This window comes from Dendropsophus ebraccatus, chromosome 14 (genome assembly GCF_027789765.1).
Source record: "Dendropsophus ebraccatus isolate aDenEbr1 chromosome 14, aDenEbr1.pat, whole genome shotgun sequence".
Classification (NCBI taxonomy): Eukaryota; Metazoa; Chordata; class Amphibia; order Anura; family Hylidae; genus Dendropsophus; species Dendropsophus ebraccatus.
The window spans coordinates 69,094,732-69,166,820 of NC_091467.1; the positions used below are offsets into that span (position 1 = coordinate 69,094,732).

Genomic DNA, 72,089 nt, shown 5'->3' on the forward strand with positions numbered 1-72,089 from the left:
CTACAAATGAAGTTTGAGTACCGTTAGGTGAGCCCTCCAAAAATGGACCTAGAGGCCCTTGAGGTGGGCTCTCTTTAAAAATAGAGTTAAAGGCCCTTGAGATGAGCTCTCCAAAAAAAGATTTAGACTACTAAGAGGTGAGCCCTCCAACAATTTGTGGTGTCCCACTAGGGATGTTGAAGTCATATACACCCTTCACAAAAGCCTGTACTTTTTTTATTCTTATTATGTTAAAAGTAGTATTAAGAATTAGCGTAGGGACCCGTGTGGACCAGAGGACCTGCGCGGTGGTACACGGGGCAATATGGCTTGACCAATTCATATACAGACACTCTGGTGTTGATTTTTAATATAGGCCTAGCGGCATTAGTATCAGCCATAGATGGGATGTGCAGCGGTTCCATTCTCTCCAGTTTAAGAATTAGCCACTAGATGTCACTGTATTATGTAGGTATATATGGAAGCTGCACAATTTCTTCATTTCTTAGTGCAGCCATATCCAAGCTCACTGCTAATTGCCCTGTGTAAGAGGGTGGCATACACTATACACTCACCGGCCACTTTATTAGGTACACCATGCTAGTAACGGGTGGTCTTCTGCTGCTGTAGCCCATCTGCCTCAAAGTTCGACGTACTGTGCGTTCAGAGATGCTCTTCTGCCTACCTTGGTTGTAACGGTTGGCTATTTGAGTCACTGTTGCCTTTCTATCAGCTGGAACCAGTCTGCCCATTCTCCTCTGACCTCTGGCATCAACAAGGCATTTCCGCCCACAGAACTGCCGCTCACTGGATGTTTTTTCTTTTTCGGACCATTCTCTGTAAACCCTAGAGATGGTTGTGCGTGAAAATCCCAGTAGATCAGCAGTTTCTGAAATACTCAGACCAGCCCTTCTGGCACCAACAACCATGCCACGTTCAAAGGCACTCAAATCCCCTTTCTTCCCCATACTGATGCTCGGTTTGAACTGCAGGAGATTGTCTTGACCATGTCTACATGCCTAAATGCACTGAGTTGCCGCCATGTGATTGGCTGATTAGAAATTAAGTGGTAACGTGCAGTTGGACAGGTGTACCTAATAAAGTGGCCCGTAAGTGTATAGCTGCACTTACCCACAGATTTTATACGACAACCTCCAAAAATTTGTGTGACCAGTATATTTTCTCATTTCTTCATTTCTTAGTGCAGCCATATCCAAGCTCACTGCTAATTGCCCTGTGTAAGAAGGGGGCATACACTATATAGCTGTACTTACCCACAGATTCTATACGACAACCTGCAAAAACTAGTGTGACCAGTATATTTTCTCATCTGCACCCAGTCATCAGGGTTGCTTTATGTCTTAGTGCAGCCATATCCAACCTCACTGCTCATTGTACTGTGCAAGAGGTGGCACACACCGTATAGCACCACTTACACACACAGACTATATACGTAAACCTCCAAAAACTAGTGTGACCAGTATCTTTTGTCATCTGCAGCCAGTCTACAGGGTTACTTTATTTCTTAGTGCAGCCATATCGTACCTCACTGCTCATTGTCCTATTCAAGAGTTGGCATACACCGTATAGCACCACTTACACGCAGACTCTATACGACTACCTCCAAAAGTAGTCTGAGTAATATATTTTCTTGGCTTGCTGTGATCTGTAGTGCAGCTATCTCAGTCTTGACTATGCTGTGTCCATAAAATGATGAACCCCAGGGTAAGGCTTGAGGACGAGGGCGTGGGGTTCCAAGTGATGCAGTGGGCAGAGGTCGTGGTTCTGGGCAGGGTGACACAGCACCAGTTGAGGAGGGAGCAGTGGCACACCGCAGACATTCACTCCCTAGCTTCTTCTCGCAACTTACGGGGTCTCAGGGTACACCGCTATTGAAACCGGAGAAGTGTGAAGAGGTGATATGTGAATAGCGGGTATTGTGTCCAGTAACTTATCCACCACCCAGTCTTCCAGGCAGTCCACCCACGCTAGCCAAGGGAGTGGAACCCTTGCTCCAGCAGCTCAGCCTCCTTTCCCACAGCCTGGCCCCCCCAGGGAAAGTAGGGATTCAGATCCACCACCATGCTCCCAGAAACTCTTTTCTATACCCTTCCCTGAGTCTGAGCAATCGGAGCAGTCGATCTGTCCTGATGCCCAAACTATGCAGTTCACGCAGTCAGTGGGTGATGAGAGTGGGGACTTGCAAGCGGGGTTTGAAGAGGTGTCTGATGATGACGATGAGACCGGTTGTTAGACAGTGACGTTGTTGTCATGGATGTAACTCAAAGTGGGGAGCAGAGTGAGGAAGAGCTGGTGGATGAGGACGAGGTGACTGACCCAAGCTGGGGGAATAAGCCTAGTAAAGACCATGCTTCTCAAGGGGGAGGCAAGTTCAGCCACAGAACTGGTTGGAAGAGGAAGAGGAAGAGGGGTGGGCAGAGGGAGAAGCAGGGGCAGAGCGAGTAGATCAGCAACTGTTTCACGGAGTCAAACTCCCGTGGCCAGGCCTAGATGTTCGCAAGTCTGGAGGTTCTTTAAAGAAACTGTGGATGACCGACGGACTGTAGTGATCAAACTGTGCCACTCCAGGATAAGCAGGGGAGCCACCACTACCAGCTTACCATTACCAGCATGCACGGGCATATGAGTGCTAAACACCCCACTTAGTGGAACCAAGGCCGTTGAGTTACTGCAACTCACACCCCTGCTCCTTCCTCTGTGTCATGTGCTGGCTCTGTCAGTCCCCCCGCCCAGGCCCCAGGCATGAGCGCCTCCAGTCCTACACCCACCCCTTCACCTCCACTATGCTCCACACCCTCCAGCAAGGTGTCCAAGCACAGCATTCAACTGTTCCTACAACAGACTTTTGAACGGAAGCGCAAATACACTGCCACTCACTTACATGCACAAACCCTAAACGTGCACATAGGCAAACTACTGAGGCTGGAGATGCTGCCCTTCTGGTGGTGGAGACAGAGGCTTTTAGGATCCTCATGGCGGTGGCTGTCCCTCGGTACTCTGCTGTGTCAGGCATAATTTTTGTGAGGTTGAACGCCTGCCTTATCTACCTTGTTCACTGAGTTCTCACCACCATGCTGTGTCACAAGTTATTAAGGGGGGAGGAGGGGAACAGTCAGCTTTCCATTTCAAACCATACAATCTGTGGATGTCAACCTGCGGGTGTCCTCTGCCGTCCTTTAATTTTTTAGCTGTTTCAAAGGCAGTAGTCAGCTGCTTGTTAAAGGCCACTTTATGGCCTTTTTTTTAATCTTCAATTTCAATTTTAAAATCAAATCCACTTCAATTCCGCTAATAGTCGAATTCAAATTCGACTATTTTGCTGAGCTGTCTGGTCATCTATTGTATCTCCAAGATACATGCCACAGTTAAAAGGAACAGACAGTGAAAATGATGGATCCTAATTTAGGATCCTTGTGTTGTCCATTTCGAACCATTCAATCAGTGGATGTCAACTTGCGGGTGTCCTTTGCCGTCCTTTCATTTTTTAGCTGTTTCAAAGGCAGTAGTCAGCTACTGGTCAGTCTCGTACTTATAAAAACACAAGTTATTAAGGGGAGGAGGAGGGGAGCAGTCAGCTTGTCAGGAACTGGCAAAATTAAAAGGAACAGACAGTGAAAATGGTGGATCCTAATTTAGGATCCTTGTGTTGTCCATTTCAATTCATACAATCTGTAGATGTCAGCTTGCGGGTGTCCTCTGCCGTCCTTTCATTTTTTAGTTGTTTCATCGGAAGTAGTCAGCTGCTTGTTAAAGGCCACTTCATGGCAATTTTTTTCATCTTCAATTTCAATTTTCAAATTAAATCAACTTCAATTCGACTAACAGTCTAAATCAAATTCGACTATTTTGCAGGGCTGTCTGGTCATCTATTGTATCTCCAAGATACACGCCACAGCTAAAAGGAACAGACAGTTAAAATGGTGGGGAAAAGTCCACTCACTACTACCGCACTTGCCATCTCTTAGATACTTTTTAAAGAATCTGGGGCCTCTTAAGAAGACTGTATTGTTATTTCTTCGTCCCTACCTCCAATGATTTTGCCTCTCATGCACAACTGCATGGGGGTGTGAGGCTAAATATAGCCATAATCCGGCTATTTTTATTAAATGATTGTATTGTCCATTTCATACCATGTTATCGTCAAACCACAAATTTAAACTAATTTGAATTCAAACTCAAATTTTAATTCAAACTCAAAATCAAATTATAATTCAAAATTTTAAAATAAATAAATAAAAAAAATTAATTGTAAATTCGGTAGCCAGAACAGAATTGGTGGGGAGAAGTGGTGAGTGACATGATACTGGGAAAATTACCCCAACTGCTAAAGTAGTCCGGGGGTGTCATGCCCCAGCCCTGCTCAGTCTAGTAATTTTAAAAAGACAAGTTATTAAGGGGGGGAGGAGGCGAGCAGTCAGCTTGTCAGGCACTGGCAGGAGAACACTCTCAAAGGCCTTTGACCTTCAAAGTTACCTTCAGGCCTTTGACCTTGGTCGCATGTGCCTTGGTCAGCACCATTGTCTTTAGGTTGACCACCAGGCTGTTGCCCAGAATTTGGCTTAATGGTGCAATTAGGCAGCCTCAGAGGCATCCATGCATGCTGCCCCTGCTCTTTCCTGTCCATTTCCGTGGTGTCAGGCTAAGTTTTTGGATGGTTCATATGCTACCTCTGTTTTAATGGTTCCCTGTGTTCTCACTGCCATGCTGTGTCAGGCTAAATTTTGGGGCGGTTCAAATGCTACCCCTGTTTTAATGGTTAACTGTGTCATCACTGCCATGCTGTCGCCCAGAATTTGGCATAATGGGCAAATAGGCAGCCTCAGAGGCATCCATGCATGCTGCCCCTGCTGCTTCCTGTCCATTTCCATGGTGTTTCCATCATTTTCTGAGGTTGACAGGTTTTCACACAACCTTCCCTGTGCCGAGTTTGGGTCCACTGCAAAAATGCTGGAGTTTGCCATTGACTTCAATGGGGTTTGTTACTCGAAACAAGCACCCGAGTATCAGGAAATATTTGTCTTGAGTAACGAGCACCCGAGCATTTTAGTACTCGCTCATAACTAGTAGCGACTGGTACACGGGGAAAGGAGGAGACACCAGTGCAGAGACCGCTAAAGGGGAAGACATCAGTGTAGTGACTGGTACAGGAGGAGACATCAGTGTAGTGACTGGTACAGGAGGAGGAGACATCAGTGTAGTGACTCGTGCAGGAGGAGATATCAGTGTAGTGACTGGTACAGGAGGAGACATCAGTGTAGTGACTGGTACAGGAGGAGGAGACATCAGTGTAGTGACTCGTGCAGGAGGAGACATCAGTGTAGTGACTGGTACAGGAGGAGACATCAGTGTAGTGACTGGTACAGGAGGAGGAGACATCAGTGTAGTGACTGGTACAGGAGGAGGAGACATCAGTGTAGCGACTGGTACAGGAGGAGGCATCAGTGTAGTGACTGGTACAGGAGGAGACATCAGTGTGGTGACTGGTACAGGAGGAGGAGACATCAGTGTAGTGACTGGTACAGGAGGAGGAGACATCAGTGCAGTGACTGGTACAGGGGGAGACATCAGTGTAGTGACTGCTACAGGAGGAGGAGACATCAGTGTAGTGACTGGTACAGGAGGAGGAGACATCAGTGTAGTGACTCGTACAGGAGGAGGAGACATCAGTGTAGTGACTGGTACAGGAGGAGGAGACATCAGTGTAGTGACTGGTACAGGAGGAGACATCAGTGTAGTGACTGGTACAGGAGGAGGAGACATCAGTGCAGTGACTGGTACAGGGGGAGACATCAGTGTAGTGACTGGTACAGGAGGAGACATCAGTGTAGTGACTGGTACAGGGGGAGACATCAGTGTAGTGACTGGTAAAGGAGGAGGCATCAGTGCAGTGACTGGTACATGAGGGGGCATCACTGCAGTGACTGGTACAGGAAGAGACATCAGTGTAGTGACTGGTACAGGAGGAGGAGAAATCAGTGTAGTAACTGGTACAGGAGGAGGAGGAGACATCAGTGTAGTGACTGGTACAGGAGGAGGAAGAGACATCAGTGTAGTGACTGGTACAGGAGGAGGCATCAGTGCAGTGACTGGTACAGGAGGGGGCATCAGTGCAGTGACTGTTACAGGAGGAGACATCAGTGCAGTGACTGGTACAGGGAGAGACATCAGTGCAGTGACTGGTACAGGAGGGGTCATCAGTGTAGTGACTGGTACAGGAGGGGTCATCAGTGTAGTGACTCGTACAGGGGGAAAAGACATCAGTGTAGTGACTGGTACAGGAGGAGACATCAGTGTAGTGACTGGTACAGGAGGGGGCATCAGTGTAGTGACTCGTACAGGAGGAGGAGACATCAGTGTAGTGACTGGTACAGAAGGTGGCATCAGTGTAGTGACTGGTACAGGAGGGGGCATCAGTGTAGTGACTGGTACAGGAGGGGGCATCAGTGCAGTGACTGGTACAGGAGACATCAGTGTAGTGACTGGTACAGGAGGAGGAGACATCAGTGTAGTGACTGGTACAGGAGGAGACATCAGTGTAGTGACTGGTACAGGAGGAGGAGACATCAGTGTAGTGACTGGCACACGGGGACTGACATGGGGGAGGCACCGGTGTAGTGACTGACATGGGGGAACCATCAGTATAATGACTGGCACAGGAAGGCAACAGAGTAGTGACTGGCACAGTGAGCATCTATGTAAGGAAGAGACACCCGCTCGTAGACATCCATGAATGTAAATAAGGTCAGCAGAAAAAAAGCCCACAAGATATCATGGAAAACATGGAAATTTCAGTCATTCTAACTACAGTATGTTTCTGATCAAACCAGTCACCAGCCAATCAGATACATAGGGGGACATTTAAAAAGAAATCTTAATTTAAAAAAAAATTAAATTAGACAATACCTGTTCCTTCCCCTAGATGGCGCTCAGCACACAAAATTCCCGCACACTCATTTTATTTACTTATTTATTTGAGTGATTTCTTAGAAGCTTAGTTTCGCTTTCCCTTCTGTGTAATATTCAGGGGGCCTGATACTTGGGTGTGTAATATGCTGGGGGCCTGATACTGGGGGGAATAATATGCTGGGGGCCTGATAGTGGGGTTTTGTAATATGCTGGGGGCCTAATACTGAAGTGTGTATAATGCTGGGGGTCAAATACTGGGGTGTATGGTATGCTGGAGGCCTGATGTTGGGGTGTGTTATATGCTACGGACCTGATTTTGGGGTGTTTAATTGTGGTAAGCCCGTGCGGTGCTATGGCTGAGGAATGGCCGGTCACTTGCTAGATGGTAGAATGTGATGCCCCTCCCGTGGGGGTTGGCCAAGGTACACCCGGGCCCAGTGATGTTATGTTGTGACGCCAGTGCTGGCTGGACACACAGGTATAGTGGCACACCTGCTTTTAGTTGAGAGGGCCAGTTATACCTTGTTCCCCTGTGGACAGTGACTTGCCGGGTTGCTACGGGGTCCGTTGGGTTGTTAACACAGCGGGCCGGAGTGGTGTAGTGACCCTCCCGGACTATTGGTACCGCCACCCACAGAAAGGGGAAATGTCCCAAGGAGTGTGCGTGTACTGAGTTTGTGCAGAGCGAAGAATCACAGAGTCTCTTTACCATAAATAATCTGTTGTTTACTTTGTAAGTACTTGTGTGCAGCAGAACATACAACTTTGCTTTGACAGGGTACGCTACACTTGATAACACGCTTGATAATACAGTTGACAATACACTTGACAATACAGGATCCAGATCTGTGGTAGTATAGTGAAGAGTACAGTTGTGCTGACTGGGTTGCGAGTTGAGAGATACAAAGAATCAGAGGAGCAGAGAGGAGGATGTCGTGAGAGTTCCAACCCAAGTAGTACTGTGATCTGCCGAGATGTTGGAGGATGAGGTAGAAGAATACTGAAGAAGAAGAGAATACTTGTGCCTGTGTTTTCACCTTTGAGTCTTCGCACCACCTTATGCCCTACAGTGTCAGGTGACCCGTCCTCCTAGGGTGACACAATCCCCAGACCCTGTTACCTGGGATGAGTGGAATGCTGAGGTTTTCCTGCTGACGACCGAACTGCGAGAAAGAGTTCCTAGGCTCTTAGCAACTTTGTTCTATCCGGATCAGTTCCTAGCTTTCTTTGGCTTTAGTGGATACTGTCCTGCTCTGTGACTCTCCTAGTCCACGGCGTGGGTTGAGATAATCTCTGACTTGTCCTCTCCTGTGAGGGGTTTAACACTGCATAGTGTTGTATAGAGTTAGCTGACGAGAAACTGTTAGGTACGTCCTGTTTTGCTTGCTCACCATACATGAACCTGACTAAGACTACTCTGGTGGCTGGGAACCTGGCAGAGGGCCCAAAGGAACCACTGTAATGAGCGTTCTATCTTGTGTCCTTCCCCAACGATGTCCAACTCAAAAGACCTCTACACTTCCTCTACCCATGTAACTTCCTATCTCCAGCGTATCTAAGGTGCGCTGTGAGTGGGTGAAGTGTGCATAAAGAAGAAGTAAAGTGAGACCTCATAGGACAGAAGAAGAAAATACTCCTATAGGTTCACAGGTCCATGTGACACACAAACAAATAACCCTTTCCATACTTCAGCCGTGCAGCATTTGACCACAAACATCTACAATAGTGACATCTAGTGTAACCACCTACTTACAATAAGTACAGGCTTTTGCGAAGAGTATAAACAATAGCAACACCCATGGTGGGATACCACATACTCCCCCACTTGAGAAAAGCCGTCCACGGCGTAACACCTTGAGAAAAAGACTGGACGTTTGTTAAGGCACAGCATGGGTTAGCTTCCGGCCTGTGATAGAGGCTGTCGGCACCGCGGACCCGAAGCTGCATTTGGGAGGAGGGGGGCCAAGCCTGCCTCTGCCCACCGGATACTCCCCGGCTGCTCCCTCTCCCCCTGCACCCATCTGCTCCCCCTGCCCCCCCCAGCTTCTCCCCCTGCACCTCTAAGCTTCTACCCCTGCACGCCCCAGCTCCTCTCCCTGCCCCCAGCTTTTCCCGCTGCCAGTCCCCCCTTCTGCTCACCCTGCCCCCCCAGCTGCTCCCCTTGCCGTCCCCTGGCTGCTCCCCCTGCCCCCCCAGCTGCTCCCCCTGCCATTTACAGATGCTCCGCCTGCCCCCTCCAGATGCTTCTTGCCCCCAGCTTCTCCCCCTGCCCCCATCTGCTCCCCCAGCTTCTCCCCCTGCACCCCCAGCTGCTCCCCCTGCCCCCCCCAGCTTCTCCCCCCCGTCACCACACGCTTCTCTCCCTGCATCCCCAGCTTCTCCCCCTGCACCTCTAAGCTTCTCCCTCTGCACCCCCCAGCTGCTACCCCTGACCCATTTGCTCCCCCTGCACCCCCCAGCTGCTCTCCTGCCCCCCTAGCTGCTCCCCCTTCCCCCCAGCTTTTCCCCCTTTCCTCATCTGCTCCCCATGCCCCCCAGCTTCTCCCCCTGCCCGTCACCCCAGCTGCCACCCATCTTCTCCCTGCCACCCCAGCTGCCATTCGTCTTCACCCTGCCACCCTAGCTGCCCCATCTGCTCCCCCTGCCCTGTCACCCCAACTGTCCCCCAGCTGCTCCTCATGCCCCCCATATACTCCCCAGATGCTCCCTCTGCCCCTGTCACCCCAGCTTCCCCCCATCTTCTCCCTGAAACCCTAGCTGCCCCATCTGCTCCCATTGCCTGTCACCCCTGCCTGTCCCCCAGCTGCTCCCCCTGCCCCCCATCTACTTCCCCTGCCCCCTGGCTGCTCCCCCTGCCCTTGTCACCCCAGCTGCTCACCCTGCCCCCCAGTTTCTTCCTCTGCCCCTGTCAGCCCAGCTGCTTCCCCTGCCACCCAGCTGCCACCCACAACAGTTGCAGACACTACAACTCCCAGCATATGCTGAGGGCTGCAGACTTTCAGTAAATGCTGGGAATTGTAGTGCTAAAGCTGTTGTATTTGGGTCCTAGGTGCATTATACACTGGGTGCTTTGTGGGAGATCAGAATACAGAGGTCTGTGGGGACTCAGTGTAGGGAAGTGACCCCAGAACATCACTAATAAGAGATATAACAAAAACATCTACCCCTATCAGTGATGTTCTAGGGTCACTTCCCTGCACTGAGCCCCCACAGATCTATGTATTCTTATATTCCACAAAGCATTTAGTGTATAGGACCCAACTACAGCAGCTGCAGGCACTACAACTCCCAGCATATCCTGAGGGCTGCAGACTGTTCTGGGAGTTGTAGTGCCTGCAGCTGTTGTAGTTGGGTCCTGGAGGCTTTGTGGGAGATCAGAATACAGCTATCTGTGGGGGCTCAGTGTAGGGAAGTGACCCCAGAACATCACTAATAGGGATAGGGGGAGATGGTTTTGTTCTATCCCCTATTAGTGATGTTCTGGGGTCACTTCCCTGCACTGAGCCCCCACAGATCTATGTATTCATATATTCCACAAAGCATTAAGGGCCACATGTATCATCCTGCGAACAGATTATTTTCGGCAGAAAGTGCCGATTTGCGTATTTTTTTATACGCAAATGGACGATTTGCGAATAAAATATTCGCAAATCGGCACTTTCCGACGAGTACGCCAGGGGGGCGGAAAGAAGGCATGTAGTGGGCGGAACGGAGGGCGCGGACTCAGAGTCCGCGCGATTTACCATCCGTTTCGCCCATATATATGCCAAAAACCTACTCCAGTCCTCAGCTGGCGTAGGTTTTCGGCGGTGCGCACCGGCGCGCACGGGCTTTATGTAGAGGCAGTCCGCCTCTACATAAATCTCCGTAGCGCCGGAGCTGCGGGGGCATTTTTAAGTCCGCCGTAAAAAACGCCGGACTTAATAAATGCCTCCCTTAGTGTATAGGACCCAACTACAACAGCTGCAGGGACTACAACTCACAACATGTACTGCAGCCCTTAAGATATGCTGTGAGTACCATCTCAACAAAGTCCAAATACTGACTGTTCTTAAACAACTGCATCTGTGATAGTCGTATGTCTTTTTTTTTTTTTTTTAGATATTAGACCAGTCTATAGTGTCTCTCTCTCTCTCTCTCTCTCTCTCTCTCTCTCTCTCTCTTTGTAGCCTGTTCTTAAAGGGTTACTGTATTTTAAGAGGAGAAAACAGCTGATGTCCTATGTACAGGATCCTGGTTCTGTTCTCACAGTAAACTCACAAGCGCTACAGTGTGTGCTTAAATGATGGAAAAGAGTTTTCCTGAGAGATAATGTCCTATAAAAATGTTAACATAATATATCTTATGTAAAGTACGTGAGTAATTAGTAACAATGGTCCGTTCAAGCAGTTTAAGTATCCTTAGTGATATATAGCTATACTGCTGAATACCTGGTAGTTTTGGGATGTGGTATAGTATCCTCCATTTTCCTGTATCTTTTCAGTAGTTGTAGGTGTTGAGGTGTCGGCCAGTGGCTCCTCTACTACCAACTCTCGCCATGTGGTGAGTAATCCAAAGGTTTTCCACAGAGTAGCAGTGACGTCACTGTAGTAGTTGCCGTAGTTCATGCAGGTCAAACATCTAACATGTTTCAGCGATCAGCGGTCGCCATCATCAGAGATAATTTTGGCCTTGCTGCAGATCTCCTTATGTGGACTACTTCACCCCCCTCCTCTTTACCTCTCCAGAGATGTTAGGGAGAGAAGTACTCTAGATACAGGTTTTGTTTCCTTAGTTGTCTTTCAATGCATTTAACGTGTTCTATGTTGTTCAAAGAATTAAAATGTTAAATTTCAATGTAGTGCATCATTCAGTTGCTGTTATTGTTGGTTAGATATGCGGTCTAGGTGATTTACATAATATGCTAATTTGTTAATTCAAAAATGCAAATAATTCTAAATCTTTGTTGAGGCCATGGGGTATAAGGGGGTTCATTCTGATATCCATTCGGTTTCTTCATTAGACATTTGTTCTATATAATATAATATATTGGTGCAGCTCACAATTATCGCTGTATAGGTCGAGGTTAAACTAAAAAATGCCCTTACCTAGAAAGGAGCGAGTGAGGAAATCGGAAGTACATAAAGTTTTTTTAGTCCTCTAAACCGCAACAGTCCTATCTTACCAGTTGAAATGGTTACCTGTACAGGTCGTAATCATATACTAATCTGGCCAAGATTTGGACAGTAATAAATTAATTTAATATAATCATAAATAGCGCATGCGCTATTTATGATTATATTAAATTAATTTATTACTGTCCAAATCTTGGCCAGATTAGTATATGATTACGACTTATTTGTTCTATATAGTTTCCCCCCCTCCAATGGGGTAGGACTGTGTCTATCTCAGCGAATTGAGCATTCTTGAAGCTGCCTCCATGTTTATCTGTGAAATGTTTCGATAGGGGATGACCTCTATATTTTCTATTAATGTTATAAATATGTTCTATTATTCAGTTGTCTTTTGGTCCTTCCTATGTAGATCCTGTTGCTTGGGCACATAATGTAATAGATGACTCCCTTGGATTTGCATGTAATGTGGCTCTGAATACGCGTCTTCGTTTCCCCTTCATTGATCTCATGCACTATTTTTTGTTTGCCTGATGCTGTGCATGCTTTGCAACTTTTACAGGGGAAAAATCCATTTTTTATTGTTAAATTGCCACTGTCTTTGCTGTGTTTGTTATATTTTGTCTTATTTTTACTTTTTATAGTTGGAGCCACCAAATTCCCTATATTTTGTGCTTTAACTGGTAACTTATCACCTATTGTTTTATCTTTTTTTAGTATGTCCCAATATTTATACACAATTTGTTTGAATCAATGAGTCTGTTTATTGCAAGTCGTGATAATTGGGATTTTTATACACGCCTCCTCTTTATTTAGTGGTGGTGTTGGATCTTTTGATTTTTCCTTCAATAGGTCCTCCCTTTTCTGTAATTATATAGCCTCGTTTTCATATTGCTCCTTTAAAGTGACTGTACCACCAGGCCCAGGCTGAAGCACTGGAGGCGGGCCGACCCAGCCCCTCTGTGATGTGACTCCATTAGAATCAATGGAACCCTACCATAGAGGGGCTTGGGTTTCTTCCCACTATGGGTGGGTCAGCCCCCCTTCAGTGATTGTTGTACAGTCACTTTAAGGAACAGTTTCTACGTAGTCTTATAAATTGACCCTTTGGGATATTAAGCAACCAGTTAGGTAAATGGCAGCTTTCTCTATAAATAAAACCATTGCTGTCTGTTGGTTTATAAAACGTTTTAGTTAAAATCTGATCATTTTGTATGTAAATTGTTAGATCTAAAAACAATGTATCTCCTCTTGACTGTATTCAGGGGTAAAAGTAAGATAAAAACTATTTTTATTAATATCCTTTAAAAAAATTGGTTAAAGTCTCCATACCCCCTTTCCAGATTTATTGAACTGTTTGGTGGGGTCAAACTTTAATCCCTTACGAAGCAAAGATTCCTCTCCCTCTCGTAATTCGTAACTACTCAGATTGAATATTTTTGTTCTGTCTTCCTTTTTTCTTTTGGTGAGTTTCCCTTCTCTAGTACCTCTGATTCGTCTTTTTTTTTTCCTTGTTCCTGAAAAAAATCCTTTCTAACTGTCCTTTTTATTATATTTCTATGTTGTCGTGGGATAGGTTTTGTATTTCTTCCTTTTTCCTTTTTGAGTGTGTACGGAGTCTCCCAGTATATCTCAAAGACACTAAACATATTCTACAGATTTTGGAGAAGGTTAAATGGGAGAAGCACTTTATATTATGCACCTTAGACGTCACTTCCCTGTACACTAGAATCGAACATGATAAGGGAAGAGAAGCTGCCAAATTCTTTTTAACACAATCGGGAACTTTTAAAGATGAACAAGTAACGTTTTATGAGGGGGATTTTTATAGACAGAAGTGGGGTACTGCTATGGGGACAAAGTTCGCTCCCAGTTATTCTAATCTATATGTTGGCTGTTGGGAACAAGAAATTATTTATCCCGGCAACAAGCTGGGCGCGGACTTTGACCTGTGGCATAGATTTATTGATGGCATAGTATTCATCTGTAGTATTTTTTAAAGGATATTAATAAAAATAGTTATTATCTTACTTTTACCCCTGAATACAGTGAAAAGGAGATACATTTTTTAGATCTAACAATATACATACAAAATGATCAGATTTTAACAAAAACTTTTATAAACCAACAGACAGCTATAGTTTTATTAATAGAAAAAGCTGCCATTTACCTAACTGGTTGCTTAACCTCTTGAGGACCCATGTCATAGCGGTACGTCATGGATCACTGTCACTTAAGGACCCGTGACGTACCGGTACGCGGGCCCTTTATCAGCAGCCATCTTCCTGTGTCAAGTAGGTGGCAGTTCCCCTGCCCCCCGTGACGCCGATGACTGTGATTGGCCGATGACTTGTCATCGGCCAATTACAGTGATTTGCTGTGTTTCTGGGACCGGATCCCGGCACAGAGCTGTGATTGGTGCTGTCCGAGATAGCACCAATCACTGCTGTGCCTGGGCATCACCTGCCTGTGGATCCGCCCCCCCCCTCCCGATCGCCCGTGATTGGCCGGCTGCCGCCAGCCGGCAAATCACGGGTGATCCGCACTACTACTCCCATCATCACCTGCTCTGCTTGCCGAGAATCAGCAGCAGAGAAGGTGATGATGGGGGTGGTGAGTCCTCTGTGGTCCGGGAGTGTGCCGGGCACCAGGTGCCTCCTCCCCCCGTGCTGCCTTCTCCTCCGGCTCCCCCGTTCTAAGTCCGGTCACAGGGAAATCAGCTAGCAGCTGATCCGATGACCCGCCACCTGGTCCGATGTATGTGTATAACTCTTTTGTTTATCTTCTTGATTTTTTATTATTAACACCTGTGATTGCCACCTTGGGTTAACACTGTTATTGCTGTTTGTATATTGATCTTTTGTGTTTCTTACGATCAACCTTAAGCACATTATGTGTAACATGTATATCTCACATGAACTATGTGAAATATTGTCTTTGATCACTGTAAATCATTTTACTTGATTGTATATCACTGATTGATGAACATTTGATTTGTAATTGCTAACACTGGGATATATTCCCCCCTTTTTGTAATGAAGTGTATCACTGCTTGAGAAAGGCTTACATTGCTGAAAAGTCGGGCACTGGTGTGTCATTAAAATACGACTTTTTCTTTGGACGTGCTGTCTCTCATCTCATTCATGAAACAGATTGCTGAACTCAGGGAGACCAGCCAAATGACAACACTGCCGGCTGCTAGTGAAAGCACTCAATGCAGTGAAGTCCTAGGTGCATTGCCCCCTGGGAAACATGAATATACAAAAGAGGAGCCCTTGGAGCCTCATTGAAGAGTTTCAAAACACAGGACTAGCCAGATATCCCTCCGGGAAGGAGCCAGCCAGGGGGCAGCTCCTGTTAGGAAACCACCAAATCCACCATATTAAGTGGCCCTATAAGTCAATGTAATGACAAGGGAAAAACCAAGGTTTTGGTGGTTTCCTAACAGGAGCTGCCCCTTGGCTGGGTCCTTCCCGGAGGGATATCTGGCTAGTCCTGTGTTTTGAAACTCTTCAATGAGGCTCCATGGGCTCTTCTTTTGCATATTCATGTTTTCCAGGGGGCAATGCACCTAGGACTTCACTGCATTGAGCGCTTTCACTAGCAGCCGGCAGTGTTGTCATTTGGCTGGTCTCCCTGAGTTCAGCAATCTTTACATCGGCCAACCAATGGGCGTCAAGGGGGCGGGGTCAACGGTGCCTGGTGGTCTGCAGTTGATAAAAGGACATTTTTTACTTGAACAAGCATCATGACGTATGATATAAAATAAGGTATGAAAAACGCTAATTTTACCCTTTACACCTGTGTAGAGAAGTCATAATGCACAAAGGGGGTGACAGTGTCACTTTAAGGCCATTTTGGGCTCCGTCCTTAAGAGGTTAATATTAGAGATGAGCGAACCTGGAGCATGCTGGAGTCGATCCGAACACGAACCATCGGCATTTGATTAGCGGTGGCTGCTGAACTTGGATAAAGCCCTAAGGCTATGTGGAAAACATGGATATAGTCATTGGCTGTATCCATGTTTTCCAGACAACCTTAGAGCTTTATCCAAGTTCTGCAGCCCCGCTAATCAAATGCCGAACGTTCGGGTTCGGTTCAACTCGAACCCGAACCCGATTCGCTCATCTCTAGTTAATATCCCAAAGGGTAAATTTATAAGACTACGTAGAAATTGTTCCTTAAAGGAGCAATATGAAAACGAGGCTATACAATTACAGAAAAAGTTTGCTTCAAAGGGTTTTAAGGTGAGAAACATAAATAAAACTACAGTAGAGATAGGGGAATATAACAGGGAGGACCTATTGAAGGAAAAATCAAAAGATCCAACACCACCACTAAACAAAGAGGAGGAGTGTATAAAAATCCCAATTATCACGACTTACAATAAACAGACCCATTTATTAAAAAAAAATGTGTATAAATATTGGGACATACTAAAAAACGATAAAACAATAGGTGATAAGTTACCAGTTAAACCAGCCTTCATCTTTAGAAAAGCACAAAATATAGGGAATTTGGTGGCTCCAACTATAAAAAGTAAAAATAAGACCAAGTATAACAAACACAGCAAAGACAGTGGCAATTTAACTATAAAAAATGGATTTCTCCCTGTAAAAGTTGCAAAGCATGCACAGCATCAGGCAAACAAAAAATAGTGCATGAGATCAATGAAGGGGAAACGAAGACGCGTATTCAGAGCCACATTACATGCAAATCCAGGGGAGTCATCTATTACATTATGTGCCCAAGCAACAGGATCTACATAGGAAGGACCAAAAGACAACTGAATAATAGAACATATTTATAACATTAATAGAAAATATAGAGGTCATCCCCTATCGAAACATTTCACAGATAAACATGGAGGCAGCTTCAAGAATGCTCAATTCGCTGGGATAGACACAGTCCTACCCCATTGGAGGGGGGGAAACTATATAGAACAAATGTCTAATGAAGAAACCGAATGGATATCAGAATGAACCCCCTTATACCCCATGGCCTCAACAAAGATTTAGAATTATTTGTATTTTTGAATTTACAAATCAGCATATTATGTAAATCACCTAGACAGCATATCTAACCAACAATAACAGCAACTGAATGATGCACTACATTGAAATTTAACATTTTAATTCTTTGAACAACATAGAACACGTTAAATGCATTGAAAGACAACTAAGGAAACAAAACCTGTATCTAGAGTACTACTCTCCCTAACATCTCTGGAGAGGTAAAGAGGAGGGGGGTGAAGTAGTCCACATAAGGAGATCTGCAGCAAGGCCAAAATTAGCTCTGATGAGGGCGACCGCTGATCGCTGAAACATGTTAGATGTTTGACCTGCATGAACTACGGTAACTACTACAGTGACGTCACTGCTATTCTGTGGAAAACCTTTGGATTACTCACCACATGGCGAGAGTTGGTAGTAGAGGAGCCACTGGCCGGGCCCGCTCCCAACCCGACACCTCAACACCTACAACTACTGAAAAGATACAGAAGAATGGAGGATACTATACCACATCCCAAAACTACCAGGTATTCAGCAGTATAGCTATATATCACTAATACTTAAACTGCTTGAACAGACCATTGTTACTAATTACTCACGTACTTTACATTAGATTAGAGATGAGCGAACCTTCCATCCAAACCCGAAGGTTCGGCATTTGATTAGAGGTGGCTGCTGAAGTTGGATAAAGCCCTAAGGCTATGTGGAAATCATGGATATAGTCATTGGCTGTATCCATGTTTTCCAGACAACCTTAGAGCTTTATCCAACTTCAGCAGCCCCCGCTAATCAAATGCCGAACGTTCGGGTTCGGATGGACTCGAACCTGAACCCCGTTCGCTCATCTCTACATAAGATATATTATGTTAACATTTTTATAGGACAGTATCCCTCTTTTCCATCATGTAAGCACACACTGTAGCGCTTTAAGTGTATACACATATTTTTGGCGTATTGTAACTATTAGGAGGGACCACGAAATCCCTTGCTACACTTTAGCAGCATAAAGGTTGGCTTTTTTCTAAGTACAGCGCTGTGCACGATGTGCATATGATTGTTTTTTTAGAAATTACTTTTTTTACATCTCGTATTTTCTGCCGTGTTACCTACTTAGTGATCAGCTGAGATTATAATTATTTTATTGAATTTTTAGAAATAATGGAACATACAACAGAAAACCATCAGTTGCCTACAGACAATACCACCATACACTCACCGGCCACTTTATTAGGTACACCTGTCCAACTGCACGTTATCACTTAATTTCTAATCAGCCAATCACATGGAGGCAACTCAGTGCATTTAGGCATGTAGACATGGTCAAGACAATCTCCTGCAGTTCAAACCGAGCATCAGTATGGGGAAGAAAGGTGATTTGAGGCCTTTGAATGTGGCATGGTTGTTGGTGCCAGAAAGGCTGGTCTGAGTATTTCAGAAACTGCCGATCTACTGGGATTTTCATGCACAACCATCTCTAGGGTTTACAGAAAATGGTCCGAAAAAGAAAAAACATCCAGTGAGCGGCAGTTCTGTGGGCGGAAATGCCTTGTTGATGCCAGAGCTCAGAGGAGAATGGGCAGACTGGTTCGAGCTGATAGAAGGGCAACAGTGACTCAAATAGCCAACCGTTACAACCAAGGTAGGCAGAAGAGCATCTCTGAACGCATAGTGTGTCGAACTTTGAGGCAGATGGGCTACAGCAGCAGAAAACCACACCGGGTGCCACTCCTTTCAGCTAAGAACAAGAAACTGAGGCTACAATTTGCACAAGCTCATCGAAATTGGACAGTAGAAGATTGGAAAAACGTTGCCTGGTCTGATGAGTCTCGATTTCTGCTTGAACATGACAATGAGTTCACTGTACTCAAATGGCCTCCACAGTCACCAGATGTCAATCCAATAGAGCATCTTTGGGATGTGGTGGAACGGGAGATTCGCATCATGGATGTGCAGCCGACAAATCTGCGGCAACTGTGTAATGCCATCATGTCAATATGGACCAAAATCTCTGAGGAAGCTTCCAGCACCTTGTTGTATCTATGCCACCAAGAATTGAGGCAGTTCTGAAGGCAGAAGGGGGCCCAACCCGTTACTAGCATGGTGTACCTAATAAAGTGGCCGGTGAGTGTATACTGACTAATACCGCCGCATACTGACTAATACCACCACATACTAACTAATACCACCACATACTGACTAATGTCGCCACTGCTACTGAATAAAATCCACTTTAAAAAGACCAATATCACCTCATATAGTTATATAGAGGTAGACCCAGCTCTACACAGGTTCTGTACTCCATATACATTACAGTGCAGTTATATCAGGTGACTCACAGGGGACGTCTTCTCTGATCGGAGTTCTTCCCTTTTCATCTTCTTCTCCATCTGCCCTGGTCCATTATGAGAACTTCTCCGAGCCACGAATCCACAGAATCTGCCAGACAGACATATTAGGCTCCTCACTCTGTCACCATCCTCATCTCTCTACAAACTGCACATCTGTACTGGCCCCTTTACACCCTCATTTAGTGGGTAGGCTGACTCTATGTGACCCCCCCCCCTTATAGTATATGACCCCCCTCTATGTAGCATCCTTATATATGGTCCCCGTCTGTGTATCCCCTATAGTATATGCCCCCCCCCATGTAGCCACTTTATAGGTGGCCCCTTGTTCAGTCTTCCATATAGATGGCCCCATGTGCATCTACTTGAGATGCACATGGGGCCCTCTGATGACACCCTCTGTGCATCCCATATAGTATATGGCTCTCCTCTCTGTAGTCCCTCCTTATAGATGCCCCCCTCTATGCATGCCCTATTATATACGCCCCCCTCCTCCCCCGTTGTGGTGTCCCCATTATAGATGGCTCCCCCTGTGTTGACCCCCTGTTTTCCCCCACTTATAGATGGTTCCGCCTGTGTTGTCCCCCTTATACATGCCCCCCTATAGATGGCCCCCTTATGTTGTCCCCCATCTAGATGGCCCTCCTTTGTTGTCCCCCTGATACATGCCCCCCTATAGATGGCCCCCTTATGTTGTCCCCCTTATAGATGGCTCCCCCTGTTTTGTCCCTCTTATAGAAGGCCACCTATGTTGTCCCCTTTATAGATGCTCCCCTTTGTTGTCGCCTTATATATGCCCCCCATGTTGTCCCCTTATGCATGACCCCCCTATAGAAGGCGCCCTGTGTTGTCCCCCTTATAGAAGGCCCCCCTATGTTGTCCCCTTATAGATGGCTCCCTCTGTCCCCCCCCCCCCCCTTATAGATGGCCCCCTCTCCCCCTATGTTGTCCCCTTATAGGCCCTGGAAGGAAGGGTATGCAAAATAGCTCTTACATCAAGGAGAACATTCAATGGGGGTCTTTTTTTCAGATATTGGGCCAGTCTGTAGTCTCTTTGTACCCTGTTCTTAAAGGGTTACTGTAATTTAACAGGAAAAAACGGTTGATGTCACATGTAAAGGTTCCTGGTTTTGTTCTCACAGTAAAATGTTAATAGAAGTATTTTCAATCTGCAGAATAAACATCATATGAGGAATATTTTCCTAAGAGAGTTTATGATCGTTGCATATTTTATTTTCTGCTGTATAAAATACCTGGTGATCAGCTGAGATTATATCCACTCATCTCCACCATGAAGGCGATCACCATTCTCCTCCTTGTGGTCTTCTCCACCTGCGTAGGTAAGTTTCTACATTGTGTCTACATTGTCGGTCACCCACCTATCCCAGGTCTCAGAATGTACTAGGTAATCTGTGGTCGGACCAGGTCTGTCATTTGATGACTGGGTCTGTCTATTATTACATTGGGAATAATATTAGAAGATTGGTAATTTTTTTAAAATGTTTTTTTCCCATTCTCCCTGATGGCGTTGGAGGATAAGGAGGCCAGACCTAACCATAGTGACAGGGCCTGGCATGGCTTTCTTGTGCACTCCACGCCACATATTAAGAGGGTGGCACTAGGGTGTTCCAGGCTCAGGGCAAAGATCAGGATCGCCCATCTAGAGGCAGATTCTCTGATTAGGTAGGGCTAGCTGTATTAGGGTGGATTAGGGCTAGGGGCTTGGGTAGTAAACAGGGCTTTGATGTGTGTTTTTATTGTATATCATACAAAGTTATGTTTTGAGCTGATCTCGCTGTCCTGTGAGCAGTGTCGGACTGGCCCCCCAGGGGACCGGAGGATCCTCCGGTGGGCCCCCAGCTTTAGAACCTGCTCAAACACTGACTGACGTGTTGTTTCTCACACGTTATTCATTGGTGGGCCCCCAGGATCATTTCTTTTGGTGGGCCCCAGTCCGACACTACCTAGGGAGATAGTTATATCTTGATCCTTGTGGCCATGTTAGCCATACGTGGCAGTCTATGAGTCATTATATTTGGCAGCTTAGTACAAATCCCTATCATGTATTATTATTGTTCTCTCCTTCCCTTTTCCCGTAGTTTAGACATTAGACATGACATTTCTATATTCATTCTCGGTATTATACATTTGATCTCAGTGATGCTTTATTTTCCATGTCGTAGTTCCTGCTCAGGGGAGCCCCGCCAGAGATGTAAGTATAACACCATCCTTCATGTCCTTATATTGTAGCCTTTGTGCAAGTTACCCTCTAGCCCATCCTTAGGGTGCGTGCACACTACGGAATTGCCGCGTATAACCCGCGGCGTATTCCGTGGCTCGTCCCCGCACGCGGCGGCGCGCTTTTCCGCCGATGCCATAGACACTGTTCTGTGCACGGGCGGATTACGCGTTCCGTCGAAAGAATTGACATGTCAATTCTTTCGACGGAACGCGGAATCCGCCCGTGCACAGAACAGTGTCTATGACACGGGCGGAAATGCGCGCCGCTGCGTGCAGGGACGAGCGACGGAATACGCCGCGGGTTATACGCGGCAATTCCGTAGTGTGCACGCAGCCTTATACGCTGCTTTTCTGTATCTCACCTAAAGACTAAATATTTGGAGGAAAGTGGATACAAGCAAATATTTACATTTTCTAACCCCTTCCTCACATTTAAGGAGTCCTAACTCTTTTTCAATATAATGAGCCATATGAGGGCTTGTTTTTTGCGGGACAAAGAGACCTTTCAAATGACATCCTTCATTTAACCCCTTCATGTCAGTAATAGGTATATATATATATACGTTCCTGAACTGAAGGGGCTTTAAATGTGTGCGGGATCCCCCTCACATCAGTGTGGCTGGCATCGGAGGTAATGACAAGCAGCTGTGGCCCCCCGGTTGTCTATCAATAACCCCTAAATGCCACGATCGCTGTGATTAAGCACCTGTCAATGAGTGCTTGGACCCCCGCAGAATGGCTTGTAGTGACAGACACATTCCTCCATTCTGTCGGATGGGCGATCGGTAGATAGTATTTGCTCTCAGGCAGACTCTATGAACAGATTACTGATAGCATAGAATTTATCAGTATATGCAATCTAATGATTGCATATTTAAATAAACCCTAATAAAAGTTGAAATTACCTCTTTGCCCATTATTAAAAAAAATGTTAAAATAAAAAAAAAAAATAAACGTATAAATCGCAGTATTTTTCTCACATGATGAACGACGTAAATGGAAAGAAGGGGGGGAAAACTGAATTGCTGATTATTATTATTTAAAAAAAATTAAGAAAAAGTGGTAAATTTTTTTTTTTACACCAATAAAAACTAGACATCATAGCTAAATAAAATTGTGACCTGCACATCCATGCATCAATGAAGTTGGTCATGAAAGGGTTAATCAGAAAACAAAATACATTCTGGCCCAAAACTGAAAAAAAGAAAAGTGTAGTTCTGCACCTATTAAAGGGGTACTCCAGCAGGGGGGGGCACTTTTTTTGCTGGGACCGGGGATGGGGTGGCTGAGGAAAAAGACGTCCACTCACCTCCCCAATTCCAGCGGCGGGTCCCGCATCGCAGTGCTCCGGTGCCCGGTTCCCGGACACTTCCTGGTGTCTGACGCGGGCCAGATACGTGACGTCTCAGGTCCGCTCAGCCAGTCAGTGAAGGAGACGGGATCCATTTCAAGTCTGCTCAGATCCCGCCCCTGTCACTGACTGGCTGAGCTGACATGAGACGTATCGTCTCGGGTTCGCGTCAGACACCAGGAAGCGGCCGGGAATCGGGCACCACGATGCGGGACCCGCCACTGGAACCGGGGAGGTGAGTGGACATCTTTTCCCTAAGCCACCTCCTCCCCGGTCCCGGCAAAAAAGTGCCCCCCCCTGCTGGAGTACCCCTTTAAGGGGTTTTGCTCCTACATTGTTCACTTTGTAATAAAACTGATATGTAATCTTTAGGCTGTGCTTTCAGACATAAATCCGGACCTAACGGCTTTTCTAAGAGACGTATGCCTTTTAGTACATCCAGCCGGGGAAAAGGGGGCGGGGCTTTAAGACTGGTGTACGAGTATGCCAGTCTTATTAAATGTCCCTCTTTATCTTTTGCAAAATCCATGCCCATTCTGCATCCTATTCCCCAACCAATCATTCTCCAGTTGTTGCCGAACCACAACTCCCATCATCACGCCCTTGACCAATAATGAATAGGATAAAGCTTTGAAATAAATGGAGTTTGATCCACTAGTTTGGATATTTATAGTACAGTATATTCACAAGACATAGTCCAGTAGGTGTGTGGTGCCCTCTAGCCATAACTAAAGTTGGTGCTATGCTCTTCACCCAGCTCCCATTAACATCAATGGGAGTTAAAAAGAAATAGCATAAAACAGTCCACTCAGCTGTGTCATAAATGTCCCATCCTGGATGGATACATCATCACACTGCTAGTTATAATTACATTGTGGTATATTAGGTCTTTCTGCCTTGCTAGACTTTTCGTTCATTTTTTTTTTTTTTATTTTGAAATGTTATATGTAACCAAAGTACACAGAAGTCATGATGATGATGATGATGATGATGATGATGATGATGATGATGATGATAAGGAGCTTTGAAGGTGGTGTGTGATGTCTTGTTCATATACATACAGGTTAGATCCATTGAGCGGAGAGGCTTAAATGATGAGCAGCGCTTTCAGTACTATTACGCTGGTTGCGTTGACCGGAACACCCCTTCAGATATCCCAGTGGAAGAACTGCAACAAATGGGTATTCTCTGTGAGTGATTTCTCCTTTTACACAGGTAAAGTTGACTGTATATATGTAATATATAAGAATATCTCCTATCATCTCTAATAGCGATGAGAAAACTTTATGGAAACGTTCTCCTAACCCGAATACTAGGCATTTGTCTCCCGGCAGCTGAAAAAGTTGTGTGCCGCCCTATGGAGTCCTGGAAAACATGGATACAGCCATAGGCCACAGGTTGTATCCATGTTTTCCTGGCAGCCCTATGCCAGCATCCAATTTGAAATGCCGAATGTTTGGGTTTGGAGAATGTTGCCGAACCTGAGTAGTCTGGCAAGTTTGCTCCTCACTAGTCTCTAATACTAATACAAGTAAAAGGAGAAATAACAAAAGTGCAAAAAGGTCCTGGAAGCAAATGATAACTATGATGAAAATAATGATAGTGTAATCCAAGGTACTAGTTATTCGTAACACAGTGTTTGAAGAATGGAAAGCATTGGTTAACAAGATTAAAACTTATAAGTTCTGGTTGGTCAAGAAGAAGAAGAAGAAGAAGAAGAAGAAGAAGAAGAAGAAGAAGAAGAAGAAGAAGAAGAAGGGAAAGGCAGTTGTCCAGCATTTGAGATTGTGGAATGGCTGGGTAGTTGTAAGGGGGCAGAAGGAAAGGAGAAGGGTAAGAGAGTATAGTGAATAGAATGGTGTTGCCCCTATGTTGATGGAGTAGCTAAGAGTGAGAGTTTTTCCCCCAGCATCTCCGAGGTGATTGGGTGAGAGGGTGTTAGGAGGTTTGGGATGAATATAGGTCCTTGTTCTGACTAGTGTGTGCTGAGAATATGGGCCAGGGTTCTTGTCATACAATTATTATGTTATCATTGTTGTTTACTCACACAGAAACGTATGTGTCTTTTCATGTATCCCGGGGGGGATTTATTAATAATAATAATAATAATAATAATAATAATAATAACAACAACAACAAATATATATATATATATATATATATATATATATGTACCTACGCCAACTCAGAGCCCCCCGTATCGCCCCCTCTCCGCCACACTGGCGAAGGTGTGGCAGATACCAAAAAAATATTTGCAAAAATACCATTTGCTAATATTTTTACGCCGATTTGCCTCATCTGCGCCCAAGAAAGGCATTTACGCCTTTTCATACATGTCCCCCAATGTCTTTATTTGTAGGATGCCTAAAATACCGGCTTTACATGACCATCTTCCCATAACAGCTCAGTGTCACAGAGAGGGATGATATTGTGTGGCTAGTATTTATCAGCCAGATAGCAACTGATTCCGAGATCTCTCACCCGTTTCTGCACGGTCCGGCCGGGTTCTTCTCTCTGTGCAGGTGGATGGTAGGTGTACTGATGTGGAGGTGGCCAGCGTTCCATGCACTTGATTTATAGAAGCCCGAACCCGGGCATGCACTATAAATGTTTGCGGATGCTGAAACCACTCAGTCTCCTTTTAGAAGCCAAAATTTGAATTTTGAAATCCTGTGTACCGGGAATATGCATGTTTACAGTAAAACAAGGTTGTCCTCCCCACCTTGCTGTGCCCCCCCCCCCTCCGTCTGCCCATCAGATGAGCGGGGGATATGGCAGGCGTATGCCAGGGAGAAGGGGCTAATCTGCATTTTCTCCCTGGAATGCTCCTCCTGCGCAACAATGATAATTTGCCCCTTAAGGGTAGCTTCACACGTACCGGAACCGCAGCGGATTTCATGTTGCGGGTTTGCAGCAAAATCCACTGCGGATCCTTGTAGTGTGAAGTTGAACGGGTGCACTGATTGGCTGATGGAGAGCGAGGGGACCCGGGAGCTGCTGGCTGCTGGCGGCGCGCGGAGGGGGAGGGAGTTAAAGGGGACCGGGTGACATACTGGCAGCGGTATGAAAATTCTGCTGCAGGCATGTGACCCATTCAACTTCCACTACCACAATCCGCAGCGGATTTCGCTGCAAACTCGCAGCGTGAAATCCTCTGCAGATCCGGTACATGTGAAGCTACCCTTATGCTTAAATTCAGAGAACCTCCAGAGCTGGACTTCTAAAACCTTTCAGTTTGGAGTCTTTGTGGTATTTCTTTCGGACTTTCCAACTGTCCATTCCTGACCACCCCCTACAGCGACACCAGACCCCTTACATTTTTAATGGCAGATATATAAATCAGCTCTTATTCTTTTTTCTTTTTCTTTTTTTTTTGTCTTCCAGCCCCCACAATGGCTTCCTGACCAGGACAGGCCGAGTCCTCAGGATGGATTTCCCCTCTGATGATTTGTTTCCTCTTCTCTCCTGACCCATCATATTCTCTCTCCATGATTTCCCTTCCCTCCATGTCTCACAGCCAATAAAGTAGAAGAGATCAGCACATTGTGTTCTCTGGTTACTGATAAAATGTGGCTGTCTAAAGGGGGTTACAAAAATGAGAGAGAGACAGAGACAGAGACACAGAGAGAGTCCTGAACACAAGAACTTACAATCTATGAAGATTGAGTCTTAAAGGGGAGATTTATCAAACTGATGTAAAGTAGAATTGTCTTAGTTGCCCCTAGCAACCAATCAGATTCCACCTTTCATTCCTCACAGATTCTTTGAAAACTGAGAGGTGGAATCTGATTGGTTGCTAGGGACAACTAAGACAATTCTACTTTACACCAGTTCGAAAATTCCCTGGACCTCATCATAGCGCTGCGCCACACCACGCTCCCCTCCCCCACCATCCTGGATCTCAGTATAGCTCCAGCCCCCCTCCTCCAGGACCACCTGGCATGGTGCCGCACTGCGGGTGTGTGTGGTGGGGATATGGTGTTGGTGATTCTCTGTCAGCGGTTGAGTAACAGCGACACTCACTATTGAGTAGCTGGCTTAATGTGTCTGCATGCAGGGCACCTTGGTCACTCAATAAAGATCCTGACAAAGGCGCTGTGTATCAGGGCTGGTGGTGTTTGGAGCCTCCTGACCTTTCAACTGCCTTTTGGTATTCCCTATATTCCTCCTAGAAGCCAGACCTGATGAGCAGATGATCTATAGAGGATAGTGTGGAAGCAGGACAGATGAGTGTAAAACACTGGTCAGGAGGGCACACTGCATATTATCCTATTGAGGGGAGGGGGGACAGTGCAGTTTAGCCTTTCGAGGAGGGTACACTACATCAGGGCCGGACTGGGACTTAAAATCAGCCCTGGCAATCAAACCCCAGCAGCCCACATACCATATCCTTCCCTATATATCATGGATAGCCGTGTAAAATACGAGCTGTAGCAAATTCTGCTTCATTTATCCATGTCCCCACTACTCCCTTAAACATGTGAGCCCCACCGTCAGCACCTAAAAACAATGCTATAACATGATCTGCTGTGGATTTGATGTGGCATATATATATGCACTCATTCAACTGATTAAATCAGAAGCATCAAATCCGCATTGGAATAGGTATGAACGTGCCCTTAAAGGAAACCTGTGGGGTCTATACCAGGTGCACAGCGGTAGATCCCAGCGTACAGATCAGGGACTGGATCTTTAGTCCAGTGTAAACTTCTATAATCGTTCTTTTCATTACCAGCTGAAGTGTCACAGAGGTGGAGCCACAGCAGCACCTTCTGCCCCGCCCCTTCCTGCTCTGACTGATGGACGTATAGGGTGGGGCTGCTGCTGCCGCTGCTGTTGTGAAACTTTAGTTGGAAATGAAAAGGACAATTATATAAGTTTACACTGGACTAAAGGTCCTATCTGTGATATCTCCCTCACACCTGTCTGCTGAGATCTACAGCCCTAGACCTGGTATGGACCTCACAGATTCCCTTTATAGGAGAAAAACATGGCCACCTTCTTCCAGAAATAGCGCCACACTCTTCTTCAGTTTGTGTGAGGTATTGCAGCTCAGTTCCATTGAAGTGAATGGAGCCAAGTTGTAATAACCATACACTGAGGACAGGATGGTGCTGTTTTTGGACAAAAGTTACTATATTTTTTAAATCCCTTTTATCCTGACTATGTTTGCACACCATATAATGGCGGTCAAAGCTACATAATAAGCTGCTAGATAGCCATTTCCTACTGGATATCTATCTATCTATCTATCTATCTATCTATCTATCTATCAGTAGGGCCCCATGAAAAATTGAAGGATATATAATGGTAACATAGGTAAGAATTTTATGTGCATGATAACAGTGTCATAGTTAATAACACCAGTAAGCAAATATCACCATAGTGTACCCGTTACTGCCATACTGTTATTAAGCAAACCCACCAATACTGCCAATACTACCAGTATATAAGTAACAAATAATATCACCCCACCATGAGCACGGCCATTATCACCACATAATGACTAATACCGCTACACTGTGACTGAATACAATCCACTATATACAACACTAATATTACCAATAATACGAGTAATACCATCACACCATGACCACTACTCTCACCATACAGTGACTGGATAATACCACTATACCATCACACCATGCCCACTACCCTCACCATACAGTGACTGGATAATACCACTATACCATCACACCATGCCCACTACCCTCACCATACAGTGACTGGATAATACCACTATACCACCACACCATGCCCACTACCCTCACCATACAGTGACTGGATAATACCACTATACCATCACACCATGCCCACTACCCTCACCATACAATGACTGGATAATACCATTATACCATCACACCATGCCCACTACCCTCAGCATACGGTGACTGGATAATACCACTATACCATCACACCATGCCCACTACCCTCACCATACAGTGACTGGATAATACCATTATACCATCACACCATGCCCACTACCCTCACCATACAGTGACTGGATAATACCACTATACCATCACACCATGCCCACTACCCTCACCATACAGTGACTGGATAATACCATTATACTTTCACACCATGCCCACTACCCTCAGCATACGGTGACTGGATAATACCACTATACCATCACACCATGCCCACTACCCTCACCATACAGTGACTGGATAATACCACTATACCATCACACCATGCCCACTACCCTCAGCATACGGTGACTGGATAATACCACTATACTATCACACCATGCTCACTACCCTCACCATACAGTGACTGGATAATACCACTATACCATCACACCATGCCCACTACCCTCACCATACAGTGACTGGATAATACCACTATACCATCACACCATGCCCACTACCCTCAGCATATGGTGACTGGATAATACCACTATACCATCACACCATGCCCACTGCCCGCAGCATACAGTGACTGGATAATACCACTATACCATCACACCATGCCCACTGCCCGCAGCATACAGTGACTGGATAATACCACTATACCATCACACCATGCCCACTGCCAGCAGCATACAGTGACTGGATAATACCACTATACCATCACACCATGCCCACTGCCCGCAGCATACAGTGACTGGATAATACCACTATACTGGCACCAAATAATAGCCACTATATAAAGACCAATATTCTCCCAGAACAGTGACAATAGAACACAGATGTCACACTCCGGCCCTCCAGCTGTTACAGAACTACAAATCCCATCATGCCTGGACAGCTAAAGCATGGTGGGAATTGTAGTTTTGCAACACCTGGAGGGCCGGAGTTTGACACCCCTGATACTGAGGTAGATCCCAGCTGTATAAAGGTTCTGCAGACCTGATAAGTGATTATAGTGCAATTACATCCTGTCACTCACAGTAGGCGTCTTCTCTGCATGAAGAGACGTCCACTTTTCCTTTTCTTCTCCATCTGGCTCCGGCCATCATGAAGGCTTCTCTGGCCAGGACTCCTCTCCACGGGATCTGTCAGACAGACATTTTAGGCTTCATGCTCCAGCAACATCCTCATCTATACATCTCCCCCCCCCCATATAGAATAGCCCCCCTGCTGTACATCCCCCCCATATAGAATAGCCCCCCTGCTGTACATCCCCCCCATATAGAATAGCCCCCCTGCTGTACATCCCCCCCATATAGAATAGCCCCCCTGCTGTACATCCCCCCATATAGAATAGACCCCCTGCTGTACATCCCCCTATATAGAATAGCCCCCCTGCATCCCCTCCCATATAGAATAGCCCCCTGCATCCCCCCAATATAGAATAGCCCCCCTGCATCCCCCTCCATATAGAATAGCCCCCTGCATCCCCCTCCATATAGAATAGCCCCCTGCATCCCCCTCCATATAGAATAGCCCCCTGCATCCCCGTCCATATAGAATAGCCCCCTGCATCCCCCTCCCATATAGAATAGCCCCCCTGCATCCCCCTCCCATAAAGAATAGCCCCCTGCATCCCCCTCCCATATAGAATAGCCCCCCTGCATCCCCCTCCCATACAGAATAGCCCCCCTGCATCCCCCTCCCATACAGAATAGCCCCCCTGCATCCCCCTCCTATACAGAATAGCCCCCCTGCATCCCCCTCCTATACAGAATAGCCCCCCTGCACCCCCCTCCTATACAGAATAGCCCCCTGCATCCCCCTCCCATATAGAATAGCCCCCTGCATCCCCTCCTGTATAGAATAGCCCCCTGCATCCCCTCCTGTATAGAATAGCCCCCTGCATCCCCCCCCAATACAGAATAGCCCCCCTGCATCCTCCTCCCATATAGAATAGCCCCCCTGCATCCCCCTCCCATATAGAATAGCCTCCCTGCATCCCCCTCCCATATAGAATAGCCCCCTGCATCCCCCTCCCATATGGAATAGCCCCCTGCACCCCCTCCTGTATAGAATAGCCCCCCTGCATCCCCCCCATATAGAATAGCCCCCTGAATCCCCCCATATAGAATAGCCCCCTGCATCCCCCTCCCATATAGAATGGCCCCCCTGCATCCCCTCCTATATAGAATAGCCCCCCTGCATCCCCCCCATATAGAATAGCCCCCTGAATCCCCCCATATAGAATAGCCCCCTGCACCCCCCTCCCATATAGAATAGCCCCCTGCATCCCCCTCCTGTATAGAATAGCCCCCTGCACCCCCTCCTGTATAGAATAGCCCCCTGCACCCCCTCCCATATAGAATAGCCCCCTGCACCCCCCTCCTATATAGAATAGCCCCCCTGCATCCCCCTCCCATATAGAATAGCCCCCCTGCACCCCCTCCTGTATAGAATAGCCCCCTGCACCCCCTCCTGTATAGAATAGCCCCCCTGCATCCCCCCAATATAGAATAGCCCCCTGCATCCCCCTCCCATATAGAATAGCCCCCTGCATCCTCCTCCAATATGGAATAGCCCCCCCCCCCCCCTGCACCCCCCTCCTATATAGAATAGCCCCCCTGCATGGCCACATGTGAAGGGGTTAAAAAAAAAAAAAAAAAAAAACATTCTCACCTCACCTCGCTCCCAGCAGCTTCTTCCTCGGCTGCATCTTCGGTCCACGGCGGCGGCGGCTCTCCTCTCTCTCCTCCAGGTCCTCAGCAGCGCGTCAGGGAAGTGACGTCACCGCTGGGGGCCTGGTGGAGGTGGCTGCAGACGTGCCTGCGCGCGGCACGTCTGCGGCCCTCGGCACTTGGGGGGGGGGGATAACAGGGCAGAGACACGCCACCGCAGCCCCCTCCGGCCCCCACTGCCCGCTCACCTCGCCTCGGCTGGCCCGCTCCTGACGTGCTCCGCCAATCAACGAGGGGCCGCATCGGCCCCACGTTGATTGGATTGGAGGAGCATGTCAGGAGCGGGCCGCAGCGGTGATTTTTTTTTTCCGTTAAGACAGCCGGGCGGCCCACGGACTGGTAATCTGGCCAGCCCAGCGGGCATTTGCCCGCCTTGCCAGATTACCAGTCCGGGCCTGCACTACATTATATCCTACTGAGGGGGCACATTGCACTATATCATATTAAGTGGGGGTGCAGTACATTATATCCTACTGAGGGGACACATTGCACTATATCATACTAAGTGGGGGTGTAGTACATTATATCCTACTGAGGGGGCACATTGCACTATATCATACTAAGTGGGGGTGTAGTACATTATATCCTACTGAGGGGGCACATTGCACTATATCATACTAAGTGGGGGTGTAGTACATTATATCCTACTGAGGGGGCACATCGCACTATATCATATTAAGTGGGGGTGTAGTACATTATATCCTATCATATTAAGTGGGGGTGTAGTACATTATATCCTACTGAAGGGGCACATTGCACTATATCATACTAAGTGGGGGTGTAGTACATTATATCCTACTGAGGGGGCACATTGCACTATATCATACTAAGTGGGGGTGTAGTACATTATATCCTACTGAGGGGGCACATTGCACTATATCATACTAAGTGGGGGTGTAGTACATTATATCCTACTGAAGGGGCACATTGCACTATATCATACTAAGTGGGGGTGTAGTACATTATATCCTACTGAGGGGGCACATTGCACTATATCATACTAAGTGGGGGGGGGGTAGTACATTATATCCTACTGAGGGGGCACATTGCACTATATTAGCAGGGGACATTATTACTTTATGTATGGGCAAAGCAGGGAATCCTGCATACAAGGTGCAAACCCATATACCCACTCACTTTACTGCGCATGACACAAAAAAAAGCTAAATTACTATAGTTTGGGACCCTATTGGAGGGAAAAAGAGAAGGAAGTTGCTGGATAGGTGCGGAGCCCGAGATGTTTGTCAGGCAGTTTCTGAAGAAATAAATTGTAGCTGGAAGAAGTCATCACAGTGGTCCGGGCCAGATGGAGAGGAAAAGGAAAGCGATGCCTCAAATCAGAGAAGACGTCACCTGTGAGTTTAGGGTGTTGGACAACACTTCTGTATGCAATAATACATACACTGCTTCATCCTAGTGACACTCCCCACTGGGGGGGTGGGGGTATCAAGATTCGCCCTGTTATCAAAATGACCGAGAAACGGCCCTGGTATAGTCTGGAGGAGGAAGTAGGGAAATGGGGACATGATTGATACCTTTACAGGGTATAGAAGGGAAGCAGGGAAAGGAGGGTGGGGGGGCATGGTTGAAAACTTAAAATATGTTAAATAGAGATGAGCAAGTACTGAAATATTCGAAAGTTAAAAATTCGATTTGAGCAGACCGCAAAGTTGGATGATTCAATGGAATGTCAAATCCTATTAAAGTCTATGGGAGAAAAATGCTTGTGACTTAGTGATCTCCAAGTGGTCGAATTTAGTCCACCATGACACCTCAGAAAATGATGCAAAGACCTCTGGAATGCAACAGGGGAAGCATGCCTGGCTGCATATAACACGTCCAGGTTGCAGTATTACGCCACTATCACAGCCTCTCAACAATACACTCCAAACACATAACCTCTATGCAAAGTGAAAAAAACTACAGAAAAACCTTATTTGCTCTACATTAGCATGGACAGAAAGCTAAATTGTAAGCCACAGCAACATTTTCCTGCACCACTTTAAATCACGTTGCCTATGACACCCACAGATGGCAAAGGCAAGGGGGAAATAAAACAGCACCCACCGCTAACTGTCATTGTGTGTGTGACATGGTCAGACATGTCCTCTTTAAATTTTTAACGTTATCTGGCACTTCCATACGCCTTTCATTACACATAAAGTGGTGTGGGTCTCATGGGAACCCTCTAGAAATGAAGTTTGAGTACCGTTAGCTGAGCCCACCAAAAATGGACCTAGAGGCCCTTGAGGTGAGCTCTTCAAAAATAGAGTTAAAGGCCCTTGAGATGAGCTCTCCGAAAACTGATTTAGATGACTCAGGGTCCATTTACACAGAAAGATTATTTTACAGATTATCTGCCAAAGATTTGAAGCCAAAGCCAGAAACATACTATAAATAGAGATCAGGTCATAAAGGAAAGCCTGAGATTTTTCTCTTTTCACATCCATTCCTGGCTTTGGCTTCAAATCTTTGGCAGATAATCTGTCAGATAATCTTTCCGTGTAAATGGACCCTAAGAGGTGATCCCTCCAACAATTTGTGGTGTCCCACTAAGGGTGTTGCAGTCATATACACCATTCGCAAAAGTCTGTACTTTTTGTATTCTTATTGTAAAAAAGTAGTATTAAGAGTTAGCCACTAGATGCTGCTGTATTATGTATGTATATATGGAAGCTGCACAGCTGAAGGATCGCAAAGGGTTATTGTGTTTGTGTCATCAAAATCTGTAGACCAGTAGGATTTCTGCTTTCTTCTTTCCTATCATCTTCCTCCTTTTTTCTTCTTCTATTGCACTCTTTCACCCAATCGCAGCGCACCATACATACTGTAAAGGAAGTTAGTCCTATGGGAGTGGGAGGAACGAGGTTCTTCTGTTCTGGACAGTGTGGAGGAAGTACGCAAGCTACATAGCTCTCCACAGTGGTCCTACCTGGGCCCTGACCCTCTGCCACGTCCCCAAGTAGCGGGGCAGTCTTAGTCAGTACCTCGCATGGGAAGGACACAAGACACTACACTGCTACCCACCTCTTCACTAGTTACCCTCCAAAACACTATGCACTGTTAAACTCCTCGTAAGAAAGGACTAGCCAGAGATAACCACAACCCATGCCGTGGACAAGGAGAAGTCACAGAGCAGGACAGTATCTATAACAAAGCCACAGAGCCAGGAACTGATCCAGACAGAGCAAAGTTGCAGTAGCCTAAGAACTGCAAGGTAACAAGGACTGGGACCTGTGTCACCCATTAGTACGGTTCGGGCATAAGGTGGTGTGAAGACTTAAGTCAAAGGTCAATACACGGGCACAGGTGTTCTTATTCTTCTTATTTTCCTACAAGTCGTCTACCTTATCCTTCAACATCCAGGCAGAGCACACTACTATAGGGGTTGAGACTCTCATGGCATCCTCCTCTCTGCTACTCTACCTCTTGTATTACTCAGCACAACTCAACCAACACAACTATATCCTACACTGCACTTATCCTACAGATCTGGTCGTTCTCTTATCAAGTGTTTATTGGAACTTTGTCAAGAGTATCTCAGAGACTTTCTGTATGACCTGCTGCACATTTACAAGTAGTAAACCAACTCAACTTTATTGCAAGACTCTGTGATTATTCGCCACCAGCGACACAGTATACACACTGCTACCCTGGGACACTTCCCCTTTCTGTGGGTGACGGGTCCTACTATCCGGGAGAGTGATTACACCACTCTGGCCAACCACCTCTGGCAGGGAGTCACACATCATCATATGGCAAGTGACCGGCCATTGCTCCGATATAACATCCCACCAGGGCTCACTACAAATTCACTTAGACAAGTTCGAATTACAGCCATCTAAAAACTTGAATAGAGATGAGCGAATAGTGAAATATTCGATTTGATTGGATTTGATTCGAATAGCTCCCGATATTTGACTATTTGATTGAATATCGAATCCCATTATAGTCTATTGGAGAAAAACCCTTGGCACCTGGAAATCAAGATTCGACGAATCGGAGGTCACCAAGTCCAAGACATCTTTAGAAAGTGATGCAAACACCTCTGGAATGCATCTGGGAAAGCAGGGAATCAGTATTACAGGGAACGGTATTACCGGCAATTAGCAATTGCCGGCAGTAATACCGCACCCTGTAATAGTTAATATTTAATTAATAAAACAAAGTTTCGTTCTAAAAAAGCTATTTTCGTTGTACAATAGCTTAATTAACTCCTTAACGACACAGGGTGTATATTTACACCCTGCAGTCGCCTCGTGGCTTTGAACCACCGCGGTCCCAGGTGCCCGGGGCCACGGCTATTAGCGGACACGGTCCGATCGCCGTGCCTGCTAATCAAGTTTTCATCTTTGACAGCTGCATCTGAAAGCTTATGCAGCCCGATCCGTGGTGTTCTAGTGGGGTGGATCGCCAGGGTCTGCCAGGGCTCGGGCCAGGGTCTGCGCCGTAATGACTCTGATCCCAGCTCGGCACTCAATTGCTTTTGGCTGCAGCAGCCGAAAGCAATCCAGTGCCTATCTCATCGATCTATGCTGTATAACTATACTGCATAGATATGAATGAGAGATCAGTGTACTTATACTAGAAGTCCCCCAGGGGGAATAACCCTAACCTCAGGGAGAATAACCCTAACCCCAGGGGGAATAACCCTAACCTCAGGGGGGGCTTCTAGTATAAGTGTAAATTAAAAAAAAAGGTAGAAAAAAATGGGATATCAACCAATTGATAACATGCCACACTACTTATGTAGTATATGTAATAATCTGCCCATGCCAACGGTATTACATAGAGAAGACAATAAGAAAATTATACTATAGAATAAAGGAACATTTTCACTCTCTAATTGCTAGAAAAGGCTCAACAAGGTTCATAGAACACATACACTCAGCGTATAACGGAGACAAAACTTCCCTTAATCTCTTAAGGACATAGGACGTATGCGTACGTCATATGTCCTCACTTGCACTTCAAAGCGGGGCCGCGCGGCGGCCCCGCTTTGAAGTGCCGCGATCCCGGGTGCCGCGAGTAGCCCGGGACCGCTGCTAATTAGCTAATCGGAGGCAGCTGTCAAAGTTGACAGCTGCCTCCGATTACCGGAGGCAACGTTTCCCTGGGGTCTAGTGGGGGAGATCGCTCCTTCGGGACCTTGTCCCGGAGGAGCGATCTCCGTTACTGATGCCGGCCGGGGACGCGTCCAAGATGGCGCCGTCCTCGGCTCGGCACTCGTTCGTTTTCGGCTGCAGCAGCCGGAAGTAAACGAGTGCCGATCTCATGGATCTCTGCAGCATATCTATGCTGCAGAGATCTCAATGAGAGATCCAAGTGTATATACTAGAAGTCCCCCAGGGGGGCTTCTAGTATATGTGTAAAAAAAAAAAAAAAAGTGTTGTTAATAGTAAAAAGCCCCCTCCCCTAATAAAAGTCTGAATCACCCCCCTTTTCCCAGGTTTTAAATAAAAGTAAACAAATAAATAAATAAATAAACATGTTTGCTATCGCCGCGTGCGTAATCGCCCAAACTATTAATTAATCACATTCCTGATCTCGTACGGTAAACGGCGTCAGCGCAAAAAAATCCCAAAGTGCAAAATTGCGCATTTTTGGTCGCATCAAATCCAGAAAAAATGTAATATAAAGCGATCAAAAAGTCGTATATGCGCAATCAAGGTACCGATAGAAAGATCACATCATGGCGCAAAAAATGACACCTCGCACAGCCCCATAGACCAAAGGATAAAAGTGCTATAAGCCTGGGAATGGAGCGATTTTAAGGAACGTATATTGGTTAACAACGGTTTGAATTTTTTACAGGCCATCAGATACAATATAAGTTATACATGTTATATATCGTTTTAATCGTAACGACTTGAGGAACATGCATAACAAGTCAGTTTTACCCCAGGGCGAATGGCGTAAAAACACATTTCCCCCAAATAAAAGAAATGCGTTGTTTTTTTCAATTTCACCACACTTTGAATTTTTTTCTGGTTTCGCAGTGTACTTTATGCAAAAATTCAGCCTGTAATTGCAAAGTACAATTAGTGACGCAAAAAATAAGGGCTCATGTGGGTTTCTAGGTGGAAAAATGCAAGTGCTATGACCTTTTAAACACAAGGAGGAAAAACCGAAAACGTAAAAACGAAAATGGGCCATGTCCTTAAAGGGTTAATTGCAAACCGCACCTGAACTGGAGACAACAGTAGGGGGGAAAGTGGCCATGTTTTTGTAACGCTGAATAACCCCTTTAAGTTTGCAGGACTGGAACATGTTCATACACTGGAGGGAGGTGGGGATAGGCACACTCTTTTATTAAGAAGAGAAGCTTATCTGATAGCTCATTTTAATGCAACCGGACCAGCGGGGTAAAGCAATAGAAATGAATTCAATGTCTTCTTATAGATGTTTTTAATGTTTTTTTAATTGCACTATTTTTTTGTTTGTCTATGTCAGTGAGTAGTGATACTATTTAAGACATAGACATATGTAAGACGTCATTACGCAGCTGCGACGAAGTGCCGGATAAGCACGAAACAGCTGTCGCTGTGAACGCTAAGGCGTCCTCTCGTATACCTGCTCCCGAACTTTATTTGTATGTACTGAAATAAAGAAATTGAGAAGACTTCAAATGGGGAGTGCCATGTTCTTACATTCTACTTGCTGTGCATTAAAAAAGGAATTGTTAATAAATAAATAAAAATGAGACAATACCTGTTCCTTCCCCTAGATGGCGCTCTGCACACTTTGTAAAAATCTACGCACACTCCTTTTATTTATTTATTTGAGTGATTTCTTAGAAGCTTAGTTTCACTTTCCCTTCTGCGCTTGGCTTTGTGGTCACTGACACTTCTAGTTTTCCTAAGCTCAGACTGAGCAGACTTGTTCTCCCGGCTGCACGTGTCAGACACAGCACAGTCTCTTAGTGGTTTTCTACCTGGTCACTAATGTGCTATAACAGACCCTTAGAGAGAAGCCGCATGCACACGGAATCGCTTTCTCCTTGTATACACCACATGATTTTATTAAGCCAAGAGGATTATTGGTCTAAAACGCGTCTGATTGACCACAGATGTTTTTAACTAGTGATGAGTGAGCATGATCGTCCGCGCTTGGTACTCGATCGAGTATTAGGGTACTCGATGGTACTCGTTACTCGGACGAGCATCTCGCGATACTAGAGAAAATCTTATCATCCGTTTCCTGTAAGTTTGGGCGCTATTTCTCAGCCAATAAACATGCAGGAGACTCTTTGGTACATCCTGCGATCACGTGGGACCCATACATGTCGATAGCAGCGATTGGTTGGCCAGATCAGATGACCCTGCCATATAAAACTCGGCGCCGGCAGTGCTCGCTTCTGACGCATGCTGTGAGAGATCAGGGACAGAGCTGCTGCTGGTCAGGGAGAGGGTCAGTGTAGGATATAGCGTTCCAGTAGGCAGGGTATATACCAGCAATACAAACAAGCAGCCGGTTTCAGAGCTTAAAAGCTTTTATTAATACTATTACTACAGACTGCTGGCTGGGACTTGCAGTGCTGCTACCGAGATTTCACCAGCACACTGTGGTGACCGGCTGCTGGCAGAAAGGGGACATTAGGTGTTGCATACACACCCCTAAGAAGTGCTCAGTGTACTCCTTTGATTTTGTGGCTGGCGGTCCTGGTGTACTGCACTGTATAGCTGGGATTTGTAGTGCATCCTGCATAGAACTTCACTGCTCATTGTAAGGGGGTGTCACAGAGTGTGTATAGGTGCAGCCACTACTGGATTGTATCCCACAGACCCCCAAAACTAGTGGGACCACAAGCAGTGGCGGATTATAATAAGGGCGTTATGGGCGGCCGCCCGGGGCCCGAGGCTCCGGGGGGGCCCATGCCCAGTGTTGTCGCCATATCCATGCTGTCATCTGACTGGGCCCTCACTCACCCAGTCAGATGACAGCGTCAGTTTACAGGCGCTCCCCCTGAAATAGCAGTGTCCCGCCCGCTCCCGCCCACATCCGCGCCACCCGCACGCACAGACGCACGTACGGACGCACTCACGTCCACTCCAGCCGCGCCATCCCCCAATCAGGCGGTCCCTGCGGTCTCTGCACCCTCCTCCTCCAGGTATGTGCCGGATCCAGCCCGTCACCCCCAACAGTCCCCCAATCACCCCCAGCAGTCACCCCCAGCAGTCCTGTAACCCCCAGCAGTCCGATCACCCCCAGCAGTCACCCCCAGTCGCCACTGTCACCCCCAGCAGTCCCCCAGTAGCCACTGTCACCCCCAGCAGTCACCCCCCAGCAGTCACCCCCAGTAGCCACTGTCACCCCCAGCAGTCCTGTAACCCCCAGCAGTCCCCCAGTCACCCCCTGTCACCCCCAGAAGTCCCTTAGTACCCCGTCACCCCCAGCAGTCCCCCAGTCACCCCCTGTACCCCCTGTCACCCCCAGAAGTCCCTTAGTACCCCGTCACCCCCAGCAGTCCCCCAGTACCCCTGTCAACCCCTGCAGTCCCCCAGTCACCCCCTGTCACCCTCAGCAGTCCCCCAGTACCCCTGTCACCCTCAGCAGTCCCTTAGTACCCCCTGTCACCCTCAGCAGTCCCCCAGTCACCCCCTGTCACCCTCAGCAGTCCCTTAGTACCCCCTGTCACCCCCAGCAGTCCCCCAGTACCCCCTGTCACCCCCAGCAGTCCCCTAGTCACCCCCAGCAGTCCCCCAGTCACCCCCTGTCACCCTCAGCAGTCCCTTAGTACCCCCTGTCACCCCCAGCAGTCCCCCAGTCACCCCTATCACCCCCAGCAGTCCCCTAGTCACCCCCAGTACCCCCTGTCACCCCCAGCAGTCCCCCAATCACCCCTGTCACCCCAGCAGTACCCCAGTGATCCCCAGTGCCCTCTGTCACCCCCAGCAGTCCCCCAGTCACCCCTAGCAGTCCCCCAGTCACCCCCAGCAGCCCCTGTCACCCCAGACGTCCCCATGTCCCCCACAGTAGCCCCTGTCACCTCCAGTAGTCCCCTAGTAACCCCCAGCTGTCCCCCTGTCACCCCCAGCAGCCCCTGTCACCCACAGTCACCCCAGCTGTCCCCATGTCCTAACCAGCTGTCCCCCTGTACCTCCAGTAGTCCCCTAGTAACCCCCAGCTGTCCCCCTGTCACCCCCAGCAGCCCCTGTCACCCACAGTCACCCCAGCTGTCCCCATGTCCCCACCAGCTGTCCCCCTGTACCTCCAGTAGTCCCCTAGTAACCCACAGCTGTCCGCAGTCACTCCCAGCTGTCCCCCAGTCACCCCCAGCAGTATCTAGTCACCCCCAGCAGTTCCCTTGTTACCCCCCAGAAGCCACCCACAGCAGTTCCCCAGTCACCCAGCTGTCCCCCTGTCACCCCCAGCTGTCCCCCAGTCATCTCCAGATGTCGCCCAGCTGCCTCCAGCTGTTTCCCTTGCCCCAGTCATCCCAGCTGGTCCCCCTGCCACTCCCAACTAACCCCCGCCCCTGTCACCTCCAGCTGTCCCCCGCCCCAGCAGCCCCTGTCACCTCCAGCTGTCCCCGCCCCAGCAGCCCCAGTCACCTCCAGCTGTCCCCGCCCCAGCAGCCCCTGTCACCTCCAGCTGTCCCCCCGCCCCAGCAGCCCCTGTCACCTCCAGCTGTCCCCGCCCCAGCAGCCCCTGTCACCTCCAGCTGTCCCCCGCCCCAGCAGCCCCTGTCACCCCCAGCTGTCCCCCGCCCCAGCAGCCCCAGTCACCCCCAGCTGTCCCCCGCCCCAGCAGCCCCTGTCACCTCCAGCTGTCCCCCGCCCCAGCAGCCCCAGTCACCTCCAGCTGTCCCCGCCCCAGCAGCCCCTGTCACCTCCAGCTGTCCCCGCCCCAGCAGCCCCTGTCACCTCCAGCTGTCCCCCGCCCCTGCAGCCCCTGTCACCTCCAGCTGTCCCCCGCCCCAGCAGCCCCAGTCACCCCCAGCTGTCCCCCGCCCCAGCAGCCCCAGTCACCCCCAGCTGTCCCCCCGCCCCAGCAGCCCCAGTCACCCCCAGCTGGCCAAGTCACCTGCCCCAGTCACCCCCAGCTGTCCCCCGCCCCAGCAGCCCCAGTCACTCCCAGCTGTCCCCCGCCCCAGCAGCCCCAGTCACCTCCAGCTGTCCCCGCCCCAGCAGCCCCAGTCACTCCCAGCTGTCCCCCGCCCCAGCAGCCCCAGTCACCTCCAGCTGTCCCCGCCCCAGCAGCCCCAGTCACCCCCAGCTGGCCAAGTCACCTGCCCCAGTCACTCCCAGCTGTCCCCCTGCAGACAAGTTGTGGTCAGAGAAGTCTTCATGGTGGCCGTGCCAAATGAAGAAGAAAGCGAAAAGTGAGCTACAGCAATCAGAGAAGACATCACCTGTAAGTCATTAGTAACTGCACTGTAATAACTTCTATAGTGTGCAGAGCCTTTGTACCGTTGAGGTCTAAATGGTACAGTGTATGGTTTGTGCTAGTGTACTGACACAGCCTTGCAGTTGGTACAGTACACTAGCGGGAACTGTTAAACTGCCTAGAAGATCCCAAGATCATAGTTGATCCTGATGCTGGGAGCTCCCTGGTCCGGTCCACAGAACACCGTCCGTGTATGGATGAAACTCTACAGACATGTGAATGACCCCTTAGTCACTATGTGGTGGTAATGGAGGTGGTCACGGTGAGGTGATAATATTTTTTCTTATACACAGGTAATATTCGTGATGGGGGGGTGGGGGGGGGGGGGGCCAGGTTGGATGGACAGCCCGGGGCCCAGGGTACATTTAATCCGCCACTGACCACAAGTATTTTTCCTGATTTCTGTATTTCATACGCAAGGTCTATCTCAGTTCACAACTGCTTGCACAGAGTAAAGGGGGTGTCACTGAGATTGTATCCCACAGACTCACGGGGTCTCATGGTAGACCGATATTGAAACCGCAGCAGTGTGAACAGGTGCTGACGTGGATAGGGGATAATGTGTCCAGTAACTTATCCACCACCCAGTCTTCCACGCAGTCCACCCACGCTACCCAAGGGAATGGAACCCTTGCTCCAGCAGCTCAGCCTCCTTCCCCACAGCCTGGCCCCTCCAGGGAAAGAAGGGATACAGATCCACCACCACCACCACCATGCTCCCAGGAACTGTTTTCTGGACCCTTCCCTAAATCTGAGCACATTTATTACAAAGTTATTACAAAATCGTAACAAAGACTGGAGAGTGTTTTGCTCATTCTGGAAAGATGAAACTCAGTGATACAAAACTCTGGAAATTGTCCAAAGTTTGCGGCAATATCTTTCCCATTAAGGCAGCGTTCACACTACGTATATTTCAGTCAGTATTGCAACTAAAACCAGGAGTGGATTAAAAACACAGAAAGGATCTGTTCACATAATGTTGAAATTGAGTGGATGGCCGCCATATAACAGTAAATAACGGCCATTATTTCAATATAACAGCCGTTGTTCTAAAATAACAGCAAATATTTGCCATTATATGGCGGCCATCCACTCAATTACAACATTATGTGAACAGAGCCTTTCTGTGTTTTTAATCCACTCCTGGTTTTGGTTGCAATACTGACTGAAATATACTGACTGAAATAAACATATACTGACTGAAATATACGTAGTGTGAACCAGGGCCGGCCTTAGGGGTGTGCGACCTGTGCGGTTGCACAGGGCGCATCACTCCTGGCCAGCTGGGGGGCGCTCTGGCAGACAGTCAGCTGCACACCTAACTGGTCTGGCAGAGACATGTTCTGTCTGTCAGAGCGCCCCCCTAGCTGGCCACCTGCCCTCCTTGCATAGGGGTTGGTTTGGGGCGCTCCCGAAGACAGAGGGGCCAGGGACCTGGCAGATTAATGTTCCGGGTTCGTCCCGGCAAGCTCCGCCCCCCACCGACAAGCCCCGCCCCTTGGCGCCCACCGCGTGTGGGATACTGACCCTCTTCTAGCCACAATGCAGCCTGCTGAACTGTTTGCTGGACAGGTCATCACCTGTGTGTGTGGCAGCTAATCTCTGTAGCACAGGCCGTGCTTCCTGGCTGGGCAGTGTGCTGACCTGTGACCTCTGCCCAGCCATGTGCCTCCTCTCATCTCCTCAGCAATTCATGCAGCATCCAGAATACTCTGCCCCTGCTGTAAGTCTGATGATTCTTCTCTCCCCTCTGTCTAACTCTTTATCCTCCCTCCCATCTACCTCTCTATTATCTATCCATCTCTCTATTATCTATCTCCTATCTATCTATCTATCTATCTATCTATCTATCTGTCTATCTCCTATCTATCTCCTATCTATCTATCTCCTATATCTATCTATCTATCTATCTATCTATCTATCTATCTATCTATCTCCTATCTATCTCCTATCTATCTATCTATCTATCTATCTATCTATCTATCTATCTATCTATCTATCTATCTATCTCCTATCTATCTCCTATCTATCTATCTATCTATCTATCTATCTATCTATCTCCTATCTATCTATCTCCTATCTATCTATTATCTATCTATCTATCTATCTATCTATCTATCTATCTATCTATCTCCTATCTATCTATCTATCTATCTATCTATCTATCTATCTATCTATCTATATCCTATCTATCTCCTATCTATCTATCTCCTATCTATCTATTATCTATCTATCTATCTATCTATCTATCTATCTATCTATCTATCTATATCCTATCTATCTCCTATCTATCTATCTCCTATCTATCATCTATCTATCTATCTATCTATCTATCTATCTCTCTCCTATCTATCTCTCCTATCTATCTATCTCCTATCTATCTATCTATCTATCTATCTATCTATCTATCTATCTACCTATCTATCTATCTCCTATCTATCTATCTATCTATCTATCTCCTATCTATCTATCTATCTATCATCTATCTATCTATCTATCTATTATCTATCTATCTATCTATCTATCTATCTATCTATCTCCTATCCATCTATCTATTATCTATCTATCTCCTATCTATCTATCTCCTATCCATCTCTCTATTATCTATCTCCTATCTATCTATCTATCTATCTATCTCCTATCTATCTATCTATCTATCTTATTTTTCTTTCTCTCCCTCTGACAGTGCAGAGTCTGTATATACTGTGGCAATCTACTTGTGTATACATGCACTGCCACAGTATATACAGACACTGACATCTCTCCTCTTCTTGCCTTCTTGGAGTTTTTTTGTTAAATAAAAAGTTTTAAAAAGAGAATTGTCCGTAATGTTATAAAGGAATGCATAACTACTATGCCTATCATACCCCGACAGCTAAAACAGTGCATAACTACCCCTAGCATCCCTCATAGCTGAAACAGTGCATAACTACTACCCCATTATACCCCAACAGCTGAAACAGTGCAATCCCATAACTACTACCTACAGCATACCCCAACAGCTAAAGCAGTGCATAACTACTGCCCCAACAGCTGAAACAGTGCATAACGACTGCCCCCAGCATACCCTCATAGCTTAAAGGGGTTATCCAGCACTACAAAAACATGGCCACTTTTCCCCCTCTCTTGTCTCCAGATTGGGTGTGGTTTCAAACAGAGTTCCATTGAAGTAAATGGAGCTTAATTGCAAACCGCACCTGAACTGGAGAAAAGAGAGGGGGAAAAGTGGCCATGTTTTTGAAGTGCTGGATAACCCCTTTAAACTGTGCATAACTACTACTCTGCGCATACCCTGATATCTAAAGTGTTATTGTCTGAACTATAAAACTGCCTGATCTTGCACGGTAAATGGTGTAATTGCAAAAAAGGCCAAATCACATCCCAGAAAAAAATTCTAAAAGTGATGAAAAGGTCACATATATAACAGTCGGAGGTGGCGCTCGTTATAGTAGGATTTAGTCTATCAAATCTAAATACTACAGCTTCCCATCTCATTTATGGTTTTATTGTGGGAGATGTCTGGAGGGGTGGGAGGCTGTAAGATTTAGTCTATGTCACTATTCGGGGGTATCAACAGGGGGGTGGGTGGGGGTAGGGGCGCCAAAAGAAAGTTTCGCACAGGGCGCCATCTGCCCCAAGGCCGGCCCTGGTGTGAACGCAGCCTTAGAGTGGATTATTGGTTTTGTCTGCCCATTCCCTGCCACAGGGGCCTGCAGATCATTGCACTGTAAGGAGATACATACTCCTCCGGCCGTGAAGGGGCAGAACATGGCAGAAAATTGCCTTTAAAAAACAGGGGAAATAAAATGAAGGAAGCTGACCTTGCCCATCTTTCCAAATGAAATGGATCTTAAAAATGCACAAACGTGTTTCTTTTATTACCAAATAGTGCTAAAATGAACAAAGCAAACTTTGCTGTCTAATTCTGTGTTTGTCTCTCTCTCACTCTTTTAAGAATTTCTTACAATTTTTAAACCGAGTGGTATACTTTGTCAGTACTCTGTTCTTAAGTGTGTGTCTATATACAGACCTGTGTGTGTCTATATACAGACCTGTGTGTGTCTATATACAGACCTGTGTGTGCAGGGCCGGATTAAAGGGAGGGCACCAGGGGCACGTGTCCAGGGGCCTCCACCACTAGGGGGCCTCCACCAGCCCAAACCTGGAAGTGGTGTCTGGGAGCCAGTCCCACGTGCAAAAAGCATGTGGAAACCCTACCTGTACACAGCACTGGCCACACTGCATGCTGTCCAGGGAGGGAGGGAGGTGTAGGGTTAATCCTGTGTAAGCATCTCCCTCCTGGCAGGCTCAGACTCCCCCCTGGTGGGTCTTTGAATGGATTCTTCCTGTCAAGCTTCCAGTTACCTGTCTCCTGCCAGGTCCTCACTCCCCCCTCGCCCCTCCCCCTCACTGAGGAGAGGACAGCGTGGGACATCAGCAAGGAAACCTGATCTCTCCAGCAGGGATGTGACATTATGAAGCATGCTGGAGGATCTGTCACAGTGGCTTTCAGGCTGAAGGAACAGAACGCAGCCTTAGAGTGGATTATTGGTTTTGTCTGCCCATTCCCTGCCACAGGGGCCTGCAGATCATTGCACTGTAAGGAGATACATACTCCTCCGGCCGTGAAGGGGCAGAACATGGCAGAAAATTGCCTTTAAAAAACAGGGGAAATAAAATGAAGGAACGCAGCCTTAGAGTGGATTATTGGTTTTGTCTGCCCATTCCCTGCCACAGGGGCCTGCAGATCATTGCACTGTAAGGAGATACATACTCCTCCGGCCGTGAAGGGGCAGAACATGGCAGAAAATTGCCTTTAAAAAACAGGGGAAATAAAATGAAGGAAGCTGACCTTGCCCATCTTTCCAAATGAAATGGATCTTAAAAATGCACAAACGTGTTTCTTTTATTACCAAATAGTGCTAAAATGAACAAAGCAAACTTTGCTGTCTAATTCTGTGTTTGTCTCTCTCTCACTCTTTTAAGAATTTCTTACAATTTTTAAACCGAGTGGTATACTTTGTCAGTACTCTGTTCTTAAGTGTGTGTCTATATACAGACCTGTGTGTGTCTATATACAGACCTGTGTGTGTCTATATACAGACCTGTGTGTGTCTATATACAGACCTGTGTGTGCAGGGCCGGATTAAAGGGAGGGCACCAGGGGCACGTGTCCAGGGGCCTCCACCACTAGGGGGCCTCCACCAGCCCAAACCTGGAAGTGGTGTCTGGGAGCCAGTCCCACGTGCAAAAAGCATGTGGAAACCCTACCTGTACACAGCACTGGCCACACTGCATGCTGTCCAGGGAGGGAGGGAGGTGTAGGGTTAATCCTGTGTAAGCATCTCCCTCCTGGCAGGCTCAGACTCCCCCCTGGTGGGTCTTTGAATGGATTCTTCCTGTCAAGCTTCCAGTTACCTGTCTCCTGCCAGGTCCTCACTCCCCCCTCGCCCCTCCCCCTCACTGAGGAGAGGACAGCGTGGGACATCAGCAAGGAAACCTGATCTCTCCAGCAGGGATGTGACATTATGAAGCATGCTGGAGGATCTGTCACAGTGGCTTTCAGGCTGAAGGAACAGAAGAGCCAGAGGAGAGAAGACCTGTAATTTGCCCAGATCAGGTGAGTAAAAGGCTTTGTTTTGTATTGGCACATCAAAACAGGGATATATACTATAGGGGAATATATCACAGCAGGTTTCCTATACTATAGGGGCATATATCAGAGCAGGGGGCATATACTATGGGGGCATATATCAGAGCAGGGGTATATACTATAGGGGCATATATCAGAGCAGGGGGCATATACTATGGGGGCATATATCAGAGCAGGGGTATATTCTATAGGGGCATATATCAGAGCAGGGGGCATATACTATGGGGGCATATATCAGAGCAGGGGTATATACTATGGAGGCATATATCAGAGCAGGGGTATATACTATGGGGGCATATATCAGAGCAGGGGTATATATACATATATATATATATATATATATATATATATATATATATATATATATATATAGCGCCTGGGTGAAGTGTATGATATATAGCCTGTGTGCAGTGTATTATATACAGCTTGTGTGCAGTGTATGGTATATAGCCTGTGTGCAGCATATAACATATAGCCTGTGTGCAGTGTATGATATATAGCCTGTGTGCAGTGTATGATATATTTAGCCTGTGTGCAGCATATGACATGTAGCCTGTGTGCAGTGTATGATATATAGCCTGTGTGCAGTGTATGGTATATAGCCTGTGTGCAGCGTATGACATGTAGCCTGTGTGCAGTGTATGATATATAGCCTGTGTGCAGTGTATGGTATATAGCCTGTGTGCAGCCTATTATATATAGCCTGTGTGCAGTGTATGATATATAGCCTGTGTGCAGTGTATGATATGTAGCCTGTGTGCAGCATATGACTTGTAGCCTTTGTGCAGCATTATAGCCTGTGTGCAGCATATGGTATATATAGCCTGTGTGCAGCATATGACATGTAGCCTGTGTGCAGTGTATGGTATATGGCCTTTGTGCAGCATATGGTATATAGCCTGTGTGCAGTGTATGGTATATGGCCATTGTGCAGCATATGACATATAGCCTGTGTGCAGTGTATGATATACAGCCTGTGTGCAGTGTATGGTATTTAGCCTGTATGCAGAGTATGGTATATAGCCTGTGTGCAGTGTATGATATATAGCCTGTGTGCAGTGTATGATATATAGCCTGTGTGCAGCATATGACATGTAGCCTGTGTGCAGCTACTGTATATATGCCATGATCCTTAGGGTATATTCACATGTACCATATCTGCTATAGATTCTACACAACCTTTAAGTACTTTCTGGTTGCTCTTTACTGCTTCAGGTAGTTTATATGGTTGGGAACTCAAGATGGGACCTAGACTTGCAAGTCCAGGTGCCGCCTGCGATTCACAACTGCATATGCTAGCTGTGGTGGCTAACACAGGGGGCAAGAGCACACAGAAAGTGCTAAAGTGCTGTGTTCTCGCATTGAATTAAGTGGGAACACACTGCAATGCTCACCCCTGCCCCATCCTGTCTCTAGGGCCTTGCATCTTCCTCTGGACTGCAGCCTCTAGGGACCATCATATGCAGAACAGAGGAGGATGCTGAGCCATACAGCCAGGAGTGAGGAGAGGTAGGTGCTAAGTCCCCTACAGTAATCAGCCACCTATATAGATTGCTGTATGGTGTATTTGTGGGGGAAGAAAATGGGGGGGGGGGGGGGGGGGGGGGGGAGCAACAAAGTTGTTGCCCAGGGCCTCCACCAACCTTAATCCGGCCCTGTGTGTGTGTCTATATACAGACCTGTGTGTGGCTATATACAGACCTGTGTCTGTCTGCTGGCATAAAATGATAACAAAACAAAAGAGGAAAAAATCAGATTCTGCTCAAACTAAAGAAACAAATGACAATTCTAGTTGTTGGGCAGAACATAATTTAGTACGACAGGACCTCAAGTGATGATCCCATTGCATGAGACAATTGCCAGATTCTCAAGGAATTAAAACCAGGATGTCAGAGCCACATCACTACAGTCAAAGTCAAATTAAATATCAAAACAGCGTTGGGGGGAGAGGTGCAGGGAATGTTACTCCAACTGCTACAGTCAAAGTCAAATTGAAAATCAAAACAGTGGGCCTTCACTGGCATCCATGTTGACTACTGGTGTGCCTGCCCTTGCCTCCATGTTGACTACTGGTGTGCCTGCCCTTGCCTCCATGTTGGCTACTGCTGGGCCTTTACTGGCATCCATGTTGACTACTGCTGTGCCTTAACTGGCATCCATGTTGACTACTGCTGCGCCTTAACTGGCATCCATGTTGACTACTGCTGTGCCTTAACTGGCATCCATGTTGACTACTGCTGGGCCTTAACTGGCATCCATGTTGAATACTGCTGGGCCTTAACTGGCATCCATGTTGACTACTGCTGGGCCTTAACTGGCATCCATTTTGACTACTGCTGGGCCTTCACTGGCATCCATGTTGACTACTGGTGTGCCTGGCCTTGCCTCCATGTTGGCTACTGCTGGGCCTTTCCTGGCATCCATGTTGACTACTGCTGGGCCTTTACTGGCATCCATGTTAACTACTGCTGGGCCTTTACTGGCATCCATGTTAACTACTGCTGGGCCTTTACTGGCATCCATGTTGACTACAGCTGGGCCTTTACTGGCTTTCATGTTGACTACTGCTGGGCCTTTACTGGCATCCATGTTGACTACTGCTGGGCCTTAACTGGCATCCATTTTGACTACTGCTGGGCCTTCACTGGCATCCATGTTGACTACTGGTGTGCCTGCCCTTGCCTCCATGTTGACTACTGCTAAGCCTTTACTGGCATCCATGTTGACTACTGCTGGGCCTTTACTGGCATCCATGTTGACTACTGCTGGGCCTTCACTGGCATGCATGTTGACTACTGCTGGGCCTTCACTGGCATCCATGTTGACTACTGCTGGGCCTTAACTGGCATCCATTTTGACTACTGCTGGGCCTTCACTGGCATCCATGTTGACTACTGGTGTGCCTGGCCTTGCCTCCATGTTGGCTACTGCTGGGCCTTTACTGGCATCCATGTTGACTACTGCTGGGCCTTAACTGGCATCCATGTTGACTACTGTTGGGCCTTAACTGGCATCTATTTTGACTACTGCTGGGCCTTCACTGGCATCCATGTTGACTACTGGTGTGCCTGGCCTTGCCTCCATGTTGGCTACTGCTGGGCCTTTACTGGCATCCATGTTGACCACTGCTGTGCCTTAACTGGCATCCATGTTGACTACTGCTGTGCCTTAACTGGCATCCATGTTGACTACTGCTGGGCCTTTACTTGCATCCATGTTGACTACTGCTGGGCCTTTACTGGCATCCAAGTTGACTACTGCTGGGCCTTTACTGGCATCCATGTTGACTACAGCTGGGCCTTTACTGGCTTTCATGTTGACTACTGCTGGGCCTTTCCTGGCATCCATGTTGACTACTGCTGGGCCTTAATTGGCATCCATGTTGACTACTGCTGGGCCTTCACTGGCATGCATGTTGACTACTGCTGGGCCTTCACTGGCATCCATGTTGACTACTGCTGTGCCTGCCCTTGCCTCCATGTTGGCTACTGCTGGGCCTTTACTGGCATCCATGTTGACCACTGCTGTGCCTTAACTGGCATCCATGTTGACTACTGCTGTGCCTTAACTGGCATCCATGTTGACTACTGCTGGGCCTTAACTGGCATCCATTTTGACTACTGCTGGGCCTTAACTGTCATCCATGTTGACTACTGCTGAGCCTTAACTGGCATCCATGTTGACTACTGTTGGGCCTTAACTGGCATCCATGTTGACTACTGCTGGGCCTTAACTGTCATCCATGTTGACTACTACTGGGCCTTCACTGGCATCCATGTTGACTACTGCTGTGCCTGCCCTTGCCTCCATGTTGGCTACTGCTGGGCCTTTACTGGCATCCATGTTGACCACTGCTGTGCCTTAACTGGCATCCATGTTGACTACTGCTGTGCCTTAACTGGCATCCATGTTGACTACTGCTGGGCCTTAACTGGCATCCATTTTGACTACTGCTGGGCCTTAACTGTCATCCATGTTGACTACTGCTGGGCCTTAACTGGCATCCATGTTGACTACTGTTGGGCCTTAACTGGCATCCATGTTGACTACTGCTGGGCCTTAACTGTCATCCATGTTGACTACTGCTGGGCCTTCACTGGCATCCATGTTGACTACTGGTGTGCCTGGCCTTGCCTCCATGTTGGCTACTGCTGGGCCTTTACTGGCATCCATGTTGACTACTGCTGGGCCTTTACTGGCATCCACGTTGACTACTGCTGGGCCTTTACTGGCATCCATGTTAACTACTGCTGGGCCTTTACTGGCATACATGTTGACTACTGCTGGGCCTTTACTGGCTTTCATGTTGACTACTGCTAGGCCTTTACTGGCATCCATGTTGACTACTGCTGGGCCTTTACTGGCATCCATGTTGACTACTGCTGGGTCTTAACTGGCATCCATGTTGACTACTGCTGTGCCTTAACTGGCATCCATGTTGACTACTGCTGTGCCTTAACTGGCATCCATGTTGACTACTGCGGTGCCTTAACTGGCATCCATGTTGACTACTGCTGTGCCTTAACTGGCATCCATGTTGACTACTGCTGGGCCTTAACTGGCATACTGGCATCCATGTTGACTACTGCTGGGCCTTAACTGGCATCCATGTTGACTACTGCTGGGCCTTAACTGGCATCCATGTTGACTACTGTTGGGCCTTAACTGGCATCCATTTTGACTACTGCTGGGCCTTCACTGGCATCCATGTTGACTACTGGTGTGCCTGGCCTTGCCTCCATGTTGGCTACTGCTGGGCCTTTCCTGGCATCCATTTTGACTACTGCTGGGCCTTTACTGGCATCCATGTTAACTACTGCTGGGCCTTTACTGGCATCCATGTTAACTACTGCTGGGCCTTTACTGGCATCCATGTTGACTACAGCTGGGCCTTTACAAGCTTTCATGTTGACTACTGCTAGGTCTTTACTGGCATCCATGTTGACTACTGCTGGGCCTTTACTGGCATCCATGTTGACTACTGCTGGGTCCTCACTGGCTTGCATGTTGACTACTGCTGGGCCTTAACTGGCATCCATGTTGACTACTGCTGGGCCTTAACTTGCATCCATTTTGACTACTGCTGGGCCTTCACTGGCATCCATGTTGACTACTGGTGTGCCTGGCCTTGCCTCCATGTTGGCTACTGCTGGGCCTTTACTGGCATCCATGTTGACTACTGCTGGGCCTTAACTGGCATCCATGTTGACTACTGTTGGGCCTTAATTGGCATCCATTTTGACTACTGCTGGGCCTTCACTGGCATCCATGTTGACTACTGGTGTGCCTGGCCTTGCCTCCATGTTGGCTACTGCTGGGCCTTTACTGGCATCCATGTTGACTACTGCTGGGCCTTTACTGGCATCCAAGTTGACTACTGCTGGGCCTTTACTGGCATCCATGTTGACTACAGCTGGGCCTTTACTGGCTTTCATGTTGACTACTGCTAGGCCTTTCCTGGCATCCATGTTGACTACTGCTGGGCCTTAATTGGCATCCATGTTGACTACTGCTGGGCCTTCACTGGCATGCATGTTGACTACTGCTGGGCCTTCACTGGCATCCATGTTGACTACTGCTGTGCCTGCCCTTGCCTCCACGTTGGCTACTGCTGGGCCTTTACTGGCATCCATGTTGACCACTCCTGTGCCTTAACTGGCATCCATGTTGACTACTGCTGGGCCTAACTGGCATCCATGTTGACTACTGCTGGGCCTTAACTGGCATCCATGTTGACTACTGCTGGGCCTTAACTGTCATCCATGTTGACTACTGCTGGGCCTTAACTGGCATCCATGTTGACTACTGTTGGGCCTTAACTGGCATCCATGTTGACTACTGCTGGGCCTTAACTGGCATCCATGTTGACTACTGCTGGGCCTTCACTGGCATCCATGTTGACTACTAGTGTGCCTGGCCTTGCCTCCATGTTGGCTACTGCTGGGCCTTTACTGGCATCCAAGTTGACTACTGCTGGGCCTTTACTGGCATCCATGTTAACTACTGCTGGGCCTTTACTGGCATCCATGTTGGCTACTGCTGGGCCTTTACTGGCTTTCATGTTGACTACTGCTAGGCCTTTACTGGCATCCATGTTGACTACTGCTGGGCCTTTACTGGCATCCATGTTGACTACTGCTGTGCCTTAACTGTCATCCATGTTGACTACTGCTGTGCCTTAACTGGCATCCATGTTGACTACTGCTGGGCCTTAACTTGCATCCATGTTGACTACTGCTGGGCCTTCACTGGCATCCATGTTGACTACTGGTGTGCCTGGCCTTGCCTCCATGTTGGCTACTGCTGGGCCTTTACTGGCATCCATGTTGACTACTGCTGGGCCTTTACTGGCATCCAAGTTGACTACTGCTGGGCCTTTACTGGCATCCATGTTAACTACTGCTGGGCCTTTACTGGCATCCATGTTGGCTACTGCTGGGCCTTTACTGGCTTTCATGTTGACTACTGCTAGGCCTTTACTGGCATCCATGTTGACTACAGCTGGGCCTTTACTGGCATCCATGGTGACTACTGCTGGGCCATCACTGGCATGCATGTTGACTACTGCTGGGCCTTCACTGGCATCCATGTTGACTACTGCTGTGCCTGCCCTTGCCTCCATGTTGGCTACTGCTGGGCCTTTACTGGCATCCATGTTGACTACTGCTGTGCCTTAACTGGCATCCATGTTGACTACTGCTGGGCCTTCACTGGCATCCATGTTTACTACTGTTGTGCCTGCATTTGCCTCCATGTTGGCTACTGCTGGGCCTTAACTGGCATCCATTTTGACTACTGCTGGGCCTTCACTGGCATCCATGTTGACTACTGTTGGGCCTCAACTGGCATCTATTTTGACTACTGCTGGGCCTTCACTGGCATCCATGTTGACTACTGGTGTGCCTGGCCTTGCCTCCATGTTGGCTACTGCTGGGCCTTTACTGGCATCCATGTTGACTACTGCTGGGCCTTTACTGGCATCCAAGTTGACTACTGCTGGGCCTTTACTGGCATCCATGTTTACTACACCTGGGCCTTTATTGGCATCCATGTTGACTACTGCTGGGCCTTTACTGGCATCCAAGTTGACTACTGCTGGGCCTTTACTGGCATCCATGTTGACTACAGCTGGGCCTTTACTGGCTTTCATGTTGACTACTGCTAGGCCTTTCCTGGCATCCATGTTGACTACTGCTGGGCCTTAATTGGCATCCATGTTGACTACTGCTGGGCCTTCACTGGCATGCATGTTGACTACTGCTGGGCCTTCACTGGCATCCATTTTTACTACTGCTGTGCCTGCCCTTGCCTCCATGTTGGCTACTGCTGGGCCTTTACTGGCATCCATGTTGACCACTGCTGTGCCTTAACTGGCATCCATGTTGACTACTGCTGTGCCTTAACTGGCATCCATGTTGACTACTGCTGGGCCTTAACTGGCATCCATGTTGACTACTGCTGGGCCTTAACTGTCATCCATGTTGACTACTGCTGGGCCTTAACTGGCATCCATGTTGACTACTGTTGGGCCTTAACTGGCATCCATGTTGACTTCTGCTGGGCCTTAACTGGCATCCATGTTGACTACTGCTGGGCCTTCACTGGCATCCATGTTGACTACTGTTGTGCCTGGCCTTGCCTCCATGTTGGCTACTGCTGGGCCTTTACTGGCATCCATGTTGACTACTGCTGGGCCTTTACTGGCATCCAAGTTGACTACTGCTGGGCCTTTACTGGCATCCATGTTAACTACTGCTGGGCCTTTACTGGCATCCATGTTGACTACTGCTGGGCCTTTACTGGCTTTCATGTTGACTACTGCTAGGCCTTTACTGGCATCCATGTTGACTACTGCTGGGCCTTTACTGGCATCCATGTTGACTACTGCTGGGCCTTAACTGGCATCCATGTTGACTACTGCTGTGCCTTAACTGGCATCCATGTTAACTACTGCTGGGCCTTTACTGGCATCCATGTTGACTACTGCTGGGCCTTTACTGGCTTTCATGTTGACTACTGCTAGGCCTTTACTGGCATCCATGTTGACTACTGCTGGGCCTTTACTGGCATCCATGTTGACTACTGCTGGGCCTTAACTGGCATCCATGTTGACTACTGCTGTGCCTTAACTGGCATCCATGTTGACTACTGCTGTGCCTTAACTGGCATCCATGTTGACTACTGCTGGGCCTTAACTGGCATCCATGTTGACTACTGCTGGGCCTTCACTGGCATCCATGTTGACTACTGGTGTGCCTGGCCTTGCCTCCATGTTGGCTACTGCTGGGCCTTTACTGGCATCCATGTTGACTACTGCTGGGCCTTTACTGGCATCCAACTTGACTACTGCTGGGCCTTTACTGGCATCCATGTTAACTACTGCTGGGCCTTTACTGGCATCCATGTTGGCTACTGCTGGGCCTTTACTGGCTTTCATGTTGACTACTGCTAGGCCTTTACTGGCATCCATGTTGACTACAGCTGGGTCTTTACTGGCATCCATGTTGACTACTGCTGGGCCTTCACTGGCATGCATGTTGACTTCTGCTGGGCCTTCACTGGCATCCATGTTGACTACTGCTGTGCCTGCCCTTGCCTCCATGTTGGCTACTGCTGGGCCTTTACTGGCATCCATGTTGACTACTGCTGTGCCTGCCCTTGCCTCCATGTTGACTACTGCTGGGCCTTCACTGGCATCCATGTTTACTACTGCTGTGCCTGCCTTTGCCTCCATGTTGGCTACTGCTGGGCCTTAACTGGCATCCATTTTGACTACTGCTGGGCCTTCACTGGCATCCATGTTTACTACTGCTGTGCCTGCCCTTGCCTCTATGTTGACTACTGCTGGGCCTTCACTGGCATCCATGTTGACTACTGCTGTGCCTGCCCATGCCTCCATGTTGGTTACTGTTGCTCCTGCCTGGCCTCTAAGTTGGCTACTGCTGCTCCCGGGAGTTCTCTGTGTGTTCAATGCCATGCAGTGTCTGGCCTCATTTTGGGGAGGCTCCCTTGCTTCCTCACTCACTTTTAATGGTTCTCTGTATGCTCAATGCCATGCTGAGTCTGGCCTCATTTTTTGGAAGCTCACTTGCTTCCTCACTCACTTTTAATGGTTCTCTGTGAGATTAATGCCATGTTGTGTCTGGCCTAATTTTGGAGAGGCTCACTTTCTTCCTCACTCACTTTTAATGGTTCTCTGTGTGCTCACTGCCATGCTAGGTCTGGTATAATTTTGGGGAGGCTGACTGGCTACCGTTTCTACCTTGTTCACTCTGTCCTCACCGCCATGCTGTGTCAGGCTTAATTTTTGGCTGGTTCATGATATGCTACCTCTATTTTATTGGTTCCCTGTGTTCTCACTGCCATGCTTTGTCAGGCTGAGTTTTGGGGTGGTCCCTATGCCTACCTCTGTTTTAACCAGGCTGTTGCACAGAATTAAGCATAATGGTGCCATTAGGCAGCCTCAGAGGCATGCATACATGCTGCCCCTGCTGTTTCCTGTCCATTTCCGTTGTGTTTCCATCAATTTCTGAGGTTGACAGGTTTTTACACGACCTTCCCTCTACCGAACTTGAGTCTCCTGCAAAAATGCTCGAGTCTCCCATTGACTTCAATGGGGTTCGTTACTCGAAATGAGCACTCGAGTATCAGGAGATATTTGTCTCGAGTAACGAGCACCCAAGCATTTTAGTACTCGCTCATCACTATTTTTAACAGATCATCAATAAAGCTTGGAAGCAGTTGATGGGCGTGGGGAGTTTTATTGTGTTTTTGTCTTTTTATTAATAATCCTATCTTCTGGTCCAGTGCTTCTCCAATGTAAATCCCTCTAGGTCACTGGTATTATACACTGATCAAAAAAATTAAGGGAACACTCAAATAACACATTCTAGATCTGAATAAATGAAATCTTCTCTTGTTCTGTATAAAGCTGAATGTGCTGACAACAAAATCACACAAACATCATCAATGGAAATCACATTTATTACCCAATGGAGGCCTGGATTTCGAGTCACACACAAAATTAGGCTATGTTCACACAGCGTAAAACTACGGCTGTAGTTCTCGCCACAGAACTATGGCCGTAGTTTTGCGGTGTGTAACATAGCCTTATTTGCAATGGGATCCCGGCCGCAGCGTACACACATCGTATACGCTCCGGCCGGGATCCCATACGCCGCCGGAAAAAACTGACAGGTCAGTGTTCTGCGGCCGGAATTCAGTGAATTCCGGCCGCAGAAAGACCTGTCAGTGCACAAAGTAAAGTGAGCGGCTCCGGCCGCTTGCTTCACTGTGGGCTATGGAAAGCTCTGATGCGGGCGCACGCTGATGCGCCCGCATCAGAGCTCCGCGGCCAGACGGATCATCCGGCCGGTACTTAAGTACCGGCTGCGATGATCCGGGCACAGACCCGGCCGGGGTCACGGAACGGCTGGTCTGTTACAGAATGTGAACATAGCCTTAAACTGGAAAAACCCTCCAGGCTAATCCAACGTTGCTGTAATGTCCTTAAAACAAGTCACAATGAGCAGTGCCGGACTGGGACTTAAAATCAGACCTAGCACTCAAACCTCAGCAGCCCACATACCATATCCTCCCTGATATATTAGAGATAGCGTTGTACTATACATGCTGTAGCGAATTCTGCTCACTACTCTTACACTAATCTTTTGTGCATATTTATGTATTTCAGCAGCACCAAATCCGCAATAGATTAGGTATGTACGTGCCCTTAACCGGAATCTGTGAGGTCCATACCAGGTACAGAGCTGTAGAAAGGTGCGGGGGAGATACAGTATAAGTGACAGGACTTTTAGTCCAGTGTAAACTTTCATAATCTTTCTTTTTCTTTACCAGCTGAAGTGTCACAGAGGCGGAGCCTTTCTGCTCTGACTGATTTACATACATGGCGGTGCTGCGGCTGTCACTGTGACACTTCAGCTGGTAATAAAAAGGATGATTATAAAAGGAGTGCTTATAGTGCAACTACATCCAGTGACTTACAGGAGGCGTCTTCTCTGCATGAATTGCAAGTGACGTTTTTGGTAAAGTTGTTCTCTTTTTCTTGCTCGACTATCATGGAGACTTCTCCGGCCATGACTCCCCTCTGTAGGATCTACCAGACAAACATTTTAGGATCCTTGCTCCAGCATCATACCCAAGTGTATTGCTTCACACAGTAACCTTTGCCAAAGTGTTTGCGCCCCCCCCCCCCTAACAAAAGGGCCAATGCCCCACTCACACCTGGAACATGACCCTATTATTAAAACTAAGAGAGGCATTTATTAAGTCCGGCGTTTTTTACGCCGGACGTAAAAATGCCCCCGCAGCTCCGGCGCTACGGAGATTTATGTAGAGGCGGACTGCCTCTACATAAATCCCGTGCGCGCCGTTGCGCACCGCCGAAAACCTACGCCAGCTGAGGACTGGAGTAGGTTTTCGGCGTACATTTTGGCGGAACGGATGATAAATCGCGCGGACTCTGAGTCTGCGCCCTCCGTTCCGCCCACTCTCCGCCCCTTTTCCGCCCCCTTTCCGCCCCCTTGCGTACTCGGCGGAAAGTGCCGATTTGCGAATATTTTATTCGCAAATCCGCCATTTTTGCTTAAAAAAAGACACAAATCGGCACTTTCCGCCGAAAATTATCCATTCGCCGGATGATACATGTGGCCCTTAGTGTTTGTTAATACCCAATAGAAGAATAAATTTAACATGAAGATGAAGGTGACACTATTAAAAATACACTCAAGGTCACCAATATAAGAAGTGTATGGATATGGCAGCCCACACAGGCCCTGCCTATACTGTAGTAGCTGCAGGGCTGTATTAACAGCTGCTGCTGCCCTAGGCACTGAACCTAAAGACGCCCCATCTTCACGCACCTATTGGCGATACAAGACCTGACCAATACCACCATACCCCCCACCCCCCCTGGAAAAGACACCAGATTTACTGGCAAGTCTGAACGGGAGGAGGGAAACAAAAAACAAAAAAATTAGTTTTTTCTGTCCCTCTGCTCCCTGGTGCTGCCCCCCTGCAAGGTGTTGCCCTAGGCACCGGACCACGGGTGCCTAGTGGTAAATACGGCCCTGAGTAGCTGCAGACTACTATCCATAGAACAATACTGATGACCGGATGATACATAATAAAAGCTGCATAGCCCCTCAACTAGTGTCACTTTGCAAAGAGGGAGCGGTACTGCAGCTTATTTCCAGGGAAGTGAATGGAGCCGAGTTCTAATACAGTAACACACACAACCTGAGGACAGGGTGGCGCTGTTTTTGGAAGAAAACAACCATGTTTTTCTAATTCTGGATAATCCTTTAAAATTCTGTAGTGATGATTATGACCATAAAGTCACTACATGTGTGCGCAAACAGCCATTTTAATATCAAGTTTAATTGAACATAATAAACTGTTATGGACCTTTTAGGACTTTATGAGCAGCTACTGTATGGTCGCATTCACACGTTCCGTGTTCTGCACAGAACACGGACGTGAAATGCCTGTAGCGGACTCTTCCCTGCCCGGGCAGCATCTGTGATAAGATGCTGGGAGCGGGGGAACTGTACAGATATGCTGTAATGAAGCAGCCGTGCGGCTTTGTCATTACAGTGCGGCGCATATCAGTACAGTTCCCCCGCTCCCAGAATCTTATTACAGATGCTGCCCGGGCAGGGGAGAGTCCGTTACAGGCATTTCACGTCCGTGTTCTGTGCAGAACAAGGAACGTGTGAATGCGGCCTACGGCTCAAAAAAGTGTGTGTGAACATATCCTGACAGACAAAAGTCCAGCACCTCGTTCTGGTGTATTAGAATTCACAGCTTTATAACAGACCCATAATGTAAGACACCATTGTTACCAACAAGTGCATCATGTGATGGTGATGGAGCAGACATTAACAATGTGGGGGGTTTACAGTCGGCCTGACTCTGACTGGGAGGGGGAGGGGGGCTGTAACCTGCAGATTACTCTACAGCCAAATCCAGGTCTCCCTGCTGTGTTAGTGGCCAGCATGCCCTGACACCAGGAATAGTGAAACTACTGCCCCTATCATCCCCCCTGCTGGCTGGTGTGTGTTATATGGCTACAACCCCCATCATCCCCCCTGCTGGCTGGTGTGTGTTATATGGCTACAACCCCCATCACCCTCTGATTGCTACCACAAATGTCAAAGCACCAACAAGTGGAGGTGATCCATTTGGGAGACAGACATCAGGAATCCTGATAAGAAATAAGATTGTATTAGAAACCTCCAAATACTGAGCCACAAGTCAGGACTCACTGCTCCTGTCTGATAGTGATGCTGAGAGTGAGAGTTTGTCTGCCTCTTTTCCTGTCCCATTTTCTATATTTCTGCCAGCAAGCTGCTGATAAAAGGGTATGATGGGTGCCTGATACTGGGGTGTGTAATATGCTGGGGGCCTGACACTGGGGTGTGTAGTATGCTGAGGGTCTGACACTGGGGTGTGTAATATGCTGGGGGCCTCATACTGGGTTGTGTAATGTGCTGGGGGCCTCATACTGGGGTGTGTAATATGCTGGGGGCCTCATACTGGGGTGTGTAATATGCTGGGGCCTGATACTGAGGTGTGTATAATATTCTGGGGGCCTCATACTGGGGTGTGTAATATGCTGAGGGTCTGACACTGGGGTCTGTAATATGCTTGGGGCCTGATAATGGGGTCTATAACATGCTGATGTCTCCCATCAGCTTCAGTAGTTTGTGATGTCACACTACCCAGCAAAAGACTTTATATTGCAAGTGTTGCACGCGCTACTGGCCGGAGCGCGTCCCTTGTGAAGAGGATATTTTCAATTAGAGCAAACAGACTGCGACTCTCTTCAACAATCACTACACCACCATCTGGAGTGAGGATTGCTAGCTTCTTTTCACACTATCCCAGAGGGGATACAGGCAGTGGATTACCTGACAAACCTCAACCTGCATAGAATGTCTATCTGGAGGTTAGTACTGGATATACGGCCATAATGTATGGCTTTTTCAACAGTCTATTTCACATTCTATATATCATATGCGCGATACAGGTACAATTACATTGTTTTTTGTTGGAACTACTATTGGGATATTCAGGTGATCCCATCTGTCCTTAGTTCACACAGACAGCGCTCGAGTACACACCCACCTGTTTTCACTCTATATACAGGAGATACCCAGGTTATACCAGCTTTACATGTATAACTACTGTATATACAAGAGATCCCTAGGTTATACCAGCTGTACATATATAACTATATACAAGAGATCCCTAGGTTATACCAGCTGTACATATATAACTATATACAAGAGATCCCTAGGAAATACCAGCTGTACATATATAACTATATACAAGAGATCCCTAGGTTATACCAGCTGTACATATATACATTATATACAAGAGATACCCAGGTTATACCAGCATAATCAATAACACATGAATCAGACAATGCCCAGCCTATACCATGAGCAGGTAGCAGTAGGCATGCCTTTATACGTTTGCTTTTGGAATTAGATAATCTTTGCCACCGGCCACACTAAACAGCAGCATTCTTGAGATGCGGCCAGGTCTTGTAGACAGGTATGTAGCGTTACCTGGGGGGATTGGGCACATTCCATCACAGTCTATTGCATCATCTGCTTTCTGTGGAATTTTCCATTCGCTATCCTTAGTTACTTGCTCTTGCTCTTTGGTGGCCGTATTTGTAGCGATCATGTTCTTCTCAGATGTAGACCTCGGGGATATGTTCTAAATGTGGTGGAACATGACATCTGATGGGCTTTAGCAACCTTAAACTTAGCAGTAAGGTTGATGTTCCTTGTGAGCTACATTAAGTTGACGTCCAGTACTGGTTTAGGGGGGAAATTTTCTTAGGTTGACTTTTGTAGAACCTCCACCAAGTCTTGACCAATTCTGGTTTGCCGACAATTGGTTTTACACTCTACAGCGCTGGCGTCTTTAAATTGAAATTGCTACCTTGTTGTCTCAAATTCCATGCCCAGCCATATCTATAGTCATCAAGACCAAATCACTGTGTACATGAGATGTTCCTGATAAAGCAAAGCCCTTACATGAACTCAATGTTTGTACCCATTGAGTGTGCATGTGTTATTTCTTATGTGGTACATACACACCTGGTACAAAGTAATACTTACGTCTCCGACTCGACGATAAAAAAACATTTTTATAGGTGAACAGATGGTTTTCTTTGGCTCTTCACTGGGTAAATAGTCTCTTGTTTCTAGTGAAAACTCCAAAAGCATAAACCAATAGAGAAGGAAACCATGTAAAACTACATGAGTAGTGGGATCACAAGGTCAAGGTCACTCATGCTTTTCTTCTTTTTTTTTTTCTGTTTTGAGGTTCTACAACTTGTAGTGGAATGTCCTGTAGACTGAGAACGTGCACATACTGTACCAGAACAGGCAACATATCTGGGGAAAAATAAATCTCATATAGACTTTGCCTGAACATAAAAGGTTCTTTCTAGAGATGAGTGAACCTGGAGCATGCTCGAGTCCATCCGAACCCGAACGTTCGGCATTTGATTAGCGGTGGCTGCTGAAGTTGGATAAAGCCCTAAGGCTATGTGGAAAACATGGATATAGTCATTGGCTGTATCCATGTTTTCCAGACAACCTTAGAGCTTTATCCAACTTCAGCAGCCACCGCTAATCAAATGCCGAACGTTCGGGTTCGGATGGACTCGAACCTGAACCCGATTCCTTCATCTCTAGTTCTTTCCCATAATTTGTCACACACCCTGGAAATATCTGTTCTGCTAGTTTGACACTTGGCCACGAAATTCTGCTTCTCATAAACAGCAAATATGTCCTCATTTACAGAAACTATTAATAGAAGAGAAAGTAACCCAGACATTCTGAGCCATTGAGGACAAATGACACTGTAAATGCAGGTGATGCAGTTATTGTCCTAAAAAACAACTTTTAAACTTGCAGCCCTGTGCCAAACGGCCATGGCCTAGAGTATCTGTGCCAAAAAGTGGCAGAATTGTCCGCCACGGAATGCCGCCAACCACTGGGTCATAATGACACTCTGTGGGAGGCTTGCGCGGCTCCTCTCTGTGCACTGAAGAATAAACATGTTGATTCTTCAGTGCCGAGAGATGTGGCACGCGACAGCCTCCCATAGAGGGTCGTCATGACACGGAGGCTGGCGGCATTCTGCGGCTGACAATTCCGCCGCTTTTGCTCTGTGTGCACGGGGCCTATGATGAGGAGGGCTGGGAGGAGGGATGGAGAGGTTGTGCCAGCCTAATGCACACACACTCTAGGCCACAGCCGTTTGGCACAGGGCTGCAAGTTCAAAACACAGACAGGCTATGTTCACACTCTTTTGAAATTTAGTCAATGGCCGTCATTTAATGTCAAATTACGGCGGTTGTTTTAAAATAACAGTAATTATGTGCCATTAAATGACGACCATCCACTCAGTTTCAACAGTGTGTGAGCATAGCCTTTTCTGTGTTTTCACATATTTGCAAAATATGGCTGATAGTCCACTATTTCCCACTGAGTGCTGTATGTCTCTTACCTTCCTCCTCGGCGCAATTCCTATGCTGTTAGCGGTGCGGGGCAGTGCTCCTAATGGTGCTCTGGACTGAGGATTAGACTGCTAACAGCACGGGAATGGGACAGAGGAGAGAGGTAAGACGCAAACCTTCATCCTCAGGGCCCGATAAACAATAGGGGGCTATCAGCAGGTTAGAGTTGTCTAACCTGCTCATAGTTCTTCTCTAAAGTTTTTTTTTTAACTAATTTGCAAATAAGTAAATAAATCAAAATCAACCAATTTTAAAATTGGCTTAAAGGAAATAATTCATTTGGAATTGTATATAGAAATCCTGTATATGTTTATTTTGCTAACAATACTGGAATTATAGAGAAGCTTTACCAGCCGGTCCATTAACCTCTGTATACACACTGAATCCACAGGCTGGGAGACTTTCACTCTCTGTGCCTCTGTGGTTGGTCCATGATATCACTTTTGACAGCTTCAGGCTGTTGTGGCTTTGTTAATATAAAACTATCTGAAAAGTTAAAAAAAAAAAAGGTTTGTTATGCTCTATGGAGGGGGGAGGGGTTGAGAGGAGTAAGTGAGCGCAGAGAGGAGAAATATCAGTCCTGCACAGCACAGCACCCTGCAATCTTCTCTCAAGTTCGTAGATAAGCACTGACCTTTCTGATCTCTGAATCCAGCATTTTAGGTGCCCAGACAGTCTACAAACAGCTGACCTTCATGTCTCCTCTTCCTGCTCACTCATCTCCCTCGGCCCCTCCGCCCTCCATAGCATATAATGGTTACAGCAGAACCTGTCTTCACTGGCTTCTCTGTAATGAAGACAGATTTGCCTTATAATGCACAGATAAGAAGTGAGGGGGGGGGGGGGGAGGGCTGGGAAATTGCTTTTTGAGTACAGAAAAATGATTTAACGTCAATGAAAAAATGGAAACTGTTTAATACACATTACTGTATAATAAGATATCTTTAAGATGTGGTGTCCAGCCGGAAGAGGTGGAGGTCAACCCTTAGGACCAGAATCAGTAAAAACTTATGCACGGTAAGTTGGTGTTTTGATAGATAAGAGTAGAGAGTAGAGAAGAGCAAAGCAGTTGAAAATTCATTTTGCGAGCTTCGTGAATTTGGTAAAACTCAAGATTTGCGAATCGCATCTTAACAAATTTGGTAAAACTCAAGATTTGCGAATCGCATCTTAACAAATTTCCTTAAAACAGCCAAAACTATAGTAGCTACAATACTGGGACTTTTACCAAAGGACAAACTTGTTAAAGCATGTTGTTGTAAAAGTGTCAAAATCGAAAATCACAATTTAGAGAAACATAGAAACATAGAGAAACAAGCAAAATATAAAGGTAGCATAAGAAAAAAATTAAAACAGTAGATTTAGACCCCGTATTGTGGGATACGGCAGACATTAAAAAAAAAAAAAAACTTTATATCAGTTTTAAAATTTTAAAGAGTACTTGTCCCTAAAAATAACTGTTGACGTGTTATCAGACATTGATTACTGATCCCATCAGGTCACACTGCTGAGACCAGCTGGGATCAGGAGATACAGTGCCATCCACTCCCGCGCCGTATTTCTGTTATGGCTAAGTCTCTGACACTATATCTCCTGATTTCAGCGGGTTTTAACAATGAGACCTGGTGGGATCAATAACTTCTGGTGGGATCTAGTCACATTTAAAGTTTTTTTTTTTTCCATAACTTCCAGTTAATTTTAAAATATTTATTGATTGCTACCTATGCACTGATTTAATGGCTAAACAAATTTCCCACAGAGATATAATTACAGGGTATGCTTTAGCCCAGGGATATAAGAGGCTAAAGAAAACCTACAATGAATATGGATGACATGATGTGTATTGTGTTCAGACATGGTTAGGTATGCATACTCAATAAAGGTTTGGCTTGAAATCTCAACCCACTTGTTTAATTACACAGGAATTTGTTCTGGCAATGAATACAGGGTTGTTTTTTTAAATTCCCAATAATAATCCTAATTCCGCTATTAATTGCAATAATCACAGTCTATGGTATAAAAGAATATTTATATGACTTGCCTGTGTGTAGAAGACCAATTATGGGACCAGTATGTTAATGCCCATATTGTCATTGTGGCTAGCCATAGTGGCAGTGGGAGACCTAGTTATAGGTTTATCTAGTTATACGAAGATGTAGTGCACAGCAAAGTTACCCCTTTTTCCCTTCCTCCAACCGTAATTTCGGCCATATCTACAAATGTAACCAGCGCCAACCCCATGACCCACTAATAGCACAGTGATATTTTAATAGAACATGAACACCAGCTACTTTGCGTAATTTCAAATGCAAAAATAGGCACAGTAAGCTAGGGATGGTGTATGTATTCCTGGCTTACTGTTAGAACCTAGGGCTAGATTCTGTGCTTACTTCTTTTGAATAATCAGCCAGGTGTAATCCAAACAGCAGCAGCCTAGTACTAGCAGGTTGAGAAGGGCATAGAGTATGGGCCTTTAACCCTAATAACACCAGCATGCATCTTTATTTTTATTACTCACGGCCTGATGGTATCTGTCTCTTCCTGGTACCCTTGATAGAGATGGGTGTGATGGTTCTAATAAGGGAGTTAGCGTGTCAGCCCAATAATAAGCAAACAAACAAAAAAATAAAACATCTGAAAAAAAAAAAATTATGGAAATAGAAAGTATAATGATACAATAAAAATATAAAGATAACAAGAAAGTCATCATGAAGCTCATAAAATCTGACAGTCTAAAATTAATAAAACAAAAAAAAGACACTGATATCATACTTACCTCTCCTTGGTCCAGTGTTGTCTTTGCTTACTGCCACGGGGTTTCCTAGGCAAAAGCAGATATTGGGATGGAGTGCCACCGTTTGGTGTAACTTCTACTTTTTGTCCAGTACTGCAGATTACAGGGAGTCAAGTCATGGGGGTATTTACCAGGATGGAAGTATCAGCAGAACGGGCGATTAAGGCAGCTTTTTGGAAAATCCACCTGCCAATGACTATGACAATGACAATGCAAATCCATAATAACAAAGAATATCAACTGAAATATAATATAATTAAAATAATTACTTATCCAGGAATAGTAAAAACACAACTACTTTCTTGCACAAACAGCACCCCCCCATCCTCAGGTTGTGTGTGATGTTACAATTCGGCAATATTCACTTTAATGTAACTGAGGTAAAAAAATCACCCAAACAGAGGGCACGAATGGTGGTGTTTGTGGAAGAAAGCTGCCTGGATAACCCATTTCAGTTAATATGACAGATGAATAATCCAAATGGTGATGAAAACTTGCCATCCATGAAAAAGATAAAGAAACAAAGAAAAAGGCATGCATAAACAATAGAAAATGTTGACTTTAGAAGAAAAAATAGTCAGATCCTCTTCAGATATTTGACATTACATATATCATTCCGACAAGCTTCAGGAATGTCTCTTTGCTTTCTCTTCAGGGGAATGTGAGACAATTTCAAGATAAGGACAAAAATACACAATGATGGGTAGTCACAAGCTAGGGTCAAACCAGGAGAAGTGGATACCAAAACAAAGTCACTAAGCAATAAACAGAGTCGATGAGGCAAATCAGAGTCAAACAACCAGAGGACTAAAATACAGACCAAGTCAGGAGACAAAGACATAGTCAGGAACACAAGCCAGGAAACCAATAAGTCAAAGTAGATATCACAGGGTGAGAACTAAATATAGACACGCAAGTTTTACGCTATAGCAGGCATCAGGCACAGTGAATGAATCTTGAAGGAAGCCAGGTACCGGTCCCAGGGGTGATTGGGGTAGACAAGAACTAAAGCCCCTAAGAAACGGGGCTATCTCCAGGAGCAAGTGAACATTGACCTGTTGGGGGGGGGGGGGCTTCCTGGACCATTATTAGATGTAAAGATCATCAGTGGAGCCCATATGCCTATTGTTGAAATACAATGAAGACAACGATCAGCCAACATTGTTCGTGTCAGCTGATGGTGTCGCTTTATTACACAAAACGATTATCGTCCATAATGGCCGATAATTGGCCAAATACAGCTGATAATCGCTTAGTGTAATAGGGCCTTAAGACAGGAGGGTAGAGCTGTCAATCACTGGCAAGGCAAAGAGTTAACTGTTCATGCAGAATATATTAATTAGGCCAAGACAGGATCCACCCATGTTCACACTAGGGATGACGGAGGTGAGCAGCAGCACGTCTGCTCACAATAATTATAGGAACCAGCTACCAGTTTTATGTTGCTTATCGCAATGATGTATGATTCACTCTCTTCTCGCAATGATGTATGATTCACTCTCTGTCTACTTCAGAGAAATTATAGTTGTAAATTGGCCAAGTAGTTGGGAAGGTTCTTGGCAGCTTGATCGATAGAGTTCTTCCTACTTGCATACGGGGGGCGTAGACCGACACAATGACTTTGTCTAGACTTTCTCTCTTCTGGTGGACATGATTCCCCCTAAGTAGGATTTGTGATGGATGTCGAGGCCCACGATAATAGTATAACGTCCATTTGTCTAATCTATAAAGCTAAGCAGGATGATATCCATCTCGTTGTACTCTAAATAAATGCACAAGGCCATGGACCAGCTCAACTATATGATGGAACCAATCACTGGATAACTATACAGTGGCATATATCAGAGGTCTACCTCAGGAGCTTCTATCTCCAACTGAAAGTTGAACCATAAAAGGGAACGTTAATCCTTTTTTCCACCTGCTTTTCACAATACGAGGCAAATTCTTTCCTTTTGTGAAATACTAGTAGTTTGTTGGGGCTTCCTGGAGGGCCAGATGTCTTAACTGAAGTGTCAAAAATTTTCTTTGTGTTGTTTTAGGTTCTAAACTGGTTGATTTCCCATGTTCTGGTTTAACCTCGTGAAGAAAGGATATGCAAAGTAGCCCTTTTCCTCCAACTTTTCCGCGTTCACTCGAACTAGGAGTCTAAAAATATGACTGGGGAATATATGCCAAGCGAAAATCTCTCCATAAGAAAAGGTTACCCATCTATAGACAACTGTTTTAGAGTTAACGCCCCTCATCAGTACAGAGCAGGGTGCTGGTTTGCTGTTGGAGGGCTATCGTAGCAGGACCAGAAGGGGTAATGTGTCTCTTTGGGGAGATCATCAAAAAGACAAATGGAGACTTACAGGTGAGTTATAATCTGGGAAGAAAGGATATGCAGTTCTCTCTTACTACCTTGAAAAGTGGCTTTCCCTTCAAGGCAGTGCTTCACTCCCACTAGGAATCTTAAACCATAACCAGGGATACTGTATATGTCAAACCAGAAATCTTTTCAAAAGGAAAGATTACCCATCTATAGACTACTGTTTTGGGGTTATTGCCCCTCGGCAGTGTAGAGAAGGGTATTGGCTGGCTATCAAGGGGCCTGTTGTGTTGGGACCAAATGGCCTACTAAGACTACTTAAGGAGAGCGTCGTAAAGAGGTGTGGAGACTTAGGGCCACATGTATCATCCGGCGAACGGATGATTTTCGGCAAAAAGTGCCGATTTGCGTATTTTTTTATTCGCAAACAATAAAATATTAATAAAATATTCGCAAATCGCCACTTTCCCCCGAGTACGCCAGGGGGCGGAAAGGGGGCGGAAAGGGGGCGGAAAGGGGGCGTGTGGTGGGCGGAACAGAGGGCGCGGACTCAGAGTCCACACGATTTACCATCTGTTCCGCCCAAATTTTTACGCCGGACTTAATAAATGCCCCCCTTAGGGTCCTAGTAGACAAAGCTGTTTATTATTTCCTCAAATTAATGATAAACAATTTCAAACTAGAGCTTTTGTGAACAATCTGAAATCATTTACCATAATACACAGAACCATAGTCGTTAGTTATGATCATGATTAAGATCATTAATACAATCGTAAGTATACTCTTACGACTATATTAAAGAACGAACGATGTGTGCATACACTGAATGATTAACAAATGATTATTGATAATTTTATGGTCAAAGATGTGATCAACAACACACAAATTAATAGTCATTTGATTGTTGCCTGCATATACATGGAAAGATTATCTCTTAAAGGAGAAGTCCGGCAAAATTTTTTAGAAAAGTATTGTATTGCCCCACAAAAGTTATACAAATCACCAATATACACTTATTATGGGGAAAGCACATAAAGTGTGTTTTTCCCTGCACTTACTACTGCATCAAGGATTCACTTCCTGAATAACACAGTGATGTCACTTCCTGGATAACATGGTGATGTCATTTCTTGGATAACATAATGATGTAATTTCCTGGATAACATGGTGATGTCACTTCCTGGATAACATGGTGATGTCACTTCCTGGATAACATAGTGATGTCACTTCTTGGATAACATGGTGATGTCACTTCCTGGATAAACTGGTGATGTCACAAGCCGACTCCCAGAGCTGTGCGGCTGTGGCTGCTGTAGAGGATGACGGCAGGGGGATGCTCAGTGTCCCTCCAGTGCCCTGTGTCCCTCAGTGTCCCTCTTCCATCATCCTCTCCAGCAGTCACAGCCCACACAGCTCTGGGAGTCGGGTCGTGACATCATCATGTTATCCAGGAAGTGACATCACCATGTTATCCAGGAAGTGAAGCCTGTAGTAAGTGCAGGGAAAAACACTTTATAAGCATTTCCCATAATAAGTGTATGGTGGTGATTTGTATAACTTTTGGGGGCAATGCAATACTTTAAGAAATTTTGCCAGACTTCTCCTTTAAATTTGAATGTTAAAACGATTTTTCGCACTATAATCTTTCCATGTAATAGATCCCTTCCAAGCCAGACAGCTGTTTCATGGTTTCAACCGAAGTATGTGGAAGAGTAACCGAGAACCCCCTTGACTTCTTACTTTAGGGCCCTTGTAGGTTTTTACATGAGGTTATACAGACATAACATATTGTTCCTCGTTTTTTTTAACATGTTGAAAGACATTAAAAGAAATGATCATCCGACATCATGCATGTCAGCTGATTGTTGCCTTCTATTACACAAAGCTATTATAGGCCTTGATGGCCGCTAATCGGCCAAATATGGCTGATAATTGCTTCGTGTAATAGGGCCTCAAGGTCTATGGAGTCATTAAAGTCTATGGAGTGGGTTGTAGTGAGGAGAAGTTGGTGATCTACTGGGTCCAATGCAGCAAAGAGATCCAGAAGAATCCATACATTTTGGTTGCAGTTGCATTTGGCCATCAGGAAATACGTTGAGACTCGAGTAAGAGCGGTACGGAAGTGCGTAAACCAGACTGTAAGGGAAATGAGTTATTAGAAGGAGAGATGATTAGACGAGACTACCGAATGTTGTTTCCTCCGTTTACTGTTTGACTATAAAGATAGTGAAAGCAGGACGTCCGGGATACAGCATTAGGACATTTTAAGCAGTTTCATCGTTCATCAAAGTCTGAAAAATTTCCTTAGTATATAGTGGCCGATTATAGCTGAGCAGGTCCTGGATGGAAGCGGAAGAAATCATTTCTGTCTGTTCCCCTGCCTTATCAGCAACAATGTTCTATCAGAGACGGATGCTTATAATAACCACAAAGTACCTGGTGAAACCACAGGGGACAAGGAAGCAAGATTACAGGTGTGTCCGTCCTCCAACGGGTTTCCCAGGGATAGGCCATCAATACTTGTTCGGCAGGATGCTTCTCAGGATAGAGGGGATAGAAGGGAGTTTTAGGGGAAAAACCATGATGATGTATCCACAGGATAAGGAAAGGCTCTAGCACCATGTAGGTAACACTTATTTTTAATCCTCTATAATTAATAAAATACATGTCTCCTTTAAAAATCTATGATATGGGGTATGTAAAAACTCAGACCTGTTTCAGGGGTGCCTTGCACGGATGATGTGAACAAGAGCGTAGCATGCTCAAAAGGCATCTGTGTTTTTACATTTTCTGTGAATTCTCCCAAAGAATCTGAGCATTTTCAA

General features: G+C 46.6%; 1 long non-coding RNA gene across 1 annotated transcript; it reads left to right on the forward strand.

Moving 5' to 3' along the window:
* The first annotated feature begins 20,636 nt into the window (after positions 1 to 20,636).
* LOC138772674 (uncharacterized) lies at positions 20,637 to 26,507 on the forward strand. The gene is made up of 4 exons (XR_011359796.1): positions 20,637 to 20,714; positions 21,558 to 21,586; positions 24,030 to 24,181; positions 26,351 to 26,507. It is a non-coding gene; the product is annotated as an uncharacterized lncRNA (long non-coding RNA).
* The last annotated feature ends 45,582 nt before the right edge of the window (positions 26,508 to 72,089 follow it).